The 72,089-nt window shown below is 36.6% G+C and overlaps 3 protein-coding genes across 4 annotated transcripts; 2 read left to right on the top strand and 1 right to left on the bottom strand.

Annotated features, from left to right (window-relative positions):
• The first annotated feature begins 5,640 nt into the window (after positions 1-5,640).
• Positions 5,641-23,099, top strand: LOC128246761 (endoglucanase E-4-like). The gene is made up of 13 exons (XM_052965178.1): positions 5,641-5,677; positions 8,095-8,265; positions 8,984-9,140; positions 11,565-11,672; positions 12,516-12,683; positions 13,825-14,012; positions 14,986-15,151; positions 16,153-16,264; positions 17,145-17,295; positions 18,648-18,792; positions 19,089-19,260; positions 22,267-22,448; positions 22,902-23,099. The coding sequence occupies exons 2-13, from the start codon at positions 8,095-8,097 to the stop codon at positions 22,958-22,960; spliced, it is 1,779 nt and encodes a 592-aa protein (XP_052821138.1). The 5' UTR covers positions 5,641-5,677; the 3' UTR covers positions 22,961-23,099.
• A 3,172-nt stretch (positions 23,100-26,271) lies between these two features.
• On the top strand, positions 26,272-37,624 carry LOC128246762 (sodium/potassium/calcium exchanger 1-like). The gene is made up of 7 exons (XM_052965179.1): positions 26,272-26,324; positions 32,513-32,625; positions 33,211-33,329; positions 34,576-34,713; positions 35,503-35,646; positions 36,610-36,699; positions 37,014-37,624. Exons 2-7 carry the CDS (start codon positions 32,534-32,536, stop codon positions 37,463-37,465), a joined length of 1,035 nt encoding a protein of 344 aa, XP_052821139.1. The 5' UTR covers positions 26,272-26,324; positions 32,513-32,533; the 3' UTR covers positions 37,466-37,624.
• A 3,480-nt stretch (positions 37,625-41,104) lies between these two features.
• On the bottom strand, positions 41,105-51,338 carry LOC128246763 (uncharacterized). 2 transcript variants are annotated; one of them, XM_052965181.1, is made up of 4 exons: positions 51,249-51,338; positions 44,664-44,914; positions 43,134-43,283; positions 41,105-41,749 (listed from the first exon to the last, which is right to left on the bottom strand). In XM_052965181.1, the coding sequence occupies exons 2-4, from the start codon at positions 44,875-44,877 to the stop codon at positions 41,433-41,435; spliced, it is 681 nt and encodes a 226-aa protein (XP_052821141.1). In that variant the 5' UTR covers positions 44,878-44,914; positions 51,249-51,338; the 3' UTR covers positions 41,105-41,432. The 2 variants fall into 2 exon arrangements, with proteins under 2 accessions (XP_052821141.1, XP_052821140.1); XM_052965180.1 differs by lacking the exon at positions 51,249-51,338 and adding an exon at positions 49,617-49,764.
• Positions 51,339-72,089: the final 20,751 nt, after the last annotated feature.

The raw sequence follows: 72,089 nt of genomic DNA on the forward strand, positions 1-72,089 counted from the left end.
GCTGTTTATTCTGATGCTTCAAAAATGTCATCTTCCTTTTAACTGATTTGATTCAGCAACTCTATCATCCCTATTGTGTAAGTTGTATTATCCTCATTCATCGTCCTTACCATTTCTCAGTCTGTCATGTGTTCTCATGTGTTGGACTTTATTCTCCTTTCTAGCTGGAATATTTGCTAAATACTCGCGTATACTATTCATGCGATTATCTATCAAAGAATGGGGAATTACTTTTTCATCAAAAAGATTTTGAATTTCAACACTGCTGGCCCCATTGTTTTCTTTATCCCGGTGAGTTTTGCGTTGTGCGAGGTTTGTCATTTTTTTGTAAATTCTTCGCATCGATGCTAGCGAGTAGTGTGTACGCTCGTATTGTTCCATTGACATCGAATCGGAAAACCTTCTTTCTTTGAGAAGGCTCCTGTGCAAAAGCGAAGTCGTGTGTGCTTTTTCGTTTCTTTCTGACCGTCCAGAATGCCGATATCTTTCGAAAGTATTCGGTCCATTTAATGATTGTTCCAATGCACTGTTTTTCTTTATGAAATTCGAGAATTGCGACCGCCTATCTAAAATTGCGCCATCTGACTGCTTTCTATTCCAGGACGGCTCATTTAACTCTTTTCGAATGGCTTCTGCGATCAAATCCATCTTGGTAAAACGTATTCCTATGAAGGGGCATTCCTATGATGCGTTATAGTGAGAGGTACTGGCCTTTTATGTTTTGAAATGTGATAACTACACTAACAAAACTGTTATAAGACAAAGGTAAACTGCTGAAAGTGGCCTTTAGATTTCAAAACGGGAAGGCTTTACTTGACTATATGTCTATTTTACAATCAATTTTTTTTCTGTAAAGTTCTAATCGAAGTGGAAAACTATACTGCGTCCCTTTTGTAACAGTTATTCCGAAGGTGTTAAACAAGTGGATCCTAGTTATAATCTGTAAAAAGCGTTTTCAATGAACGAGTTTATTAAAAATAGTACCAGTCTACTGAAGGTGTGGTTTCTCTAGGCGATATAAAAAACTATTCTTACTATTTTTACCTGACGATATGGTTATTTTTGCGAAATTTGCTGAATCTTAAACCCCTATTTTAAACAGATACAATATTACTACAACAAGTGGTCGCTAATGATTCATGTAAGAAAGACTATAGTCAATACGTCAGAAATGGAAGGCTAACATATATATGACATTCAAATTTACGGTTATCCGAGCTGTAAATTTGTAAACAATACTTATTAATACGGTAACATTAATTGGTATGAAAAAAATACAATACCAGGCTATATCAACAAGGGTGTTAATTTAGTTGACTTTTGTCGAATGGTTTATTAGCCTCACCAAGCTCCCTTATACGTACATATAGGCACTTTCGTTTGCAGATTCTAGCGCGTGCGCGCACCTGGAGCAGGGACCAGAACAGACTTGGAAGTGGCTCGGGTTTCGAAGAAATGCATCATTTGTTTCACTTTAGAATTATTTTTGAATCAGATTTCAGCGCCTCCAAGTACCCTTATGGGACGGCTTTTTTTTTCACCGTTTTAGCTTTTCAAAGCCCTTCTTTACGTACATATAAGCACTTTGGTGCGCATATTCCATCACTGTTTATAATGTCATACTCCACAAAAAACTGTGATGGTTTTGTCTCATGCTATTAATTTTAAGCAAAACTTTTTTACAAAAAAAACCAACAAATTTTGTAGACCTCACACTAAGCATGACATATTTTATTTATCCGAAATACATGTTTCACATTTTTTTGCTGATTTTTGTTCGACACCATGTTTAGTTTACATTTGATTAAACCGGCTCAGTAGACCTCACACTAAGCCCGGCTTATTACGTCATCAATCCAAAGTACATCTGCACATATGTTGTTGGTTTTTGCTCGACACCACGTCAGTTTGAGTAAAATGTGTCGACCCCACACTAAGCTTCACATGCGTTATCAGCAATCCGCAGAACACGTTCCATCCATTTTTGTTGTTATTTTTGGTCCACACCTTGTCCTGTTGACATATACTTGTAGGCAATCAATCCGAGATATATGTGTCATCATTTTTGTTGTTTTCCCTCGGCACCTTCCAGCATTTCCTCCGTCTATTTGACAGTGTAATAAACTAACTGTGTAGACTTGCATATGTTACTATGTCCATCAGGACCTTACACCTATAAGTCAAACTAAGAATGAATCGGCGAATGAGAATAACTATATAAGGACAAAAAGCGAGTGATGCATTCTGTCTTACGTCATTCATAACGTTTTAATACTCTGACTTTCATAAACAAACTAAATTGTATCAATATATGCCTTTAATCGAACATGCTCACTATATATGTTTCAAATGTTGAAAATGTGGATCCAGCATTGAATTGATCTAGCATGTGTGCATTAATTATAACAGTTATCTCTTCAAATGCTTGGTGAATTTTATAATACGCATCCTATTTTAAAATCAGAATACCCATTCAAATGCATTAAACACATCCTATTTTAAAATCAGTATACGAGCACGTATATACAAGTTCAAATTTGTTTTAATATCCATTCAAATACATTAAACTATTTTATAATCAAAATACGTATAAGTGCAAATTTGTTTTTATATCCATTCTACCTTCTATTTGAACAATGCATTGAACATATGGAATTGCTATTTTTTTGTTAAATTATGGCCTACTTATTAAGGCATACTGATGCCAAAATGCAATAATGAAATGCAATGACCAACAACTGATACACATAACATACAAAAACACGACATGAAAAATTACTCTCTATAAAACTTTAAAGATGCACTCTTACTCCCTAATAAGATTTTACAAATTTAATACATTTTGTTTAATATACCAAAAAGGATGAACAAAAATGTCGAAAGCAATGGTTCTTTTGAAGGATAGCGAGTTTAATTTAAAAGAAATGTGCATAAAACACGGTATTGCTACCTTATGAGACCATTGTAAATCGCATTATTTTTTTTAGCTTTCACCATTCATTTAATATGTTTGCGTTTTCAGGTATTAAATACACAGTTATAATGTTGTTAATAGTAATTAATATTAGTATGTATTGATTTTGAATAAGAGTGTCACTTTAACAAGATACACACAAAAACATGAAAAAGATATATACAGTTCGCATAGTTAAAAAAAGGAAGGTGAAGTTGGAACTCAAATAGAAATATCTTTTTAATTTGAACAGAATAATTTTGTTGAATTTATTTTACCTATTTAGTGCAGAGGTGTTAGTGCTACACAATAGCTTCTGGAACTTGTGTTCGGATACTGATAATAGTATTTAACTTATTTTTATCCTATCTATAGGCAACAGAAGCTTCCTTATTTTAATCATTGACATTATTTCAATCATTTAATTATCTTTTCTAGCTATGATATTTTTGGTTAGATTGTAACTTAAATCATTCACAACAGCAAGCGAAACATTATCATAATGAACAATTGGTTTATTTCTTATTTTACCTCAGGAAAACACTTTAAGCAGCATTTTCAATAAGGAGGCATTTCTGACAGTACTCATGCAAATATTGTTTTTCTGACATTACAAAAGAAAGACCTTTACATTTACAGAAATGAATTGAACTAGATCATTAGCAAAAAGACAAAAAAATATTGGCGAAAGATATTCATTCTGGCTCAACCCTAAAGTACTACTGAGCGTATTAGACCCTCCCGCCCCCAACACCCACACCCACACCCACACAGCCTCATTTTACAAAAGATCTGGTTTTCTGTTGAATATTTAAAATTACTTTCAAAATTGCCAAGTCAAACGCCTTACTGTAGTCAATAAATGAACAGTAAATAAGTGTGTTTTACCAACATTTTAAAAGTATAAATATGATCAACAGTACTTTGGCATGAAAACCTGATTGTTCCTCAGTTAGCAAGCTTTGATCTTCTTAAAAGCTATTGATTCTATAATTTGTGACTGAAGTCAACATTTTCCCCAAAAACACTTAACTTCTGGATAATCAGGGTTACTAACATTTTTTAAATAAGAAGGATGATTCCAACACACCAAGAATCTGGAACATGACCAGAATATAACAATATATTACAGACAAAAGAACAACTAGATTATGATCATCTGGCAATAAAGGGTCAAATGAAAGAATTTTAAACTGATGATGTTTTGGAAACAAGCAAGGTGTCAATACAAAACAGTCAATAACACTAACATTATAGCCTTTTACTTCAAGATAATTCATATTCAATTTACATTGAGTTTGATAGTCAAAATAAGTTTAACTTTAACATCGTCTACTAAGACAAAGCCAGATAGTTGTCCTGTATGAGCGTTTAAATCATCAATAAGATATTTAACCCTCAACTCTTAAATCAATAATATATTAGCCGAGTATTGCCACCAACAATCGACATTTAACATGGTTGCATAAATAATCCCTGACAAAAACACCTTTACACCCAGAATTCTTTAATCCCCAATTTCTGTGTACACTTAGGAATTTGACATTCACGTTATCGAAATCATCTTATTCTGTTTCAGTGAAATAATATCATATTTTGACATAAACTTCTCAAAATCGAGGAAACGTAGCTTCGATATTATATTTCAAAAACACAGATACAAACAAATTTAAGATTTTACAACCAACACTTTTGCATTATGCATGAACGTTTAAATTATATGACTAGATTTCACATTAATATGAGTTGCAATGACATGGTTATCGTCTATAGGTTCATTAATGGGATTATCAGATATGTTATGTGAGGTAACACATGTGACAAAGTTTGTCGCGTTCAAACCGTCATCGTTCCTAACATCAGCCTCCTCTTCCTATCCTAGGTCTTCCAAACCAAGTTCCTTTAGATCAATGCGTAGTTTGTAAAGGTCATCAGAAACCTAAAAAAATATAGTAAAATGATTTCCAGGACTGTAGTCTCGTTGCCCTTACATGATTAACGATAGAAAATACAGGATCAAGTAAATTCACTCCCTCGTTCTCTCGCAAACTGATGTCTACCCTGAGTGTTGCTCAATAGCATCATCACAAGTCTAGTTTAGTGTCCATGTTTTGGCCACACACTTAGCAATTGCCTTAGTCTCATCCGCTGACAATTCAGTTTGCTTACCAAGTGGACCCATTTTCCCGTTATTGATCTTTTGGAACGACTAGGGGACATTAGTATTGCGTTTTGTTTGTAAAGATATGTCTGTTCAAGCTCAAATACCGTACATAAGTTACAACTACATGTATTCAAAATTAAAAACAAAACAAATTATTGCTGTGCTCCATCATTAACGGAGCACACATCAAGAACGAAAAACTATACCAAATTTATAGCAGCAAAATGAAACATAATCATCGGTTAAATTTAACTGCAAAAGTCGCTAAAGTCTACAAAGACAATCCAGTACAGTACTTAAGTGACCACCTGAATCTATTTATCATTACATGGGCAATTAAGTATATGCATAAGCACCGAATTTAGAATTTAAATGTACCTTCTGTCCCTGGAGATTTGCAAATTTGAACCAATCATCGCCCCCTCCCCCCCCCCCCCCCTTATTACCTTATTATGTGTACAAAGGGTGAAAATGTAGTTCAATCTTTATCAGTCGTCCTCAATATAATAGTCCTTACGTCGTAAGAATTAACAGACCTCTGGGACGCTTTCGCCAGGACAGTGAGTATAGTTAAGATTAAGCATTTAGTTAGCAATTGCTATGAAATATTAAAGTGACACTCTTATTCAAAATTAATGCATACACTTGTATAACAAACATCAGTTTCACTGATAAACGTTTAACTGCTTACTAAATAATGCATTTATGGAAAATAATAATTACTGCTAACAAGATTGTAACCGTGTATTTAATAGCAGAAAGCACAAAACTATTAAATGATTGGTGAATGCTAAAGATTTACAGTGATCTACTATAGTCTCATAAGGTAGAGATACCGTGTTTGATGCTCATTTCTTTCAAATTAAACTCGTTATCCTCATAAGAACCATTGTTTTCGACATGTATCCATCTATTTTTGAAATGTTTAAACAATATGATTAATTATGGAAAATCGTATTTGGGAGTAAGAGTGCATCTTTAAACTCTAACTTGCACAGCACGGTACGATGGTAATATGTTTCCTTGTGCGTTGGCTTCATGGTTTTAACAAGATCCTCGTGTCATGTACATTGTGTGTTTTGATTTATTACAGTGTTTTTGTCAATATAACCAGTATGGCGTACCGTCAAATAATTGTATCATCGCATTTACTTGTTGTCGATTGAATGTGTTTGTTGATAATAGCAATTTGGCATTCGCGCGTATTCGTGGATCATTGACAGCCGAGGAGTTGGCCAATTATCTTTAGCTTAATATGAAATAGACTTCTGTGGACGATAGAGACAGTCATTTATTTTAGTAGCGTATTTTTTACCGGTCTACACCAGTTTGTGATAAATCGCTGTGTCCTCGGCGCATGCGCTTTGTAACTAAGTTGACAGCTAAGTGCGCGGTTGTCTGGTGGCATGTAAAGCTTACGTCATCAGTACAAACTTGTAAAGATGTGTAAATAGGAAAAGCGACCATAAACTGTATTGATAGAAATACTGAACACATTCACACTTTTTTTTAACTCGTACGTTAAAATGAAAAATAAGCATCTACCAGAAGTTTTCGAAACATTTTAAGTTTTTTTCTCACTATTTCTGTTTTGCTTATAGTTATATTAATGTAATAATTAAAAAGAAATTATCTACATATCCTTATCACAATAAACTATTTTTTCTGATAGAATATTCATGACTAAGAGCTACTTAAAACTGCTCTCTCACAGATTGACAGTTATTTTTTAAGTTTTTGTATCAGAATCAACTGATCAATTAGTCACCGATGCTTTCACTTTATATATGCAATATAACTCACAATGAAACATTTCTCAATTATTTGGAAAACTCCCGAGCTTCTTTATACTTTTCAAAGCGTAAGTAACGCATTTAGCCATACAACATTATTTTTCAACAGTTTAAACTAAAAACTCCGATCTGATCATTTGACAGAAGTTTTAAAAAAATCCATTTTTTCAAAAAAAAAATTGCAAAAAAATGGCTCAATTCAAACCAAAAATGTTGTCAAAACGGCCATCCTCTGAGCGTGCACCTTTTCAGCAGGCTGTTGTACTCTTTCAATTTTTCTCCCAATGACCCTTATATGTCCGTTTTCTGTCCCTCATTTATCAAGACTATGCACACCTACTGAAAGCAACTCACACTAACCTTTTAGAGTTTGCAGATTTCAGAAGTTAAACTGCATTACAAGCATGCTCAGAAAGCCTAATGACCCTCTTTTTGAAGTCGGAATAAATGCGTTGCGAAGTTTTAAGCAAATATTTGCAGGGAATGGTATTAACTTATATTTATTCAGCATCTACATTTTATTCGTCTTACAAGCACATGAGCGGTTTTTACGTATATGCATGCAGAGAATACATAATACGTTGATTTTCGGATTGAGATCGAACAAAAATTCACCGGGTATTTACAGAAAGTTTTTTATTAAATTAAAAACAATGTGTGAGCATGAACGAAATTCGAAATTCGATAATTTTCCTATTTCTTTAATGCTTAATTAAAAAAAATATACTTGTATTCAATTGGCGTAAATTGGAAAATCTCGATAAATACACATAGTCATGACGTTATTTTGGTGTGAAAAGATGCTAGCTCTCATAACCCAGTGTGTGTATAGCACGTGATAAGGCAATATTTTACCAGGGTTTGATTGAGAGTTTAGTCTTTTCACTTCGACAAACCTTTTCAAAATACGGCCGTCCGACGGAGCGCTGTCAAACAGTATTTTTGACAGGTTTGTCGAAGTGTTTGATGAAACTAATCACCTTATAAAACTTCTGTAATAACACGAAGGCGGGACTCTGTAAGCGGCATAGACTGCCCTTTGTTTTATTAAAAAAGGTGTAGTAAAAGAAAAGATATCTTTGATTTAAGTCTTTATTTTAGGAAATATGTTGCCTTCCGACGTAGCATATATGACGTAATTTATCACGTGGTATACACACACTGTAACCTATCTCTTTGCACAGATGCGGATCCTCGTTTTACTTGCCTGTTTGGGCGTGGCCTTTGGCCAGCAGCTCACAATAACCAGTAGCTGGAACGGCGGGTTCCAGGGATTCTTCACGATGAACCCCGACCATGACCTGCACGGATGGAAGGTCCATCTCCACTTTGACAAGCCAGTCGATAATCTGGAGGTAAAGAACGTATTGTCTGAATTACTACTTAAGAGTACTACAAAAAACACAATGATTATTCAAGGTTGGTGGTTCGAGCCCAGCTAGGGGAATATTGGTTGTGTGCAAGCTTATTTATACTCGCATCCGGGCTTGCCCATTCGGCGAGTGCCCCGATAAGATTGTTAGTCATTTTATGTGTATTGGAGCATAGTGCACAGACAGAATATAACCCTGATTAGAGCTACCCTGGTTCCTTAACGTGCACCAGTGTATAGCACTGTCATACGGGACCCCCATTTAATGTCCCTCCCGGAAGACGATTAGTATTTGTTAAGTGGGGCGGGGGAATCAACTGGTATAATTTTACATGAACTTAATTTATGAAGGGATGTTTAGCGATTCGCACATGCGCAGTGAAATATTGAGACATTTCGGGACTTACACAATGATAGTCACTATGTGTTTTAGTCTTCTTAACAATAATGGTTTAGAAAGACTATAACTCAGAAAATCTGCCTATGTATGTGCTTGGGTACTTGACAGTGTCATTCATGGTGTGGTTGAGGAATTGACAGCAATAGTACATGTAGATGCTATCATCCAAACACACCAGCCTCAACCAATCCGAAATTGGTTAATTTCATACAACTATGTATGTGCGTGGTTGACTCATTTTACGGATCCCAATTCCAGAATTTGTTTACATACAATCCCTATCATATTCCTTCTTGTTCAGATATGGCGAGCGGAAGTAGAGTCACATTCGCCGACGGAGTGGGTCGTGCACAATGTCGCATACGACGCCGACCTCAGCCCCGGAGCCAATTACCAGGTTGACTTTGTAGCCCGGGCGGGCGGGGATCAGCCCGCTCACGGAACCTACTCTATTGAAGGTTCGTGTACAAACCTTGAGTTTATTATTTCATGTTCTTTTTTACGATTACCAAAATATGATTTTTTTATATTTATTGAATTTTGTTTATAGATAATTTATGCATTTGTTTGCTAATAAACATGACGCTTTAGTTTATATCCCCAATTTCTCGAAACTTTTTAAGCTTAACTGACTTAAGTAGCTTATTTCAAAAAGTCAAGATACATACTTAAATTGAACTTTGATAAACGAAAAATTACCATAAAGATCATTCCTATCTTAAGTATTAAAGCTCTTGAAGAAATGAGTATTAAGCAAATTATTAAAAAAAAAAAATAGTGAGCTTAGATTAATCTTGCCATAAGAGACTTAAGAAGTTTCGAGAATAAGGGCCTTAGCCAGAGCCATGTCTCAGTGCTTTGATCCGGTTCATTGACTTATCTTACAGTCCAAAACACTCAGATTCTTCTTTTAAAATGCCGATAATTCTATAGCGGTTGACCATAATTATTCAACTTTAGATCTGTTTTTAATTCAAACATTCACTTAAAACTACATAATATTGAAAATAAGCGCGTATGAGTTGCAACGGTGTCATCTCTTTCTTTCTAAGTCTAGTTACTGCACCAACAAGCATAATTATTGAAATTATACACAAAATTATACACAAACGCTTCAACGAGGGTTGCGGGTGACGTAACTGTTTATTCCTCTGTTGTCAATGACAACGTTCAATAAATAACGTGCTGTATAAGAGAATAACATTGAAGTTTATCTGCACTTTAGGATATGAACAGTAAGATATTCGTATTTTGTATCCCTGTTGTATTGAAGCGCATACAATGCAAGCGGGGAACCAATTTGCACATTTGAATTTGTGAGCGACATTCGGAACCCCTCGACTATTTCCATCGAAAACAACTTTGCAATGTCATACTATTTTACATGTAACTACACTGCAAGTAGTTCGCGTAGTTATTTCAATTATGCATTTAAACTAAATACCTTTACTCATGGGAATTTTAATAATTCAAGCAATAAAAAACTTGGTTGTCAATTGAAAACTATATATACAATATACACGTTAAACAGAACAATTTTTAATTATTATTAATTGATATTTTACGAACTACTCCTTCTAAATAATCAGCATACATCGAGGTTATTTTCGATGGAAAATGGCCGAGGAGTTCCGAATGGGTGCGCGACTGATAGCCTTAAATGGTCTGAAAATAAACTCATGGTCAGTTGGCGTTAGCTCATAGATAACACTGTCGGCAAACATTGTGCAGTCTTAAGTGGCAACGAACTGCGCTTATACAATACCAGACATTTGCAAAAATAGAATATCTTTGTTTCCAAATATGTTCGGATCGTTGACGTCATTAATTATCACATGTCTTGTAAGATTATGCGCCGTGTTCGTAGAGAAGAAAGTACATACTGGTATTAGTAATAGTTTATAAGAGATATTAATGAATAATGAAGAAATATAAAAGAAAAAAAATGTACAAGTTATCAATATAAAATGTATTAGTTCGTGATGATTGTTTTATTTCTTACCCTTATTTTCCTTTATCTATAAATGGTATCTGTATTGCAACTAGAAGATGGTTATAGATGAGCTCGGAACAAATTGTAAATCCCGCATAGGACCTTTCCGGCGACATTGAAGAACAGAACAGAATAGAACAGAATTTTATAATGCACCTGTCAATTTTAACCACGCGGAGACACACTGCTGGTAAAATCCCCGCCAAATGCCCCCGCACCCCTGGGACATCCTAGGTTCTGCCCATTACCCGCTGTTTTCGGCGTGAAAACGCACTCACTCGGCACTGCGAGACCAACAGTAATGTAAAAACACGTCCCATTTCCCCCGCTATCCCCGGTATATCCCAGGACCCAGGGGGACAGTTGTTACAATTGACTAGTGCATAACTATACCGACTAGTGCATACCTATACCAAATAGGTACATAGTACACCTACTAAACAGTCGTTAATTCAAAGTTCAATTATGAGCTACAGTTATTCCATTTCAAGTAATGGTGTCCATTATGGGAAACCAACCGAAACAATCCATCACACCGTCGTTTATAACAAACAGCCCATTGACACTAAATAAGTGAAATTGGATCACTGAATGACAACCGTGTTAACGATTTTCAGACAAATAAATTGACAACATTTTTTATTGAAATTTGAATCTGCTATTCTGTAGCATGCCGTGATTTTAGCCAGTGCCAACATCTACATGTAAGGTAAGCCGCGCGAAACATATCAAATATACTAATGGTATTTACGCTCCTAAGACAGGAACACTACCGACTGTGGTATCGAGGTTTCGAAGGAATTGTTTTTGTTTTTTAATAGATGGAGCAGCCAAATGGATCACTTGTACGGAATAAGCAGTTGATTACATACTGTATTTGCTGTTGTAGGTGCTGGTTCGGCGGCCACAAACCCTCCGGGTGGCAATCCAGGCGGCAATACTGCCGCCCCTGGCGGTGGCAACCCTATCACGGCCGCCCCGTCCAGTGGCACAGCAGGTAAATTTGCTTCTTGACATGAGCGTACTACAAGATCTGTACTGTTCTAGATGTTTAATGGACTTCATCAAGTATTTCAAATTGAATGGTAACAATGACGTCATTAAGCACGTCATTAACATTAACAAAGTTCTGAACAATCGGCCTATTGTGTTATATGTTTTTATAAACAGTAGCCATACATTATCATAATAACCACGCCTCCAACATGACGCAGCATCATTGGTCCAGGACTAGTCACGCAGTGACCCCATCTCTTTCATATGGAGTCACTGATATTTATATCTTACCGAAATGGCGTCTCTTTTCCGATTCCGACGAAAAAATGATATACTTCCCATATATTGATTAATGTGAACAAGTTGTCGACGTGATATATACGGCGCTAGTTATATCACACGGTATGTAATATAAGGAGCAAAACAAAACTATATTCGGGTTCGAGCTCTCTTATCAGACCGCATTCAAGTTGATGAAGATGAGTTTATCTCTCTGACGATGACCCAAAACAAGATGTGTGTACATCAAGTCTCCAAAATGCAATGATGCAATGCCATTGGTCCAGGACTGGTCACGCGATGACTTCATATTTTCCATATTGGGTCGTTTAATTATAGCTAATCAAAACGGTGTCTATTTTCCGATTCCGGTGAATAAATGATACATTTGCCATTAATTGATCAGTGTAAACAGGTTGTCGTCGTTATATACGTTACTGCGTTAGTAAGTGACCCGATCTCGGATATACGGGACGCAGGTGACCATACTGGGTAAGCTACTAACCCCGTAACATATAATATACATATTATAACTTTCTTTATCTGTCTTTCCCGGCTCATCCAGGCTCAACTATGAAGTACGACTACGCAAAAGCTCTCGGCATGTCCATCCTGTTCTACGACGCCCAGAGGTCTGGAAGACTTCCAGCTAATAACCCCATTTCCTGGAGGGGCGACTCCGCAGTCAACGATGGCGCCGACGGACACGATCTTAGTGGGGGATGGTACGACGGTATGTGTTCTACCATACTATACTATAGAATAACATTTGTTATGGTGTCGTTAGGAAAAAAACGATTATAAAGTACTGTCGAAAGATATCATTTACGAATGATGTTGCTGATAATCGATTCAAAATGAATAGAAGTTATAAAGGATATTTGTTGAATACAGTGTAAGATCGTATTTTATTTCACGAGTGGTCACAGAAAAAATATGTTCACGAGTGGCGTAGCCACGCTTGGAAAAATTATTATTATGTGACCACCATATGTACAGTTATGTATGTGTCACAACTGTGTTTAGCTATGTGTGTGTCACATATGTGTGCAGATATGTATGTGTCACATATGTGTACAGCTACGTATGTGTCACACCTGTGTACAGCTATGTATGTGTCACACCTGTGTGCAGCTATGTATGTGTGACAAATGTGTGCAGTAATGTATGTGTCACACCTTTGTACAGCTATGTATATGTCACACGTGTGTATAGTAATGTATGTGTCACACCTGTGTACAGCTATGTATGTGTAACTCGTGTGTAAAGCTATGTATGTGTCACACCTGTGTGCAGCTATGTATGTGTCACACGTGTGTATAGCTATGTATGTGTCACACCTGTGTGCAGCTATGTATGTGTCACACGTGTGTATAGCTATGTATGTGTCACATATGGGTGCAGTTATGTATGTGTCACACCTGTGTATAGCTATGTATGTGTCACACATGTGTACAGTAATGTATGTGTCACACGTGTGTACAGTATTGTATGTGTCACACCTGTGTATAGCTATGTATGTGTCACATATGTGTGCAGTTATGGATGTGTCACACCTGTGTATAGATATTTATGTGTCAAATATGTGTACAGCTGTGTGACACATTTTGTTCAGTCATTTGTCACATATGTGTACAGGTATGTGACACATTTGTTCAGGCATTTGTCACATATGTGTACAGCTGTGTGACACATTTTGTTCAGGCATTTGTCACATATGTGTACAGCTATGTGACACATTTGTTCAGGCATTTGTCACATATGTTTGCATTCATGTGTCACACATTTATGCAGTCATTTGTCTACGATTTTTGTGCAGTCATGTGTTACAGGTTTGTGCCATCATATTACACAGGCTGACTTTTTCCTTACAGCCGGTGACCACGTCAAGTTTAACCTTCCGATGTCTTTCTCTTCCTGGGTGCTCAACTATGGCTTCATCAAGTTCCAGGACGCTTATGAAAACTCCGGACAGAAAGACATGATGTGCGACATGGCCAAATGGCCGTTGGAGTACTTCTTGAAATGTTGGATTCCAGATCAACAAACTCTATACGTCCAGGTCGGTGGAAGATATGAACAAAATCTCGCTTGATTGACAAACAAGTTATTGCCATTACCAGGACTGTAATTTGACTAAGGTCTCAGTAGAGTGCTCCCAAGCCGGAAAACGAACCCGGATCGCCTTGGTGAAAATTGAGTGCGGTAACAACTGTGAAGACCGGAAAATCATTTATTTATGCTGATTTTGGATAGCTATTGAACAATAGACCTTTGCACTATTGCTATTGAGCAATTGACTGAGGCACTATTGTTATTGAACAGTTGACTTAGGCGCTATTGCTATTGAACAATTGACTTTTGCGTTATTGCTATTGAACAGTTGAATTTGGCACAATTGCTATTGAACAATTGACTTTGGCACTATTGCTATTGAACAATTGACTTTTGCTTTATTGCTATTGAACAATTGATTTGGCACAATTGCTATTGAACAGTTGAATTTGGCACACTTGCTATTGAACAATTGACTTTGGCACTATTGTTATTGAAAAATTGACTTAGGCACTATTGCTTTTAACAATTAACTAAGGTTACATTGCTTTTGGGCAGTTGACTTAGGCTTAATTGCATCAACCAATTGACATAAACGCTATTGTTTTCGAACAAATGACTTATGTACTTTTGCTATTGAACAATTGAATAAGGCGCTATTGCTATTGAAAAATTGACTGCGACCCTTTTTTATTAAACAAGTGGCATAGGCATAAAACTTATTAAACAATTGACTTTGGCACTGTTGCTATTGAACAATAAACTTCGGCACTATTACTTTTGAAATTTGGCACTTTTGCTATTGAGCTATTGACTAAGGCACTTTTGTTTTAGATCAATTTACTTAAGTACTTGCTATTGAATAATTGACTTAGGCGCTATTACTATTGAACAATTGACTTTGATACTATTTCTATTGAACACTTGACTAAGGCACGATTGCTATTGAATAATTTACTAATTATGCTTGTTACGTTAAGGTTGGCGATGGTTACGCTGACCACGGTTACTGGGGCCGCCCGGAGAACATGCACATGGGAAGACCCGCGTACAAGGTGAACGCCGGATGCCATGGCTCTGACGTCGCTGGTGATACTGTGTCAGCCATGGCCTCAGGCTATCTTGTCTACAAGGATATATGTGGTGGTAAGTTTATTTATGGTAAATTTTAGTAATGGATGATCAATGCTGATAGGTCCTGTGTTGTAGCTTGTTATAGCGAACTACTCTTGGAAGATAACGATATCTTGTACTACTACTGTGTTGTATATGCATTTGATAGTGTCAACACGTTAAATATTTGTTCTGGCAATCGAAGTGAATGCTCAGGAGTATTTTAAAACTCCTGAGCGCCCGAATCCACGATCAATTCCGTTGCACACATATCGGCTAGAAACGTGTTCTATCGGAATTAATACGTGAACTTATAAGTATTTTTCTAGAGAAATAAATAAAAGATCACGAAATTTAAACAATTAAAACATATTATTTAGACTTGCTTCCGTTATCTTTCAGTAAGAATAGCTGTAAGTATAGTTATGGCAATGTATATATACAGCAACATTTTATTCTTTCCAAATTCTGTTCTTGTTATATTTTACAATTTCTTATGTTAAACATACGTCGGATACCCCAGGAACACTACTCCGCCATACTGCGTTCGTTGTGTACCGTTGGCGATTGGCTTGGAAAATCTCGTTACCATGAATAATAAATGAAGAAGTTTCAGTAGTTCCGCTAGGAAATCTCTCCTGAAATCTGACTGTCGCATACATGTATATGCAAAGACACTCATTCTAATATTTTTTTACAAAGAAAACGTTTTCCGGAGGAGCTCTAAGACGCTCCGCCTGATTACTACAAATTTTAAACCAAACACCTAAACCACTCGCCTGCGGAGACTATTGCCAGTAGAGGGTTATTTCATTGTAAAAACATAAAATTTCGTTCGAAAGAAGGGTTTTCTTGTCGGACATTTGTCTACGGTTTGTATAAAGTGTTACGGAAGTGCGTACAGTGGCTGCCGACGATGGATGTAATATTGTTACTTGTAAACTACTTTAAATGACAACTTAAATAATATTATACATATGTGGGATTAATGACTGCACACCAATTTGCGACAAATGATATATCATTTCTTCCAGATACCGCGTTCGCTGATCGTCTGCTCACCGCCGCCAAAAGTCTCTACACATTTGCCAAGAACAATCGTGGCAAATATACAGACTGTGTAACACAGGCTAAAGACTTCTACGGGTAACGCATATTTTATGTTGTATTCGTTGATCGTTTTAATTATCATGTATGATACTACTAGTTGGTTCTGTAACACTGGTTACAAGTATATTGATCCGCCTGATATAGCACATTGGTTTGGCATACATTATTTTTTCCAAAATCTAGAGGTATCGCACTTATTCTCCCAATCCAAAAATACACAGCCAGTTAAAAGAATTCAAAACGATTTGTGTCATTTTGTAATTGAATGCTGATAAAGACCCTGCAAACTACATGTGTAATATTCCATGTATGTTCAGGGATCAGACCTCAACATAAGCTAGAACTCCGATTCCACCATAACCTTAATGTTAAACTTATATGGCCGGTGACCCCATATAAAATTGGTTATGCTTAAAATGCCTTTTTTGTTGATTTTTAACATTTTAATATTTAAATTACCAAAAGTACATTATGCATAGAGATTCAAGTATTTTTTTATATTTGCTCTTTAGTTCAACTGAAATTTGATGTAGAGTGATCTATTTTGGAATCTTAGAGAGCAAAACAACTGTTTTTCGGCATAAACAGTCCAACCCCGTTGACCCGAACTCGCTTGGCTCGAATTCCTGGTTGGTTCGAACTTAATGTTAAGTAACGATTTCTTTAAACTGAACATAATCAATCCCGCTTGGCTCGAATTTTCCGAGGCTCGATGTATTTACACCGGTCCCTCGAAGTTCTAACCATGTGGGTTCGTGTGTGTTTTTAAACTTTCTTTTTTTTTCTTCACACAAAACCGTTCAAACGGTTACAAAATAATATGGGGTCACATGGCGTCCGAAATTGACATGATCGTAGGTCGGATTCATTATTCAACGCTTTAACAATTTGTTGCAATTCGTTTACACTTATCCAGGTCAACAGGAGATGCTGATGAGCTGGCGGGTGCAGGAGCATGGTTGTACAAGGCCACGGGAGAAGCAGGTTACTTGAATGACGCCAAGCAATTCTACCCCGCCGGAACGGCTTGGGGATTCGGTTGGAACGACGCCAACGTCGGCGTAGCTGTAAGTTTATTTCAGTGTATACATACATCAGCTTAACGTGTTGAGTATGAGTAATATGTAAACGTTACAAACATATCACAAATATTCTGCGTTGTTAACCGTCTCATGATGGCCAATCACTTAGAGGCCTAGTTTAATCCTTCTATATGTGACAACCCCCCCCCCCCAAAAAAAAAAAAAAATAAATAAATAAATAAGATACAATAAAAATGTGTATCGATCTTAATCTTATTGCCTTATTGTCCTATCAGATCTCAGATCAGAGTATCCTGCAGTTTTGGAGGTTTTTATTATAGAAATGGATCCTAAATTGCCCTGAGCCAATAAACAAATACACAGGAAATTGGCCCCTACTGTGACAACAGTACAATTAGCAACAGATGCACAGCGGGGGTTGTCTGCCAAACATTCCTTAAACTAAGGCTTTAAAACAAAATCATGAAAATGTCATTCGGCAGCTTCCTGTATAAACATGGCTAATTCTTTGATTTGGTCAAAGTTGGCCAATGTGTATTAGTTACTCAATATATAGATATCCAAAAATATTTTTTTTTACAAATCAAATTAATTTAAATGTGAAAAGTGGTCAAACTATAACCTATGGACAATTTATAAAGGTATTATAGAATTGGATGCTGCATTTTGCCCAAAACTATATATTTCTTGACCTTCGGAGTAAAAGGGAGATGAATTTCCAATATTTAACACTGTCCGAGCGGTGTCGTAGAATCTAACTGTTTGTCATAATAAGCATTTTATTGAACTGAGTTTGCTATTTTCATACGTACGATGTATAAAACTACAATTTTTTTAATCTTGTAGTGTTTGTTCAATATACATGTATGATAGATTGTGATATAGTAGGTCACATTTTAACCCTTGTAAATTTAATTTAAGTATACATCATGTCGTTTGTCTCAGAATTCCATCGCCATCTTCGATATCAAAGCTAGATTCATGAAGGGGCATTCGTTGTTATTGAATTCATCATGACTTACGACATCGTGCACACACACACACACACACACACACACACACACACACACACACACATATATATATATATATATATATATATATATATATATATATATATATATATATATATATATATATATATATATATATATATATATATATATATATATATATATATATATATATATATATGGTATAACACTACTAGACGTGTTTTGACTTTGATTATAAGGCTTTTCATAAAGGAAGATATTGAAAACTCCGGATAGCTCGAAACATCGGTAAACTCGATCATTTATGTCGGGACCCCAACGTCCTCGAGTTATCGCAGTTTTACTGTACAACTAAATCATCACAGTATCGGTCTTTTTTAGCTGTTGCTTTATGAAGAGACGAAGGGGGCAACATACAAGAACGACATCGACAGTTATCTGCACAGCTACATGCCCGGTGGCAGTGTAGCAATGACCCCGTGTGGAATGTCCTTCAGGGACAAGTGGGGACCAGCCAGATATGCCGGTAAGGAGTGAGATGGGTTGAAATAAGTGTGATGTGGTAATGCTTATCGGAATCAAACACATATATACAACAGTATAATTATCACATGATTTAACATCTTACACCTTTTATTAACCGCCTTTTCTCAATATATATATATTTACTGAAAGCATAAGTATTATATATTCAGTTGGCTGGAATCTATTGTTCTAAGTCTCCCCGCCATTACATGAACTGATTAATACACGTATACACTTAATAATTATGACAATGCAAACTTTGATTAACTTTAAATCTACATTAATTCTTCCATTTAGCTAACGCTGCGTTTGTGGCAGCTGTTGCCGCCGCCGACGGACTATCACCCGACGCGTACAAAAACTACGCCATGTCACAGATCAACTATCTTCTTGGAGATAACAAACTTCACATTAGCTACGAGATCGGATTCGGAGACCATTTCCCGAGGAAGCCACATCATCGTGGAAGGTATCTCTACTGTGGTTAATGCTGCATTCTCATGTATTGACAGTTTTTACATTTTTTTATTTTGTCTCAGAATCAGCTGATTTTGGTATCATTCAATCAATTGGGCATCATAAAAGATAACTCACAATAGAACAAATCTAATTTTTTTGGAAACTCATTTTGCTTAAGGCGTTAGTAACGCTTTTAGCAAAATAGCATTTTTCGAACGTAAATATGAAAACTGTGAACTAACTGTTTGTCAGAAGTCTTGTAACACTGGTTTCCAGACTTTGTGGCAAAATTTGGCTCATTCCTGGACAAAAATAAAATAAGGTGTTAAAATGGTCATTCTGTGTAGCTTTAACATTTTACAACAATAATGTTTGATCGATCAGTTGTGTACCCTTAAAGTTTATACTTATTGTTGTTATACCACCGTATAAAATGTTTGAAGGGCTCCGTAGGGGTAGGGGTATAAGGTCTTGACCACGGGGACGGTTGGTCGGTCTATTGTTCAGTGTGTTGGCAAACGTTTGGGGACTGAACTTATCCTTCAGTTTAAGAGTAATCACTCTGATACAAGGTACACATTTTAACCATTATTGGTAATAGTTTTTGGCGTATTTTCGTTGACCTGCGTTAATTTAGTATAAAAGTTATGTGCCCTTGAATACGTTTTGTTACACTTTTTGCTTTAATAGAGATGGTGGGGCAATCTATTTTGAAAATTTTAGTAATATATTTTTGATACGTGTTATCTATTGATACCAAAATTGGTATAAGTTCCGAGCGTGTTGCACTTGACCGTACTTTACCATATCGCTGACACCGGCCAGCTCAGTTTACGTTGTGTGCCCTTGAACATCAGATTAACCAATCTCCTACGCAGTGATCTCCCCTGACAAGCAGATAATAGCTATGCCACCATGAGCCAGTAAAGCTGAAATGCAACTATATAATCTTTCGACCTTTTTTGTGTGTGTGTGGGGGGGGGAGGGGGGGTAGTTTTAATAACATTTCAATTATTCAAGATGAATGATGGAGGTTGGACGAAAAAAACACTTGAAAACAAAGAGTATATACATTTTTTTCTATGTATCACGTGATATTTATTAATGATGGAGTGATTTGCATGGTGCACTGTAAGGGAAGTAACATTGCGTGGAGCGAGCAGTCTTTGTGTCCTAATGCTACGTTTACACTATGTTCCCGGTGGTGGCAGCCCCGTTTCAGACAACCGTGGAGAAAACGGGATAAACGTGAGACAGCGCGGGGGAACGGGATATGCAAATGTGACAGACCGTTATTGCCGTGCATGCCGGGCCAGAATTTTAAACTGTCAAAAAAATTGCCACGGCAGCCACGGCAGCCACGGTGTGGATGAGAAACGTAGTAAAACGGGGTAAACGCAATGACACGTGACAGTACGTGGCAGTACGTAATAGGCCGTTACACAACTTATAAATCGTCCGTAGGGGGGTGGGAATCATATGTAATCCCCGGCATCTGAGGTTCCTTTATAGTTTTGTCACGTCGTGCTTCGTTTTGTCACGGTTTTCACGGCAAGCTAGGGTGGACGATAGCCGTTTCGTTACGTTTCATTTGCGGTGAAAACACAAAATCTTCTTCATCTTGGGAATTCATGTTTACTTGTCGAAGTATTCGGATAAAGTGATTGCTGTTGCCCGGGGGATTTTCTTTATACCGTGGACACAAACGTACTCCAAAGCTCTGCGGTGTTCGCGTTCGATGCATATGAGGCCTTGACAAAACGTGGAAAACGCATCAGACCTTGATCAAGACGTGAAAAACGTGAGGGATCCTATCAGAACGTATCGGACCGGGACGCAACGTACATGCATCCCTGGTAGACCGCGCCCGGACCTTAGTGCGCCTTGGACGAACCACTTTTTCGCCTCTACGGCTTGTCACGGTTACCTTAATAAAACGTGACAAAACTTAGCACAACCTAACAAAACTTGTAAGGGAAGTAACATTGCGTGGAGCGAGCAGTCTTTGTGTCCTCAGGTGAAGACGGAAACCTCGCGTAGGGCAAACACTTGATTTTGATTTTCACAATGTGATGATCTTTTTATCATGATAAGGTCTTATATAAAGAAGTATATTATTTAGTATGTTGCGTCTAAATGCGTCCAAGATATTGTTGCCGTTCTAAAATCAATACACGGTAAAATATTTTGTGCATTTCAAATTAAACGAACTAATTCTAAGAGAGCGAATTCGAGTTTATCTATGTAAATTGTGTTGGTAGAGAATAGTGACTTCAATTTCAATTATGTTAATTACATCAGTCATATACACCAATAACCAAAATAGAGCGCAAAATAGCTTTTTTGGAGAGAGGAACTATATTAAATAATGATAATTATTATACAAGATACACGATACAATAATCTTTATTTAAAGTCGGGGATATTTTTACAAGAAACAGTAACTCAGTGAGCTATTTTCTGACATGAATAAGAAACATACTTATCATATCATACACATAACAATGAGCTTGTGACCTGGAAATAAAAGCATATAGGTTAAAATTGACAAATATTGGAACAAGTATTTACTAAAGCCGTTCGTAATAACATTCATGCAAAAAATTACAAAAAGTAAGTTTAGATTAGAGCATTGAAACAGTGATTACACCAACTAGTTTTCCCAGCTGTACGGGCAATCCACACGCGTACGGTTCCGCTAGTTGACATACCACTGTAAAATGGTTAGTTCTTTAAAGAGCATAACTTACAGCATACTCGTATACATATGAATAGCAAAATTGTAAATTATATACATGGGAATTACAGCATGGTTCATTGATGTGTAGTTGGTAAAAAGGTATAGGGTTATATTTAATCTAGCTTGGTATGAAAACTCTTTGGAAAGTATTGCTTAGAGGAGGTATAATAATTAGCTCTCTTTTAATTAAAAACGCTAGTTCTATGTTCATATGTGTTTTCCATCGTGTCGGCCCAGCTATTATCAATATATAATCTCAAACACATTTTTATTCAGTTCCTGCCCAACCACCACGACCTCGTGCAACCCCGGAAGCGGGGCGGACAACCCTAACGTGCTGATCGGTGGCCTTGTTGGTGGACCCGACCAGGGCGACAACTACGACGATCGACGGGATGATTACGTGAAAAACGAGGTCGCCTGCGACTACAATGCCGGCTTCCAAGGAGCCCTCGCTGGTACGTTTTTAGTTAAGCCATTATTCAAATATATGACTCTTTAATTTACTTTCGGTATACGCATTAACAATGGTCAAAATGTGACTGTTAATATGACGTAGTAATTCTTGGAAAATAATATCAATTAATCCAGTATCAAGGAACATAACCTGTGTTTAAAATCAGCACGACTACCATAAACATTGCCAATTCATAATGGGCTGTGAAGTTTTGTCATTTGATATACAGTCGAATCCGTTTACTCGAACTCCCAGGGACCAATGATAATACATCGAGCCTCGGAAAATTCGACCCAAGCGTGATTGTTTACCTTTAGTATAAACAAATCGGTCTTTACATCTAGTTCGATCCAACGAGGAATTCGAGCAAAGCGAATTTGAGCCAACGGGGCTCGACAGAAATATGTTACATAAAACCATATACCTGAGCATTATATGTTTTTGTGGTTTTCAGGTCTGTATCATTTCTCTGTCAACAACGCACTTCCGGCAGCTCCTGCTGCAAGATGCTAAACGCCGAAGAATTCCAAATAGCTAAATCCGTTCAATGAATGTTAAAGAACGGGAAATTCCAAATAGCATAGAGTATTAGTATAAATTCTGTAAAGTTTTGTGTACCTTATATATCAATTCAATAAAGAATACCAATATGCCAGTGTGTTGCTTAACCAGCATATATAACCAGCAGCCAATTGCATTAAAATGAAAAAGTTTTCCACAGCTAGGCTATCTTACTCTGGACGGCATTGATCGACACAAACGTCGCTCCACTTGCCGCAGAATAAGATCCCATTCCTCTCTCAATGCTTTGGCGAACTCATTACGTGTCCGTCGGGCAGGGTGACGTCGTAGTATACGACGACCTAATTCAATAGGGTTTAAATCCGGTGGCTTTGATGGCCATTCTAGTGTATTAATGATATTTGTATATAAGAATTCCACTGTGATTCTTGCCGTTTGCGGACGTGAGTTGTCGTACCGAAAGGTGAGACGTTGACGTTGACGTCGCATCATTGGAGTAACAACAGGCCGCAATACTTCGTCAATATATCGTCTGACGGTCACATTTCCCTCAAGGGCGATGAATTCTGACCGAAAATTATAGTTAATGGCACCCCACATCGTTACACTCCCCCTCCGTATCGATCAGTTAATGGCACCCCACATCGTTACACTCCCGCACCCCACATCATTACACTCCCCCTCCGTATCGATCAGTTAATGGCACCCCCACATCGTTACACTCCCCCTCCGTATCGATCAGTTAATGGCACCCCCACATCGTTACACTCCCCCTCCGTATCGATCAGTTAATGGCACCCCACATCGTTACACTCCCCCATATCGATCAGTTTATGGCACCCACACATCGTTACACCCCCCCCCCTCCGTATCGATCAGTTAATGGCACACCACATCGTTACACTCCCCCTCCGTATCGATCAGTTAATGGCACCCCCACATCGTTACACTCCCCCTCCGTATCGATCAGTTTCCAGAATGACGTTTCTGTTAAATCGATCCCCACGTCGAAGATGGAACAAGTTAAAGCGTGATTCATTACTGGACACAAAATTCTTCCAATATCGCCTTCGAAAATGATTCTGAACCCATTGACGCCTTGCCCTTTGATGAGCTTTCGAAAGAACGGGTCCTCGATAAGGGCGATGGCAGCGAATTTGATAGTCTGGGAGACGTCTAGACTCAGTCCTTAAATGTACCGGCCAACCACAAGTTCCGACGATCCCGACAGCGGTTGCATGTGTCGTCAAAAAGCGTTCGCGTATGTATACGTCATTTTTCCGTCATAGTATCCCTAAATCGTTTCACAAGACGCACAATAGTCGATCTTCTCACATTAAACCGAGCTGCTACAATAGACTGAGAAACACCAGCATTGACTTGGCCTAAAATCCTATTCCGATTTTCAAAACTTCAACGTGGCCTGCTTTTCGTTTACTTTTGATAATTTTGTCGTTTATTTGACGGTAAATCGTTCATAAACCACAGCATGTGGTTAAAACAACACATTCTTTGACGATTCTTTGATTATAACGGACTCGATCCCCGATGTTCGCGTGCACGAACAACCAATAAAGCGGTAAAAAATGCAGAACGAATCCACCTGTATGTTGAGACAAGGACATGTTATGCACCAGTCAAATGTAACCACGCCCCTACCCCCCCCCCATCCTCAGGTCTGGGGGGTATTCCGGGGATATATGGGGAAATGGGACCCTATCCCAGGGGCGCAGGGGCATTTGCCGGGGAATTTTATCAGCAGTTTGCCCCTACTGGACGGGGATTTTACCCGTGCTTGGCTGGACCGAAAGTCAAAGTCCCTGCTTTTTCCAGGATTTTGGTGCCGTGGTTACAATTGACTGGTACATTGAACTATCGCTGTTATACAAATGTGTATTACCTCATTTAAATAGCCGATCATTTGATATTTCTGTTAATCGAGTGATCTCAAGTTTTGATGACGTCGATATTTAATAAAAAATGTCACATGATGTGTATCAACCAATGTTTGGGTAGCTTGAATACTGCAGGCAGGGGCGTAGCCAGCATTACGCACTTACGCATGTGCGTAACATTAATTTGAAAAATGAAAGGTCGAGGGCTAAGCTAAAAATTGATATCAGAATAAAAGGAAGAGCAGCCAAAGAAAACGTTGCTTCCCTGTGATAGATAGCTTTCTGAGCCGAAATCAAGCACTTGGTATCTACAAAGTCGTCGGCCTCGAACCTATTAATCCCTCCAAATACACCTCAGAGCTCAACATGTTCGTTAAATTTTCCATTGTAGAGCTCAACATGTTCGTTCCATTTTCCATTGTTTTCCACTGGGTAGACCCCCCCCCCCAAAAAAAAAAAACCTCAACCGGCTACATGAATATTCCCCCATCCCACACCCTCCCCCTTTAGTGCGTAACATTCGGTAATGTCTGGCTTCACCTCTGGCAGGGATAGACATTGTATTACCAAAAACTTCATGATTATGTTCTTGGTATCTGTTACTCAATTGTGTGTATCTTGAATGAATTGAAACAATTTCATCAAACACAACGCAGTGTTACTTCCCGTATTCTACAGTTATTACTGAAACAATGCTAATCACATAACTATTGATACATGTATATATATATCAACGTGCCGCATAGTTCAAGGTCGTAATTTCCATTGATTATGAGTTTTGTCGTACTAATTATACTGAGAACAGTTTAATAAACAATCTCTTTGCGCCTTGAAAGATCGTATAGTTGACCATTTTAAGTCCCATTTCAGTTAAAACATAGAATAAACAATATTATAACTTTATTGGTCATATATTTATAATTTTCTGATCAGAAAGCAACCCCCTTCCGAAACATTCCATGATTATAACGAGTTTTCAGTTATAAAACTAGCTTTTGTTTTATTGAACTATTACCATTATAATAATAACTTATTTATGGGTGATTGGGCTTGATGATATATGTCGTAATCAATTTACTCTGAAATGTTGTCAAAGAGCAATAACAATTTTTATCCAAAAACAAAAATAGCAAAAACCTTGTGTCGGCGGGTCCGAAAACCGGAACAAAGCAATAACAAAAATCTTGCAATGTTTATGAATGTGTAAAGGTTTATACGGAAAAACTAAAATGCGACAGGATGTGTTTAGACTATTTATAAATATATAATTAAATATTTTTATTTTATATAACTGTTATTTAAAAATCATAAAACTCTGGTGTACAGAAACCGGTTCTCAAAATCAGGTGTTTCGATCTGTTTTATAAAACCATTTGATATGCTCAGCTACATTTCCCACTTATACCTGAATATACGAGCGGTTGACTCCACATAAAGCGAATTGAGGTGGTTTATGAAAGGTACGTGTTTTATCTTTTGAAACTTTGATTTTCTTTTTAAGCCTTTTTCTTCTGTTTTATAATCATTTTTTTTAAATCATGTTATCTGCACAACGCTTCTGAAAACATTTTCTTTAAATAAATATAAAATATACTTTAATGCTAAATTTAAAAGATATTTCAGAAAGGAAAATATTTTCATCTCTGTATATGAATGGTTCTCAACAATTAACGAAATAATTCATGAAAAATTCAATGTTGTTGATTAGTATTTCGCAGTTTAATAAACACTCTTTTTGTGCAGTTGCTACGGCGCATGCTTTTCAGTAGAACATTTGAGGACGTACAAGTACAAATACGTACATGCATTTTTAGAATACACTATTTATTGATATGACAGGCATCATTATGCAGCATCATTAAAAGCAGTGTTTTTGATAAATAATGATAAACTTACATATATAAACTATATACGACAGTTAAATTTCAAGACGCATTGAACTTGTATTTTTTTTATTTTATTTTCATCGTAGAAATGTTTTTTTAGTCGTTGTTTTTTGTTTGTTTTGTGTTATGTAATGAAAAAATATATTCGTGTTAATAGTAATTAAACTCATATATATATATATATATATATATATATATATATATATATATATATATATATATATAGAGAGAGAGAGAGTTTATTTTTAAAACAGAATTATATGCTTTCGACGGAGTACAAACTGATTAAATGCACATATATCACATTATATATAGCAATTAAAAGGGCCATACCTCAGTGTAACACCGTAAAACTGAAACGTATTGATAAAATGTGCATGACCTATTGTAAGCAACGCTTCTTGTGAAGTTTCAACGAAGCCATGCCGGTAATTGCTGAGAAATAGCACGCACACGAAAAGTGGAGCGGACGGACGGACGGACGAACCAACTTTTATTGTTCATGTGATTCTTTCTTCTTTAAATTAATGGACCCTTATACATGTATTTGTATGTGTGTTTTTACTAAAAAACATACCCAAATACACTCCGTACCCTAACAGCCCCTTCCCCTAAACACCCTGGGTTCGCTAGGTAATAGACGTACGGAAGCAACGACGATAATGCTCCCCAAATTATGCCGATGCATGAATCACCCAGAATAGAAGCGTTGAAACCTTTTCTTACAAACAAATTTTTCTTATATATATGAACGTAAAATGTTAATATCAACCCACAAGTAAAATAGCTTTTGAGAAATTTAAATGTAAATCAGCATATAAATATATACTCTTCAAAATATATGAAGTATAACTTAAAGAAAAATTGTATATCAATGTATTCGTTACAGCAGTACATTGTAAACAGTTATTTGAGCACATACAATTGTATTCACAATATTTGCAAACGCGTTGAATAAAATCAAATAATAGGAGTCCACCGAACTGTTAAGAAACAGATGAAAATCGAACGATTTCATCCATGTGGGTGGATTTAAATTACATTTGTTTTCTGAGGCGAAACCATTAAAAACTAAGAAAATGATACTTACATGCGAATATGACTCACTCGAATAGTTAACCCGAAGCAGGTGTTGAATAAACGTATTTTAAATGTTTACTAAGGCAGTGTGTGTATACCACGTGATAAGCTACGTCACAAAAGCTACATCGGAAAGTAACATTTTGCTTCGAATGATGACATAAAACAAATATAACTTTTCCTTTTCTTTATCATTTTAAATTGAACAAGGGGCAGTCTTTGCCGCTTAAAGAGCTCCGTCTTCGTTTTATTGTCGGAGTTTGATTTGGTGATTAGTTTCCTCAAACACTTCAACAAACCTCTTTCCAAAATCATGTTTTGACAGTGTTACATCAGGTGGCGGTTTTGTGAAAAGGTTTGTTGAAGTGTTTTAAGAAATTAAACTCCCAATCAATATAAGAGACAGAAGGCTGGCCTATGGAAGCGGCGTAGACTGTGCCATGCTTCATTTCATAGGATGAATAAATAGTCAAGTTATCTTTTTTGGAAACAAAATATTGCTTTCCGACTTTTATGACGTAATTTATCACGTGTTATACACACACTGTAAGGGTAAACGCGCTGAATCATCGACAAGAAAACTTGCACAGCGGCAGTGCATGTATGTGTGTGCATGGTATGTCCACTGTCATAACATGATGTAGCTAACAAGAGTATGTAAGACACTCCGTATTAGATTTTCCTGAGACCTTTAGTTTTAGGTGACACTCTTATTCAAAACCAATGCATACACATGTACATGTATAACAAATATAAATGTTAAGTGATAAACCTTAAACTACTAGTTAAATAATGCATTTATGAAAAATAACTGATATAAACAAGATTGTACACGGGTATTTAATAGCTGAGAACGCACAAATATTGAATGATTTGTGAGAGCTAAACTGTGATCTACTATAGTCTCATAAGGTCGAAATATCGTGATTTCTGTACCTTTCTTTCAAATTAAACTCAGTGTCCTTCATAAGAACCATTGTTTTCAACATTTATTCATCCTTTTTGGTAATTTTATACAATTAAACAACCTGCACTATTTGACAAGTAATGTTTGCCAACAAAACAAACACATAACAGGTGCTACTTGGAGCGAATTCTTGACTTCACGCCGTTTACTTAATAGCCTTGTCATAATATGTCGTTCTTGGTTGGGGCATGCACAGGCAGAATAACCTAACCCTTACCCTAACCCTAAATAGAGCTACCCTGGTTCTTTAAAGTGCACCAGTGTAAAGCACTGTCACAAGGGGACCCCCATTTAACATCCTTCTTGGAAGAAGATTGGTATTTTTAGAAGTGTGGCGGGAAATCGAACCTACGACCCTTGGATTGACAGTCAAGTATGTTACCACTAGACGCCGGATCCGCCACAATATCGTTCTCTTTTTCATAGTGGACTTTAATGCAAGCATTTCTAAAATCATCCATAGCTACCAAAGAAGGACCAACAAAGATGTTATATACACTACACTCAAGGACAAGTTTATCGTGAAATATTGGTCTTTATCATGGTTTATCCTTTTTATGTTCATCCTTCTATTCAATTTCGATTTAAATGTAAACATAAACTCGTTCTGTACCAATCTATTCAAATGCAATTGATTTCCTTTGACCTTGTATAAGATTTACCCATAAACACGTGGTTTCTAACCTATTTTGAGGAGTATACAAATTACATCGCTTGGTTAACATCGCTATTAAGTTATCCACGGTTCAAATATATTTACGATTGAGCAGCGATGGGAAACTTATCGGATATATTGATAAACATGATCAGAGTGTAAGATCCATTTTGATAGCGACACTTAGCCTCCTAAAGTATGCACTTAGCTCGTCATTTTTGTTTTGTTTAGAAAAAGGTCATGGTAATGTTGTTTTTTATATGTTCGGTCACTCACTATATGCATTTGCCTATTTACCATAAATTTAATACAGTTCAGCTTCAATATGTAAGATTTCGGTTATTTTAGTATGCACCCTCTGACTAGACATAGGTGCAATTTTAGTGTAATTGACATTCAAGAACAACTTAATTTTATATTCAGTAACAGTCATGTACCATGAAATTATGAAATAATTTTAGTACTGTACTTTCAAAAGTATTTGATGCGAAAAAGTCGCATAACCATCAACGTTTAAGTGCACACTTACAATCTTTAACTGTTCATGTGGCCTACACTATATTGTGCAAACTTCGCACTAACTTGGCCAGCCAATGTTTATATCTGCCACTTCACCTGATTAAATTCATTAACGGCTGACTGCTGCTTTACTAAAATAAATGTGTTGGAAACTTCAGACTGCTGATTTACTAAAATAAATGTGTTGGAAACATCAGACTGCTGATTTACTAAAATAAATGTGTTGGAAACTTCAGACTGCTGATTTACTAAAATAAATGTGTTGGAAACTTCAGACTGCTGATTTACTAAAATAAATGTGTTGGAAACATCAGACTGCTGATTTACTAAAATAAATGTGTTGGAAACATCAGACTGCTGATTTACTGAAATAAATGTGTTGGAAACATCAGACTGCTGATTTACTGAAATAAATCTGTTGGAAACATCCGACTGCTGATTTACTGAAATAAATCTGTTGGAAACATCAGACTGCTGATTTACTGAAATAAATGTGTTGGAAACATCAGACTGCTGATTTACTGAAATAAATGTGTTGGAAACTTCCGACTGCTGATTTACTGAAATAAATGTGTTGGAAACTTCCGACTGCTGATTTACTGAAATAAATGTGTTGGAAACTTCCGACTGCTGATTTACTAAAATAAATGTGTTGGAAACTTCCGACTGCTGATTTACTAAAATAAATGTGTTGGAAACTTCCGACTGCTGATTTACTGAAATAAATGTGTTGAAAACTTCCGACTGCTGATTTACTAAAATAAATGTGTTGGAAACTTCCGACTGCTGATTTACTAAAATAAATGTGTTGGAAACATCAGACTGCTGATTTACTGAAATAAATGTGTTGGAAACATCAGACTGCTGATTTACTGAAATAAATGTGTTGGAAACTTCCGACTGCTGATTTACTGAAATAAATGTGTTGGAAACATCAGACTGCTGATTTACTGAAATAAATGTGTTGGAAACATCAGACTGCTGATTTACTGAAATAAATGTGTTGGAAACTTCCGACTGCTGATTTACTGAAATAAATGTGTTGGAAACTTCCGACTGCTGATTTACTAAAATAAATGTGTTGGAAACTTCCGACTGCTGATTTACTAAAATAAATGTGTTGGAAACTTCCGACTGCTGATTTACTGAAATAAATGTGTTGGAAACTTCCGACTGCTGATTTACTGAAATAAATGTGTTGAAAACTTCCGACTGCTGATTTACTGAAATAAATGTGTTGAAAACTTCCGACTGCTGATTTACTAAAATAAATGTGTTGAAAACTTCCGACTGCTGATTTACTGAAATAAATGTGTTGAAAACTTCCGACTGCTGATTTACTGAAATAAATGTGTTGGAAACTTCCGACTGCTGATTTACTAAAATAAATGTGTTGGAAACTTCCGACGGCTGATTTACTAAAATAAATGTGTTGGAAACTTCCGACGGCTGATTTACTAAAATAAATGTGTTGGAAACTTCCGACGGCTGATTTACTAAAATAAATGTGTTGGAAACTTCCGACTGCTGATTTACTGAAATAAATGTGTTGGAAACTTCCGACTGCTGATTTACTGAAATAAATGTGTTGGAAACTTCCGACTGCTGATTTACTGAAATAAATGTGTTGGAAACTTCCGACTGCTGATTTACTAAAATAAATGTGTTGGAAACTTCCGACTGCTGATTTACTAAAATAAATGTGTTGGAAACTTCCGACTGCTGATTTACTAAAATAAATGTGTTGGAAACTTCCGACTGCTGCTTTACTGAAATAAATGTGTTGAAAACTTCAGACTGCTGATTTACTAAAATAAATGTGTTGAAAACTTCAGAAATACTGCCTTTTCAAATTATAATAATAAACAACTAATAAAAATATATAAATATAATATATTTATAATGATAAACATAACATGATGTTGACCACATTGGAGCTAAAGCAGCATGCATTGATTATTACTGTTCCGATAATGATTGTTATCAAGTAAATCATTAACTCATTTATTTCGTTTAGGCATCTGAATCGAGTTTGTACATGACCATGGCTGTTTTTTTTATTAATTTATTAACCCTAACCTTGTATGGCGGTCAACACACCTTGCTGTTTCTTGTTGATTGAAACATATACAATTAAACAAAAGTACACAGCAAATCAATATAATTACATTTTCTATATCAAATATTGGAACGGTGGACATAACATAATGCAATTCCTCTCCGAGGTATTGTTCATCGAAGTAATAGTAAGATGACATGAAGTAATTTCTTAATGAATAATCATATGTGGAGTGAACGTAGCGAAATAACCGTTCTTAATCATCACGATATTACTTCCGGTCATCGAACTGACTTAGATTTCAACCTCATTGGCTGATACATTACCAACGCTAAATCTGACGCAGGGATTGGGTATTGATTGAGTGGCAGTATGCGGACCTTAAACACCCGCGAAAGCTGAAATTCTAAGTCTAGTGCTTAGTGATTGTCTGCAATTTTATTGGCTTAAAATGTACATTGTATTCTAGTACATTGTTTCAGGAAATATTTCGTTCCCTAACTATGGCGAGACAGTTCCTGTTCCCGTTGGTCGTTTTGCTGGTCATTGCACCAGGCATCACTGCGTCAATCTCCCAAATAGCAAGGAAAAACATGTATGTATCATACACAAATAGTCTTCACACACACAGACTTGAAAGTCTTGAAAGTATAATAAAGATCTCAACAGCTCTCCCTGGCTTACTTTAAATAGTTTCCTGTGGCCTCCATTGTGTAAAATCAGTATTGCCCCTAAAAATAAAAATACCCCATTTTATTGGCTGCTTATCACGACGATATTTCAACGTATTATCATAGCTAAGCATCCACTAGTGTTATGTGATAGACATTTTAAACTATTTAAAGTAAGGTAGGAGCAGTTGTTAGGATTTGCAACATACTTTCAAGTCTCTGGTCAAACCAGTCTTTAATGTACTTCACACAAATATGTACCGGGTTACACTCGAAAATAGTAAAAATACACACATACACATATATAACATATAGGCTGGTAGCCAAAAACATAAACAACATTGTTGCGTATAATGTCAAACACCGTTGGCTCGAACTCCCAAAGATCGGCGAAAAAAGCTCGAGCCTCGAAATATTCGAACCAAGCGGCAACAATTACCTTTAGTTTAAATAAATCGGGGTTCTGCTGTATTTGTTTCAACACGAAGATTGTTGTTATTTTGGCTTAGGGTGGAAGCGACCAGGAGACGCCTGGGAGAGCTACGGGACACCTTCCAAGAGGAGAGCAAAGTGGAGTCGGATGGCGAGAACCCTATCATTGAAGGTGTCCGTATTATAAAAGAACTAGGTGGGTTTGTTTGTATGGCAATGATTAAAAATGTCTTGTTGTTCACGGATGGTATCTTTCAAAAAATTTATGAAGATGTTCAATGTAATAGTGAGGACAACTGGATTAAATCCATCTCCATTATTATAAAAATACAAATGTATTTCATAAATAGAATCAATCACCAAAAAGTCAAAAGACACTGCTGACTAATCGGTGTATTGACACAATAACTTGAAATCTGATAAAATCTTGCTTCGTAAAATTTGCTCAACTTTTTATTTCACCTACATACGTAGCAAATAATGAGTATATTATGCGTATTAGATATTGAACTCTAACTGACAAACATCGACACGTTTTATTTAATCATAATACGATAGTCATGTTTGCAATAAAAAAAGTGTTTCCTGCATATATATGTATTGCGACGTTATCAATATGCTTAGATTACTGTCGTAATGCATTTAAGTGATTTGGTATTTATCTATTTAATCTGATATATACCAATGTTGTTTTTTTGTTTGTTTTTTTTTATTGTTTTTTTTTAAATGTTACATTAACCTTATAAATGGCAACAATGTTTGTGAACCCATATTGTTTTGTAATCATTGATAAGTATTTTGTGAGAAGAAAATTAAAAGAAAATTACAAAAAAAATATATAGGAATTATGGTTTTGTTTGCCTTCAAAAAGCAAAAACAAATACTGTAATAGCTGAATGTATGTTTTACTTTATTCCATGTTCAAGTAAACACCCTTCAACTTACATTCAAATGATTCCGAACTTAAATTGGGTCATCAGACATCAGATTTGCCAATAAGGTTAATGGAACTGTCTGAAAACAGGATATGTGTGTTTGGGTTGTTCTTATTAATTTTAAAGCTGCACTCTCAAAGATTGACCGTCTTGTCAACTTGTTTTGTTAGCAAATGAGCCAATTTGTGCGTAAGTGTCTGGAAATCAGTGATACCAAATTGCTGAAAAAATCAGATCGCAGTTTTAATATTTACGCTCTAGAATTGTTTTATGGCTTAAGGCGTCACTAACGCTTTTAGAAAAAAGTCTAAAAAATCCATTATTCGGCAGTTCCCCAAATGCTTGCGATCTGTTCTATTGTGAGTTATCGTTTATGAATGAATAAAAGGTATTGATACCAAAATCACCTGATTCTGCGACAAAAACTTAAAAAAGAAAAGTAAAAAAGTCAGTCATTAAAAGTGCAGCTTTAACAACGATAATTGGTTTGTTCCATCCACAACCCAGAGAACCACGAGGAAGGGATAGCGGAGAATGTCCAGGGTATAACACAAATGATCGCCAGTTTACTTGTTCCGGTAGAGAAGAGACAGAACTTTTTAAAGAGAGTCATGGAACGCAGGGACCAACTACTGGCCGAACATGGTACACACTTCATTAGCTCAATATCAATATCAGTATCAATCTTCTAAATTTATTACTTTACGTAGGTTAACTCTAACTCCGTCTTTTAATGAATTTTGGGGCCCACATTGGGAATCATTTGCTAACTAATTAAATATGTTTTCATTTTCCATTTTTTGTTTTGTTTCACCATTTCTGTCAATTTGCAAAAAAAAATCCTTTTAAGCAAAAATCCATATTTTCACTTTCTCAGGGTCCCGCCCCCATTCCTTAAATGTAATGAGACACCCTGTCTTATCAAAAAGAGTTTAAATTAATCTTAATTTAAAGGGTAGAATCTGAGCTTTTTTATTTGACTGTAAAAAAGATTGAACAATCGACTTAATGGAACCGCTGAGGCGTGTCTAAGGATTAGAAAAAGATCAATATTGAATACTTGCCCAGGTCTCCTTTCATAGAACTGTAGTTCTGGGGTGGTATCCAATATATAACTTAAGTTGAACTTATGGTCATACATCATAGAAACCATTCACACTTTTTGATCTCGGTTATAAATTACAAACACTCCGATTAGCTACATCGTTGTTAGATCTAATTTAGACCAATATTGAATACCAACCAAACTGCTATACTTTATATCTGATAAGGTTTAACTAGTATAGGCGTATGGGTATACAATGTTCTTGCTAAGCAAGAATGCCCCCCCCCCCCCCGTCCTCCCTACACACACACATCCCGTCTTACACAAATAACCCCGGTGCCTTGAAAAAAATACCGGTATGAACTAACCACATACATATAAAACATTAGAGAGCGAGGCTACTTTTGGTGTTGGCTTGCCCATCTTGAGACGGATGCAGGAAACTGACCCTGGACAACAGGATGAGGCCGAGCTCCCAGATCTTCAGGCCATCTTTCGTGACCCAAGCATAATTGGACGACTTGAAAAATTGGGTTTGTATTCACGAGTTTTGGTATTGCATAACAAGTAAAAGTTGTATGTGTAACTACTTGAATAGGAAAAGTCATGCGTGAAATGTACGTAAATGAATGAAGATGCGCGAAATGTATTAAAATAAATAAGGATGCGTGAAATCCATCCAAGTTAATGGTGCAGGAATCTAATATTCATATGTACATTCTACATATAAAAGGCCTGTTATCAATCCTTTTGATATTACTTCAGAAACGCTTATTCATATATTGTGAAATCGTTTTAAATTGTTTATGGGCAAATATTTTTTTAATGTATGCCATTTCAACTTAAACTAACTATATAATGTTTACATAAATGTAGTATTTTTGTGTGTAGTGATAGAGTTGATTACTGTTTCTGTTTGAGCAGCTATATAATTAAAACATAAGCACCACACACATATATAAACTTATGCTCAGCTTCAATGTACCAAAGTGCTTAATCAAAAAAGAGTAACACTTAAATTATGATATTTTACTACAGTCCAGTTTCGTTGGCTCGAACTCCCCAGGACCGGTGAAAATCGAGCCACGGAAAATTTGAACCAAGCGGGAATGCTTACCTTCAGTTTAAAGAAATCAGTCATTCACATCCAGTTCGAGCCAACGAGGAATTCGAGCCTAGCGATTTCGAGCCAACGGGGTTCGACTGTATTATAATGATTTTTTTAACTGTTCGATGTTAAAGAGTACTTTGGTCGAATAAGAGATACCACGAGCCATATTCAAACATGTTTCATCGGTCGTTGTTTGGATTATCCCCGAACTCTATGTAACGGTTGTCCTATATAGCGTATGTAAGCCGCGAGTTGGGATCAAAACCGAGATCTTTAGGATGAAAGACCAATATCTGAAATCTTATATCTTACATAGGAGGAACGGTTTAGATATCACTATTCACAAAGCACACACATGCATAAAGTTTTCTTTTATGTTTTGCAGAAGTTGGGATGATGATGATCCGGGCATTTTCGCAGGCGTTAGCGGAACAACTGCAGCAGTTGAGTCAAGCCCTCGTGGAAATGGACGAAGGTCAGTACGTTTACATATACGGTCATGATCTTTTTGATGCTACGATTAACCAATAAACGCCTTGGCCTTCTTTTTGTTTAATTTTATGGTCCACGCACTTACATCGAGCAATTTTGTATTGAAACATTTCAGTATATATTTTCTTGAAATAAGATATTAATATCACCGATGAATCAACGAACGGTCTGTTTTAAAATTAGCATTCAATATTTTGATGCGACGTTTAGGATAAAGCGATGTATCGTCTGAAGAAAAGAAGTTGAACGCAACGTTTTCGGCATATCTGATGTAAAATTATGTATTTCTTTTAATAGAGACCGACAATGGCGAGGACGTAAACGAAGATGATGATTTCAATGGTGCGGACGATGACGTCACCGGAAATGTGGGCCCACCTGAACAGGGCGACAATCAGAGCGAATCTGAGGACCAAGAAGGTACAGCGGCTGGTGATGCGGCAGGGGGCATTCCAAATGAAGCCGCCGGAAATGAGGGCCCACCAGAACAGAGCGATAACCAGGGTGAATCTGACGTTCAAGGTGGTAATGGGGCTTTTGATGCGGCAGGGGGCACCCCAAATGGAGGCGACGTCGCAGGAGAAACACAGGACGGGAACCAGGAAAATGGGACCGGGTCTGAGGGCGAGAATGCCGCGGGGTCTGATGTCGAGGATGAGGAGGAGGAAGAGGAGGAAGAGGAGGAGAGAAGGGTACTTACGAGTTTGCTGAAGGTTCTTACCAAGAAAGCACTTATGAGAGATGGCTAAAAAGAATCCGGCTGAAGATAGAACAGACTTAGTGTTATTTTTTTTTTCTAAATAGTTTACATTTGATTAATTAGAATTTTAATATTATTAAACGGTAATACTCTTTACGAATTTTATAAAAATATTTTATTATTTCTCTAATTAAAATACATAAAGTAAGCAGTTGTTGTGTTACATTTATATAATAAAACAAAAAGTGACATTTTCATATTTTGCATGACGGCTATATATATTATAGTATGTCAAATATTCTTGATCCTACAGTAGGTTTTTCCATATCATTTTGAAGTTTAACGAATCGTTTACAGTGAAAACCAAAATATATCTAGTGTTGCACTCCCATATGAAGCAGCTTAATGACAAGGAAACATTTTGGGCAAGTAAATGTGCATGGCGTTATAAGCATTTAAGGTAATCCAGGAAGCAAAGCTGTGTAAGTGCACTTTAGATATTAAGGTAAGCCACCCATAACTATGATACAACGATGTATTAGTAACTTAAGATATTAAGGTAGTCCACCCATCATTAGGATGCAAAGCTGTATAAGTACATTTTAGATATTTAGGTAGTTCACCCATCATTAGGATGCAAAGACGTATAAATACACTTTAGATATTAAGGTGGTCCACCCATCATTAGGATGCAAAGACGTATAAGTACACTTTAGATATTAAGTTAAGCCATCCAGGATTAGGATACAAAGACGTATAAGTACATTTAAGATATTAAGGTAATCCACCCATCATTAGGATGCGAAGCTCTGTTAGCGCATTTTAGATATTAAGGTATGCCATCCATCATAAGGATGCGAAGCTATGTTAGCGCATTTTAGATATTCAGGTGGTCCACCCATCATTAGGATGCGAAGCTATGTTAGCGTATTTTAGATATAAAGGTAAGCCATCCATCACTAGGATGCAAAGCTGTTTAAGTACAATTATGGTATTAAGGTAAGCCGTCCATTTAAAGGATGCACAGATGTGTAAGGGCATTTTAGATATTAAGGTAAGCCATCCATCATTAGGATGCGAAGCTATGTTAGCGTATTTTAGATATTAAGGTATGTCATCCATCATAAGGATGCGAAGCTATGTTAGCGTATTTTAGATATAAAGGTAAGCCATCCATCATAAGGATGCGAAGCTATGTTAGCGTATTTTAGATATTAAGGTATGCCATCCATCATTAGGATGCGAAGCTATGTTAGCGTATTTTAGATATTAAGGTATGCCATCCATCATAGGATGCGAAGCTATGTTAGCGTATTTTAGATATTAAGGTATGTCATCCATCATAAGGATGCGAAGCTATGTTAGCGTATTTTAGATATTAAGGTATGTCATCCATCATAAGGATGCGAAGCTATGTTAGCGTATTTTAGATATTAAGGTATGCCATCCATCATAAGGATGCGAAGCTATGTTAGCGTATTTTAGATATTAAGGTAAGCCATCCATCACTAGGATGCGAAGCTATGTTAGCGTATTTTAGATATTTAAGTAAGCTATCCATTATAAGGATGCGAAACTATGTTAGCGTATTTTAGATATTAAGGTAAGCCATCCATTATAAGGATGCGAACCTATGTGAGCGTATTTTAGATATTAAGGTAAGCCATCCATCATTACGATGCGAAGCTATGTTAGCGTATTTTAGATATTAAGGTATGCCATCCATCATAAGGATGCGAAGCTATGTTAGCGTATTTTAGATATTAAGGTAAGCCATCCATCACTAGGATGCGAAGCTATGTTAGCATATTTTAGATATTTAAGTAAGCTACCCATTATAAGGATGCGAAACTATGTTAGCGTATTTTAGATATTAAAGTAAGCCATCCATTATAAGGATGCGAAGCTATGTTAGCGTATTTTAGATATTAAAGTAAGCCATCCATTATAAGGATGCGAAACTATGTTAGCGTACTTTAGATATTAAGGTAAGCCATCCATTATAAGGATGCGAAGCTATGTTAGCGTATTTTAGATATAAAGGTAAGCCATCCATCATTAGAATGCGAAGCGATGTTAGCCTATTTTAGATATTAAAGTAAGCCATCCATTATAAGGATGCGAAGCTATGTTAGCGTATTTTAGATATTAAAGTAAGCCATCCATTATAAGGATGCGAAGCTATGTTAGCGTATTTTAGATATTAAGGTAAGCCATCCATTATTAGGATGCGAAGCTATGTTAGCGTATTTTAGATATAAAGGTAAGCCATCCATCATTAGAATGCGAAGCGATGTTAGCGTATTTTAGATATTAAAGTAAGCCATCCATTATTAGAATGCGAAGCGATGTTAGCGTATTTTAGATATGAAGGTAAGCCATCCATCATTAGAATGCGAAGCGATGTTAGCGTATTTTAGATATGAAGGTAAGCCATCCATCATTAGAATGCGAAGCGATGTTAGCGTATTTTAGATATGAAGGTAAGCCATCCATCATTAGAATGCGAAGCGATGTTAGCGTATTTTAGATATGAAGGTAAGCCATCCATCATTAGGATGCGAAGCGATGTTAGCGTATTTTAGATATTAAAGTAAGCCATCCATTATAAGGATGCGAAGCTATGTTAGCGTATTTTAGATATTAAAGTAAGCCATCCATCATTAGAATGCGAAGCGATGTTAGCGTATTTTAGATATGAAGGTAAGCCATCCATCATTAGAATGCGAAGCGATGTTAGCGTATTTTAGATATGAAGGTAAGCCATCCATCATTAGAATGCGAAGCGATGTTAGCGTATTTTAGATATGAAGGTAAGCCATCCATCATTAGAATGCGAAGCGATGTTAGCGTATTTTAGATATGAAGGTAAGCCATCCATCATTAGAATGCGAAGCGATGTTAGCGTATTTTAGATATGAAGGTAAGCCATCCATCATTAGAATGCGAAGCTATGTTAGCGTATTTTAGATATGAAGGTAAGCCATCCATTATAAGGATGAACACTAGTGTTAGTTCGTTTAAGACATCAACATCGAGATTATTACTTGATTAACCGTTATAGTATTCTTGCATATAATTCATTGTTTGAATAACACCATAATGACAAACTATCATGCTATGATATATTTAAGGGACATAATAAAGTATACTATGATTATACAGCCATTTTATCATTTTGTGTCTTAAATATCACACTGTATATAGGAAAAAAACTCTCGGTGAAAACTTAAGAACTATTCAAACTTTTTGAAATTTTAAGAGGAAACTTTACAGTAGCATTTTTTATTTTTATGTTTGATGGATGAATTACCCTAAATATGGAGGTTCATTAAAAAACTCGAATGCATCTTTTGTAACAATTGTTCATAACTAAAGTTGATAAACAAGTACATAGTAGCAATATTGAAAATAAATCAATGTCTAACAACAACAAAACATTGCGAATTTGTAACATGTAGGGAATAATGTCTGAAATTATAGACAAATGTTGAAATGTCTAACATATCACAGATTCGGTAAATATCACAGAACACAACTCTGATTTTGAAATAAACGGAGATCATAGGTAACACATTAATCTAATACAGGCCCCAATTTCACGAAACTTCTAACTAGTTTTGTTCTTCTAAAATGTGGTTGTTATTAACTTCTGTGAGAGATTTTGTCTTTAAAAAGAAAAAAAAAATATCTTGATGATAATCACAATAAACCGTTTTTCATTGATCATAATCAATTTTAAGAAGTAATTTAGCTAGAAATAAGCTACTTATTAGCCCTGTTAAGGTTGAGCATTTTGGAAAAATTAGGGCAAGGTCCAGCCTCCCGTCCTATCACAAACCAATCACTTGAGTAAACTTATAGGACAGATCTAGTGTATCAGATTTAAACCATTAAACACATGGCTCTCCTGAAAGAGGAGGTGGAGGAAGAGACACTGGAGAATTCGAGATTCATTTTGAGCACGCTGTTATTCTTGTTCACCAACACGTCGGACCCAGCTGCTACAGCTGATGTCAACGTTTTGAAGCGAGGATGCCACGTTTCTTTTTCGGCGGAATGGTCGCCGCCACTTCCCGGCTGTCATCACGCCACACTTTCTTCTCCGTGGTGTCGCCCATCTCCATCTGCTCTACGGGATGGCGCTCGCCCGATGGCTGCTCAATCTCTTTGTCGGCCCGCTTGCTGATATTCCGGCCCACACACATGAGAATGCCGGCGGCGAAGTTGACGATGAAGCCGAGAATGGCGAGAATGAATGACCAGCTTAGGGAGTAGGAGAGACGTTTGATGCTCACCGCGTACATCACCACACCTATCACGGCGAAAAGGCCTGTAAAGCAGAAAAAACAATGGTTTAACTAGCACTACTTTTCTTCAATCAAGAACACCTTCGTAATTCATATAAAGGTCGTCTGATTATTTATCCATCAAGGGGCGTTACTCCTCAATTTAAGCTGTGTATTATCTTGATTATAATGTGCATAATAACAACGACATTATGTTTGAATATCTTTAACCATTTTGTGTATAAGCTTAGGTTAGAATTTTGCAATATCTTTTGACACTTTGACATATGGGTATCACAAACAAAACATTTAAGCCGAAGTTATGGGCCTTACTAAGCATGGGGGTTTTATCACTGGTAACATGCTTATACAGTTCATTCGAATAATTTAAGTGGTTTTCGAGTTGAAAAGGTTTAGCTGTTTCATGTCTTTTTCAGTCTACTATGGCAATATCACACAAAAATAATTAAAGCCAGTTATTGACATTTATACTCACGAGTCTTTTACACTCGTCAAACGTGAATATTTTGTAATATCTTTTGAGAATTCTACATATGGGCATACTGAACAAGTTATTGAAACCGGAGTTATGGGCCTTACTTCGAATGAGTGTATTGTCACTGGTTACATGTTTAGACAGTTCATTTGAATACTTTAATTGGTTTTGAGTTATAAACGTGTTAGCTTATGCACGTTGTTTTCATACGACCAAGGGGTATAACTCAACAATAAGTAAAGCCAGTGTTGTTGTCCTTTCTACACTAGCTTATTACACTTGACTCGCAAAATATGTGTAAAGCTTCATGTGAAAATCTTGACCTAATAGGGCCAGTGAATAATGTGTGCAGGATGACGCAAACTATAAAGACGACACCAAAGACATGTCAATACATCATACCCCTTTTTAGAAATGGTATTGTAATGAAGTGCTACTTCGTTATGACTATAGAAGATCTCGAGAAAAAACTGAGAAAACGAATTGTTATATTTTAGAGATTAACATGTAATGGCGTGCAAATATATTTAAATATAAACAAGTACACCTCAACATTTGTCTCAAATTGTGTTAGAAATATAGTAGATCACAAGTGTATCCATTAGACGTCCAGAGCAGTAGAAAATTGAAAATTAACAACGATGACAATAACAACATTGGGTCGATTGTTCTAAACTTTGCAAAATTTGAAATCATTGTTAACGACGTCAATTTAAAAGATGAAATATTTTATGATGTGGTGTTTTTTTATCAATTTAAACAAGAACTGCTACAACAGTGGGGAGTTTTCAAACTGTAAGCTATCTACAGAACACAAACGTGCCCATTAAACTTCGATGGCAGGTAAGACTTGAAAGTTAAGACCGATGGCGTTAATCACGTTGTTAACTTTAACGCACTTGTGAACAATCCCCTCCTGCTAAATGTGCTACCTGCTATATATGCCGTGATCACAGCTCCAGTGGCCAGTCGCTTCTCCTCGTACAAGCCACAGAGGAAGAACATGGAGATGGCGAAGAACAGGTAGAACCCGATCAGAGCAAACACATTCAAAACGGCGCTGGCGATAATGAGACCTTTCTCTGAAATAATGCAAGATAATTATTATGAATATGCTACGTAGAATTTGATAGGTATAATCATTCATTAAACAGGCGATTACTCGAGGACGTTCGGGACCGACTGGAATGTTCGAGTAATCCAATGTTTCGAGTAATCGAGAGTATTGACTTTAGTCCTTTCTCTGATAGTATGGTTAGTTAGGTAGATATTGATAGGTACAATCATTCATTACACAGGCGATAACTCGAGGACGCTCGGGGCCGACCGAGAAATCGAGTTACACGATGTTTTGAGCCTCGAGTGTTGATTTTTTGTCCTTTCTCTGTAAGTATGGAGGTAAGGTAGATATTAATAGGTATAATAATTCATAACACGTGCGATATCTCGAGGAAGCTCGGGTCGACCGGAAAGCTCGAGTAGTCCGTTGTTTCGAGTAATCTCGAGTATTGATTTTAGTCCGTTCTCTGTAAGTATGGCGAGTTAGGTAGATGTTAATAGGTACAAACATTCATTACACAGGCGATAACTGTAACTCCAGGGCGTTCGGGGCCGACTGGTAAACTCGAGTTACACGATGTTTCGGGTTGCCAAGAAGAAGAAGAAGAAGAAGAAGAAGAAGAAGAAGAAGAAGAAGAAGAAGAAGAAGAAGAAGAAGAAGAAGAAGAAGAAGAAAAGAAGACAAGAAACAATGTTGATGCATAATATTAAGTCGACTCGACAAAAAATAGAAGAAAAACAACATACATCTAGCCGACTGTCTGAATACATTTTCGTATTATCTTGAAGCCTTTTTACGAGGTCTGTCCCGAAGCTTACCGGCGGAGTTTTCATAAGAAAAAAGTCAAAGCACATCTGGAATATCATTATAATGTTCATGTGGGACTTTTGTAAATGTTGACTTATAAACGAAAATATATCTTCAACAAACAACCGAATAAGTCAGACAATGGTGCTCGAATTTAGATGCTTGTTTTAGAGACAGCCAATTTGTTTTGAAAATAACTCTTTTACGAAAAGAAAGCAAAAAGAACGTAGCTGTTAAGCTAACCATTCTTTGACGACCCATGGTTCTCAAGCTTCAACCCGTTCGAAAATTCATCAGTGTACTTGGGCACACCTATACAGATATTGCTAAGATTTTTAAAAGGCGCTTTTTCAAGACCGCCTGGATTTTCCTGTTCTTATTTATGGTGAAAAACTGTGCGAATTACCATTACCAGTACGAGAAGGCACAGAGTTGTTCCACGTCCTGCCTATTTGAATTTAACAAAAGAGTAAAAGGAATACTTTAACATAATTGAGCAAACATCGGTTTAATATTAATAAATGCTGCCTTATGCTCATGGTTAATACTGAAAACGTTTGAAAGTTAATGGGTCTAATTTCGCGATTTAGCTTACCATATTTGTAGGCATCAAAATGGTAGTGGGTGTCATAGCACGTGTCATTCAAGGTCGGGCAGGCCATGAACAGTCCTGTGTGCGTAGTGAAGCCGCCCTCCGTTTTCACCGCCCAAAAGTGTGTGGCCACGCCCACCGTGTATAACACGATGCTGACTACGTTGACGAGGATGGCCACCACGCTCCAGTGGATCTTGTGTTGGCAGCTGCACATCCTGCAACGTACCACTAGTTGGAAGAACTCGCGGTACCTGAAATAGGCGGGATTATCTATTGCAGATTTGGAAGGAACTTTTGCAAAGAAAACTTTCAATAACTTTGTTCATAAACTTAAAACTTATATCACTATATGTAGTATAACATTACCGTTACCTGTTTACTGTGTATAGTGTATTGTTATATAAAGTGTAAGGCAATTATTAGTTGTGTGTAACCTCTGCCGATGGTCCTCCGTCGATGGTTGATTCCCTTTGTTTTAGTAACGCCTATGAAAGGTAATGAAGCAGAAGAAAATTATCTTACGTTCTGACTTGTACATTTTTCTCTCTGGCATTAACATCTTGCTTTCTGACTGGTACATCTTGCCTTATCGCATCCTTATTTCGTCATTTGAGCAACAGCAACGGTTTAAAATTATATTGGTATTCTTGCTTGATGCTATATTGCATTCAATTTCTTTTCAAAGTTAGTTCCGGAGTTCATATAATCTGTTAAACATCATTAGGCCACACCAAATTAATGTTTCGTACCTCGGATTTTTGCCCCAAAAAATTGGAGCGAGCGAGCGAAAAAAAAAAATAAAAATAAAGTTTTGTCAGTTTTCATAAAAACCGAAGCGAGCGAAGAGCGAAAAAATTATTTTTTCCTTATATTCAATATAAATAAGAAAGATTGTTCAATATATTTGCCCTTAAACCCATTATAATGCCATCTTGAACTGAACCTCTAATGGACATTGGGAAAATGTCAGAATATAATACTATTTATTCATCCGTGTTTAGTACAAACATTATATGGATAAATCTAATTTCTTATATAATTAAAACGTACTTTAATATGACGATCATTCATAATAATACATAAACCCTGTTTTTAATAAAAAGTTTAAAACGACTGATATAAATCTACCTGAATCATTTCAACATCATATGCAACTGTATTTAGACATACTTAGGATTGATTTTGGATTTATAAAAAATGATCATTTAAACAGGCATCATGAAACATCAGACTCCATATAACATAGACTAAATATTGTTTTTATTATCACAGAAAATGCAATGACGTGTGCTTATTAAAACAAAAAGAACAAGGGTATTTTTCAGAGTATTTTTTGTGTGGTTATTTAGAGGTTTTTATGCACCAGCCAATTGTATATCCCCCCCAAGTCCGGAATAGCGGGGACTTTGACTTCCGGTCTCTCAAAACCCGGGTAAAATACCCGACCTGCAGGGACACACTGCTGGTAAAATACCCGCCAAATGGCTCCGCAACCCCGGATACCTATGTGAGGCCCATTCCCGACTATTTTCAATATGAAGACAAAACCTCATTCACTAGGCACTTCGGGGCCACTGAAAGGTTAAAACACAGCCCGTTGCCTCCGCTGTCCAGGGTATACCCCAGGAACGAGGGCGAGGGGTGGGCGGGGCAGTGGTTACAATTGACAAGTGCATAGTGTGATTACAATCCCCGATTATGCTGCAAATAAAAACAAAATATAAGATGATAAACTTAGGCTTACTTATGTTGAGGTATATCCAGACCATTGTTTATATCGCTATTAGTGAAAAGATATTTGTTCAAAACTGTTGTTTTGTCAGAATTTGATCAAAAATGAGCTTGATACATCAATTTGGACCAAACAATGACTCATGTTCCAGTTAAGTTGACCTGTCATCTTCAGCATCGTCGTAACGATGTAAAATGTTGGTCCCTTGTATTATGACTTGAATAAAATAGTACTAAGTTGATCATTCCGATTTCCATTCAAAACGAGTCACTAATTACGCAATATAATCGCTACCAGTCTCAGATACACATGCTTTATTGCATAATGATTGCTTTAAATAATGATCCTTTAGTGCATGAGACGATCAACAATGACTTCAAACATGCTCAAAACATATTTATTGTCAAAAATAAGATTTAATTTCCAAACTTCGAGCTTCCAAACCGGAAGCCGCCATTTTGATTGAATTTATTGAAACCCATGCTAAACCGATCGATATACAGTATAAAACACTACGCATCGGTAACTTCCCTTTACAAAAACACGAAAACTAGTGTAGAAAAATTATACTTGATTATTTTTAGCCTTTTAATAAATTATTACCTGAAAAAAATCTGCTTGGTGATCAAGATGGGGGGGAGGGCATTTTTTACATTTTCAAATAAATAGGAGCGGTAAATCCGCGGAACGAAATATCAGTTTGGTGTGGCCTTAAGAAATTTACAGTCTCTACGAGTAAATGACCTGAAGTAAGAGCTTTGTAACAAGCAATGAAAAGTAAAATGTAAAATATCTCCGTTTTATTGACACCAGAGGGCGCGCTTGCACAAGCAAACTTTGAATAGTACTTTGAAAAATACACTTGAAGGAAGTTAGCAAATCCAATAGAGATGCCGAAATAACGAATAATGGATGCAATAAAGCAAAATAAACAAGTAAGAAAGCAAGATATACAAGTCCGAACGCAAGATATAACTTTATAAACAGAAACAGTAGCATGTACTGGAGTATAATAGCTTAGTAAGATTAAAGTTGCTGTTGTGTCTTCGTATGAATTCCATCAAATATGGGGTATATGAAACATGTCCACTGCCTCTCCATTATAAACCCGGACTGTCGTATACCGTTCTATAAGTATGTACTTGTTCATTTATCGTTTAAAGCTGCTTTATGTAGTTTTAAATATTTAATGTATTTAGGTATAACTTTATTTAATGTTAAAATTTCCCCAATAATAAACGAAAAGAGCTTTACCAGTCGATTAGTGCCTGCCTTACAGTTATCGTACACGAAATAAACATATTTGCACAAAGGATTTAACTACAAATATAACAGTGATCTGGCATTTTTTATAATTGCGAATTACCACACCTATGGCGCGGTTGATAACAATAATATTTGTGTTTGAATAAAATATGTTATAACACTATATAAAGTTTGAGAATAATCAAAGGATTTACTGTTGCAATAATAGGTGAAGAATGGACAAGTGGCAAATGCGTAAAACAAAATGACCACCACATAATTGAGAAGGACGTTTTGTCCCGCTTGAAATGTGCTACACGTACTGCCATTAGTTGTATAACTATTTCCCTCGTTGCTTTAACTGCTGCTTATGATGCATGATGCTACTTTTGCTGTTGTTTTTGTTGTTGTTGTTGTTGTTGTTGTTGTTATGGCGTTGACGATGACGGTGGTGACGATGGCGATGTCGATGATGGGATTGGTGATTAAGATAATGATAATAGACGATCCTGATGACGATGACGATTAAGGTGATGCTGATGACGATGATGGTGACGGTGATGATGATGGTTATGGTGATGGTTATGGTGGTGGTAATGTAGATGACGATGGCGATTACGATGATGGTCATTGCGATGACGATGGTTATAACCACGCTGGTGGTGATTGTGAAGACGATAGCGATGACGATGACTTTGATAGTGATGGCAGTGATAATGGTGTTGATGGCGATGATGATAATAGACGATGATGATGGTGACGGTGATGGTGGTGGTTATGGTGATGGTTATGGTGGTGGTAATGGAGATGACGATGACGATTACGATGATGGTCATTGCGATGACGATGATTATAACCACGCTGGTGGTGATTGTGAAGACGATAGCGGTGACGATGACTTTGATAGTGATGGCAGTGATAATGGTGTTGATGGCGATGATGATAATAGACGATGATGATGGTGATGGTGATGGTGATTGTGATAGCGATTGCGATGGTTATGGAGATGATGTTGACGATGTTGTTGATGGCGATGGCGATGACGATAGCAGTGATAGTAATGGTGATGGTGATGGTGATGGTGATGAAGATGACGATGATTATGATTGCGAAGACGATGGTAATAACTACGGTGATGACGATGACGATTGTGTTGACGATGGCGATGAAGATAACGATGCTGGTGATGGCGAAGACGGTGACGATGACGATGACGATGATGGTGAAGTGATGGTAATGGTGATGGCGGTGGTAGTGATGATGATGATGATGGTGGTGGTGATGACAATGGCAATGATGGTGATGGCTATGACGATGGTGATGGCGGTGACTATGACGATGGTAATGGTGAAGGCGATGGCGATAAGATGACGATGGCAATAACGATGATGGTGGTGGTGATGGGTTGACGATGATGGTGGTGGTGATGGGTTGACAATGATGTTGAAGGCGATGTCGATAAGATGACGATGGCGATAACAATGATGATTGTGGTGATAGGTTGACGATGATGGTGAAGGTGATGGCGATAAGATGGCGATGACGATGACGATGGTGATGACGCTGACGATGACGATGGTGGCGATAGTGATGGTGGTGACGATTATGGTGTGGTGATGGGGATGATTGTGATGACGATAATTGTAGTGGTGATGGCGTGAGGATGCAAATTGTGATGAAAATAGTGATCACATTCAAAATGCTCGCAAACATGGATGTACCGGTCATCCCCGCTCCCACATTCCCCTCCCAGAACCAAGCCCTATCGGCTATACAAATGTATGGGAGTTAACAGCAACGGTAAACATTGACAGTTAATACAATAATTTAGACTTATATTGACAGCATATATGCGAGTTGTGACAAAATAAATCTTACTTCCATGATGCTTTTAAAACTTTTTTATTACGGATAAACCAATCGTAAAAATTATTTTAATCATTATATTATATAAGAAAATGTCATAATTCACTTACGTATCATCGGGAAACCAAGAATCTGACATCACTGTAATTTTGTCTTATCCAATCTTAAAATTATGTAACTCTTTCTCAAATTTATTAGAAATATATAAGAACTATTTTCAGTTCATTTTAATCCACCTTTGCAAGTGCATTTTGTTTTAATCCTTCTGAACCCCAACATTACCCGTAACTTGGTTCTTAATGATCGAATACTATGCCGAGTGCATGAAATTAAATGATTGATCATAGATAAACAATGTATACCGAATGCCATGCAATAAACAAAGTATGATACGAGTTAAGTTCAGTTATAAGCATTGTCAGTTTGGATATCTGATCTTCATATATGATCCTGTCATTGTTGGCCTGATTAATTTAAGATATGGGCTTACTTAGTATGGTATGATGAGTCTGCGTGCATAATACGAAGTGATGATGATGATGATGATGATGATGATGATGATGATGATGATGATGATGATGATGATGATGATGATGATGATGATGATGGTGGTGGTGCTATGATGATGATGATGATGATGATGATGATGATGATGATGATGATGATGATGATGATGATGATGATGATGATGATGATGATGATGATGATGGTGGTGGTGGTGAGATGATGATGATGATGATGATGATGATGATGATGATGATGATGATGATGATGATGATGATGATGATGATGATGATGATGATGATGATGATGGTGATAAGATGTTGATGATGATGATGATGATGATGATGATGATGATGATGATGATGATGATGATGATGATGATGATGATGATGATGATGATGATGATGATGATGATGATGATGATGATGATGATGATGATGATGATGATGATGATGATGATGATGATGATGATGATGATGATGATGATGATGATGGTGGTGATAAGATGTTGATGATGATGATATGATGATGATGATGATGATGATGATGATGATGATGATGATGATGATGATGATGATGATGATGATGATGATGATGATGATGATGATGATGGTGGTGGTGATAAGATGATGATGATGATGATGATGATGATGATGATGATGATGATGATGATGATGATGATGATGATGATGATGATGATGATGATGATGATGATGATGATGATGATGATGATGTTGTTGCTCGTGATACAGTTAATCGTGTTGTTGGGATATGATGATTACCGGTTTTGTGTTCGAAATTATATTTTGTCTACAACACAATCTCTGTTTAGTTAAAACACTATTTATTTCATGAAAATACATTGTAACACATACCATACATGTATTATCGTCAAGATTGAGAGGAATTATAACCTCTCTTCTGAACCTCAACTTATGTTTATCAACAAGTGCTGACATATAGAGCGACTTTGGAAAAGGTACATCCCATTGGACAGCCTATAAATTCGATAACATTTTTTTTGACAAATACTACTTATTTTAGTAATACACAAAAAAATAAAATGTACATCGTACGATACATGTACAACGTCCATACCCTGTCGCTTATGACAAAATATTAAGAACTTGTATAACGAGTTTCAGTAATTATTTTTAAGACTTTAGTTACTGCAATAATTATCTATAATCATTGTTTGTAAATCATTTTAGCGAATAAAGTATAAAATTTAAACATACCTTTAGTTCAAGTTTATTTCCTTCATACTTCGGGTTTAAATTCAATGAAGATTTCCTTTCTCCTACACGATTGTCAGTTTAAACTTCAACCTATCGATTGTCTAAATATTCATTCAATGTAAGAGCCGCGACGCACCAACATTAGGACTAGTGCTTGTTTATAAAGTTTTCTATAAGAAAAGCCCTCCCAAAACATCGGTTATGATTGAGCTATTTTTTAAAGAAGGAAAAAAAGCTCACAAACACGGGCGTGGGGTAAGAGTTTTAACAGCGAAATGTAGCTGTGGCTATAACAATGTTAAGCTTGGAAATCCTGTATAGTTTAGGAATAATGGCTAAATTTGCGAAAACCATGTGATAGTTTGTGTTTATATTTGGTCTAAACGATTAAGACGATAGACCGGGCGCAGACCAGCACCGTCTTAGCGTTTGGAAGACCAAAACTAAATGCTAATCTTTACAGTATGTTTTGCGAAATGCGGCCTGAATTCCTTTGTATTATGTATTTTTGGTTTTCAGAGCTCTTCTAAATGATTAAATGTGAATCTGTCCGGGTATCCAATTGGCGGAGCCTGAGCCTGAACACTAAATAGTGGTATTGTATTTTTACGAGATTTGTATTACTAAGGTATTGGTTAATTTGTATTTTAAGCTTGAATTTAATGTCCGAATTTCATCTCTTTTTAAAAATGACGATTGTGATTATTGTGTTAAATGGTTAGAAATACTTTTGACAGCTTAAATCACAAGAATTTTTGATACGCCGTTGAAGTTTTTATCCGATGCACGAACAATGATAACTTTTAAGTATCACTTAATGATAAAAAAAAAACATACTGGGTATATGAAATGATTCAATAAGAGCCGTTTTATCTCGTGACGGTTCTTCTGTAGATTCGGGTATCATATATCATTCACTTATCGCTAAATATATTTGTTAAGTTTAAATTTGTATTAGTGCGTTAACCGACAAATGTCAATTATAGTGAGCAAATACAATGAAATCACGATTCAACTGTTGGTGGGCCGCTTCTTTTTTGGGGAAAACGTTTACTTTACGAAGCTTCTGGATGAGTGTCGGTCCCATTGAAAGAAAAACTATTTCTAACTTATGTGGAAGGGCGAAGTGCACAGATAGAAAGAAACCATGATTATACCTTCTTTGGGTTGTATTCATGAACCATCTTAAGTCATTTCTAAGCTTATATAAATTCCTCTCTCCCCCTCCCCTCAAAAAAAATGTAGTATGTTCCATATGATAATGGAGATAATTAACTGTTCAGAAAAATGACTTTAAAGTTAGGAAATGGCTTAACATGTTTTAAAATGTGTTTTTTGTTTGTTTTGTTTTTTTTGTTTTTTAGTAAGCATTCGTGGCCAATACAGTCAATGCCCCCTTTTCCTTTTCTTCCTCCTCCTTCTGCTCCTCCTCCTCCTCCTCCACCTCAGACTACTCCTCATCCTCCTTCTCCTTCTCTACCTCCTCCTCCTTCTCTACCTCCTCCTCCCTCTCTTTCATCATCATCATCATCATCATCATCATCATCATCATCATCATCATCATCATTATCATCATCATCATCATGGTCAATGAACCATTATTAACATGACGACCACCACCAGCATCACCACGAACAAACTCCAGAACAACAACCGCCTCTTCCTTCTCATCATCATCGTCATCACCAAAAGCAGCAGCAGCAACAACAGGAGAAGCATCAGCAGCAACATCGTCAACGTCATCGTCGATCTTCATCGTAAGCATCATCATCGTAAGCATCATCATCGTAATTATCAGCCTCGAAAGCATGGATTGACATCATTTGCATTTGATCATAACACTATTTTACCTAGGGCAATCGTTATGCAACACAAATATATTTGCCATTAATAATGGTGGTGATGCATTTTAATTTATGTACGTTAATGGTACTGACTTATGTTATATACCAGTTTAAAAAAAGAATTATGTTAAAGCTAGTTAACATTTTGCTACACCTTCCTGTATTTACCAAAATACATCATACTTTGATAATGTAAAGCTGTACATAATGAACACCATCAGTATTTTGGTTGAAAAACATTCCAAATTGAATGTCGAAATATGGTCGTATAGAATGTTAAAACCTACATATAAAGTATGACGGTAAAGTTGGAAGATAGTTGGTAGTTGGGGATTCGAATATTCAACTACCTACCCGTTGCCAGTTGGGGATTCGAATAGTCAACTACCTGCTAGTTGCCAGTTGTGGATTCCAAAAATCAGAGTTAGATGTGGATATTGAGCTACTCGACTATTTCCAGTCGGTTATTCGCGAAAATCCAACTACCAACCAGTTGGTTTAAAGGTCACATATGGAAAATTCGGCCGCCAAATGTTTGTTTGTACATGTACACATGTGTATCTTTGCGACAAACGCTGTTTTAAAACACTTTTATTCGTATATTCGCCAGTCGGATATTCGACCATTCCCAGTCGATTATTCGCGAATATTCAACTACTAAACAGTCAGTGGTTAGGGATTCAGATTATGTCCATATATATGGTTTTAAAGGTCACATATGGAAAATTCGACCGCCAAAGGTTTGTTTATGCATGTACACATGTGTATCTTTGCGATAAACACTGTTTTAAATTACTTTTATTCGTATAGTCGCCAGTCGGATATTAGACTAGTTCCAGTCGATTATTCGCGAATATTCTACTACTTACCAGTCAGTGGTTAGGGATTCAGAGTATGTCTTTAAATATAGTTTTAAAGGTCACATATGGAATTTGACCGCCCAATGTTTGTTTATGCATATATACATATGTATCTTCGCGACAAAAAAACTGCTTTAATTCACTTTTATTCGTATATTCGCCAGTCGGATATTCGACCATTTCCAGTCGTTTATTCGCGAATATTCAACTACTAACCAGTCAGTAGTTGGGATTTACGGGTTTAAAGGTCACATATGGAAAATTCGACCGCCAAATGTTTTTCTATGCATGTACGATATAAACTCTAAACAATCTTAAGGCCATCATTAAAAAATGTTGGTTTGCGGTGCTCCGACCGACTCAACGAAATTAGCCCCGACCCAATCTTTTTTATCGCTACCGCTGCCGTTTTTATTTTTATTATTATTATTATTTGTTGTTGTTTTTTGTGTTTTTTTGGTCCCATTTCGTTTCTTTGGGCCAATTTCGCGTTTGGTCCTTTGATGCTCTACAGACCAGCCGTGTTGTACTGCCAATCTGTAAACCCTGCGAGAACTCTGGGAGACCCATTATTAAAAAGACTTCCTAGAAAGATTTAAAGTGTATCCATGTACCTGAAAAAAAAATGGTTCTGTCGTTGAATTCTTAGTGCTGTTTTCTAAAATATGCATGCCCCTAACATCAGACTGAGGGTCATATAGATTTGCCTTTGTCGTCTGTAAAAAAAATCCCTACCTACCCTACCCACCCCAAAAATTGTTGGTAGGAGCATCGCAAACCAACATTTTTTAATGATGTCCTAAACATATGTTTTGTTTGCAAATGATTTACGTGAGGAAACATATTCATCATGCACTATTCCATGATGTATACATTGTGTGTACTTTTATTGGAATTGTATTAGCACATGAAAAAATTTTTTTCATTACTTTTGGACTTGATTATCACCATACCATCCGGTTATATATCAGAATTATTTGTTTCAATGCATTTGCGTGACAGTATTCACTTTTTACCGACATCAAATGCGTAAACGTTATCAGTCGAAATGTCTTCCACAAAAGAACTGACATTTTGCTAGTTAGAAATTTAAATTTCTGATTATCATTATTCTACATTCACACGTCTTACAAATAAAAGTTCATAGAAATAATGATGTTATTTAAAGGTACACAACACAGGTTGATGCATACTAAAAAGATGATGTATTTCTTATGTTTTAACTCATTTGACCAGAATGATTAAAACCAAAAGCACAAAAAACAACACAATTAAGGTACAGATAAAAAATATTCTTACATAAATAATTAATAGCTCAGTAGCCATAAATAAATAAAAAAAACATGCGCGAAAATATCGCTGATATTTTTGTATCTGAACATAGTCATATGCTTTTGTTTTGATCATTACAATCAAGTGAGTTAAACACGATAATGCGTTAAATCATTTTTTTTGCATCAAACTATATTGTGCGCCTTTAAAATCGATGCACTTTTACATATACACGATTATCAATATTGCAAGAAGCTTATATAATTCCCTATAGTCTTATCTATGTGAAAATGATATTAGCCTACGGCAAAGGATGTAGTTTAAAAGTCAATCAAATATTAAAGGGACTCTTACATCGTATGTAGGGTCAGAAATCTTAAAACATGCTTGTAAGAATGTTACAACACCATCAAAATCTATATAAGTGTTTTATTGTTAATCATTACTTCAAAAATGCGACAGAATAGTGTAAGTAAAAAAGCAAAAAAAAAAATGTTTAAGTTAAAGCTTTGATTTTTAAAAAAAAGTGTTCATTGACTTTCCGGCCTTTGTTAATCAAAATATTAAGTTAAATATCCCAGTTCCAACAACAATCACCGTAAAGCCTAAAAGTAATACATTATGTACGCGATAGGCACTTACATTATTAAAGCTATGTTTATACGTATTTTGTGTCGACTGTAGAAATACTTTTCGTATTGTTTGAAAGAGTCTCGAGCGAGCAACGTCGATATTTTCATATATACCGACAGTCATTGAAAATGTATCACTTATCAAAAAAGAATTCTGTCGTAAAAAAGTATTGAGAGCCTTAAAATCAAACACAGTCGAAACAATAAGTCTCCCAAACACGTGGCTAGCGTTGATAAAATGCGCCGCTTGCTCCGCCAACACGTATCCTTCCGTGTCGGGAATAATCAAGACATTTAGTTTTCATACTATCACATTGTAAAAGTTTGTCTCTATACGATGACAAATTTGTAAGGCTGACGTCATGATGACGTATATTGTTTATAGTCTGAATGAGTGGACGTGACGTGGTGACCATAATGCACACTTGTCCCTGGACGTGTGTTGTATGTATTGTCTGAATGAGTGGACGTGACGTGGTGACCATAAAGCCCACTTGTCCCTGGACGTGTGTTGTAATTCAATTCAATTCAATATTCTTTTATTATATCACAGTTTACATTTAAGTAAAAGCATGTGAACACGCAATATATATATACACAGTTATAAATATGTAATATGTAACACAGTTTAATATGTAATATGTAACACAGTTTAAATAGTATTATTTATTTTTTATGACAAAACAAATTCATTTATTTGACTTAGGATACAATATAGTCGATATAGTTATGAGATATCAAATGAAAAACTATGAAATACATGATCAGATTCGTTTAAAGTAATTAAGATTTCAACAAAAATGCTGTTTTCCTTAAGATTTCCGGGTTCTTACAATTTAAAACTTCACTAAAGTGTAAGACATTAGGTCTTGAGTAAAAACGACTATTTATGCATTTTTTTTTCATGTATGTATGGTGCGCTATGCAACTTCAAAACAAAATTACCACGAATTGGCTTGGGACCAATCTGTGTAGCATTTTCTTTGAATGTATGTGTACTTCAACGAATGTACAAGTGAATCATAAAACCGCTCCATTATTGTAAAACAATGAACATACATATTTAAAGTGACACTCTTATTCAAAATCATTGCTAAAATATTAAATGATTGGTGAGTGGTAAAAGATTTACTGTAATTTACTATTGTTTCATAAGGTAGAAATACCTTGTGATCTGTACCTTTCTTTCAAATCAATCTCGGTATCCTTCATAAGCATTTTTTTTTATTTATTCATTCTTTTTAGTCTATTAAAACAATTGTATAAATTGTGGTAAATCTTATTTGGGAGTAAGAGTGCATCTTTAACTGTTGTTAAGTGGACCTTAATCAAATAAACAGAGTTATAACCCCTTATGAACAAATAAGAATTTTGAAAGAAATGTGAAAGGTAGACACATGAATGGTACCGACATATATGTACCATATGTATCGTACTATAAAACCCCTTCTAATTTAGATGTTTTTATTACATAAGCGTCAAGTTCACCCTTCTTTGAAACATAAACACTATCAAACACTGATCGAATAAGGTCAGCTTAATGAAACTTTCAACACATAATACAAACTCACGTTTGTAGCAAATTGAATATTCAAATATTTCAACCTGCCATCTGTGATTTTAAGTGAATAAGACTTAAGGGTCGGCTGCGATGCAAAAGTCAAAATCGACTTTTAGTTGTGAGGTTCCGTTTTTATCAACGATGAATCATATCTAACAACAACAACATCAACAACAACAACTTTTAATGCATTCAGGCAATAATGCCTAAAGCATACAAACAGTTTTCGAGCAAACAGGTAACATTTAGCGAGAAGCATTAAAATAAAATGCGAACAAAAAATAAATGATTGTTAGTCGGTAGTAGTGAACTATTTTGCAATTAATGGTAAATCTAAAAGGCTTATATAAAACATTTTGTTATAAAATTTAACAAGTAGTTCACAAAAGTCCGAGTGTTTGTATAACAGAAGTTAGATGGAGTGAAATTTATCCAGTCGTGAATATCATGAGCTAACTCGTGTTTTTGTAGGTACTCAATGACTTGACACCCACGTGCTATTTGGTACTACAACCAACTTTCTATGAATGAAAAGTATTATACATTTGTGAATGGCATTCCAACCGTGGATATATAGTGAATTAGTTGCAGCAATGTATGATAAGTTGCAATATTTTGTATGATATAATTCATATGTAGACTGTCCAACTGGTGAGATTGAATAATGATGTAATGTATGTGAAGTATGTTCTACCGTGTACCTTGAAAGTTGCAAAAGGATTTCTCTATGTATCCCGATTCCATTTGGTCATCTGTTTCTATTGGCAAGGTTTGATACGTCGAAACAATATCCCTTTGGTGAGACTTATCCGTTTTATTAAGCATTAATTTTCTTTGCGCCAACGAGGCTCACGGTCAAGACCTTTCATGTGAGGAAGCTAACCAGCTAGCCTGCCGAATGTCGTTGGTTCTACCAAAGGACCATCTCGAGCGAGAATATTGCCCAGAGAGACACCTGAGATCTTTTTCCACCATGTAAAGCTGGTGAGTCCACACCTGATGTCCCCGTTAAGAGGCGGGAGGGTTATAAACTGGGAAATAACAACAACAACAACAACACCGGCCGGTTTTTAAATGCGTTGTTATTCTACCGCAATTCGATGAATAGTGGCATTAAGGTGGTTTGCCAGTCTTCTTTGACGTCAGTTGACGTAATAATGGACGAAAAGTAAAGTTATCGTATTTTGTACGATTCAGGCTGCAATATCACGAAAATACTCTAGTTAATCCATCTCAGTCTCAACTTTTTTTATCAAATTATAGCATTGTATGATTTAAAATTGTAAATGTTTTACCCTTTTTAAATTTGCATTCTCTCATTTATTATGTTGATAAAAGAATTTGGTCAATATTTTATATAAAAAAGTATTTGAGAGAAAAAATTGTACTTGAGTGAAATTTATTATTTTTGAGTTTTACTCAAGTACATTTTGTGCTGTAGAAATATTTTTTTAGAATATTGAACAATAATGTTAATCAACACAATGCATGTGCATATGTGCTTGTAAAAGTCGTAAAACTTTAGTAATTTTTTATAATGCCATACTGTAATTTGGAAAAATGAGATTTGACTTAAGTATATTCGTGATATTGGGGCCAGATCTTTTATATAATTCTTTTTTGTTTAGAAAAGGGCTGTTTCGTACAACTAATGAAAAATTAAAGTATCTGTAGTAAAAATGGGTTGTTTTTTTGCATTAATTTCAATAACATCATTCGGATGTTCTTGACAAGGGATAAAAGAATGATATAAGTCAGTGTTGTCAGTCGGAAATTTCATAAAATGTCACTATGATTGGCGTTAAATGTTTTTAGAATGTTTCTATTTGCGAAAACGCTTTATTTCTAAAGGATGATCTCATTTTCTATCAAAAATACATGACCAAAATCATTTCAGATGAGTAATAAAAGATGACAATACTCTGTAAACAGAACCAAATTATCCTTCAGCCTAAATATCGGTTCTCCTTAATAACTGCTAAACTTAAAAAAAATTGTAAACTTTATGGTACTTCATTTAGTAAGTTTCAATGCATTGTACACATTTATACAAGTTTTTGTCAGTTTTCGACAATTTTCTTCTTTTTTTCCGCAATTTTATCATACGGAGTATAGCCCCTTTAAGTGACTTGGAGAAGGGAAATTTGGTCTCCAAAGAAGTAGAACAGATATGTTTAAACGCAATCTTATTCACTTGCTTCGAAGTCAGTCCCCCTGGAGGAGGTTGGGTATACAAGACCTTGGTAGCGGTATCTTGAGAACTATCTAAATTTGGTATCGAGAACGTTACAGTTGATGCGGTACCGGGACTATACATGTTTCTGCCAATGGTCCACATTACATTCTGCCAATGGTCCACATTACATTCTGCTAATGGTCCACATTACATTCTGCCAATGGTCCACATTACATTCTGCCAATGGTCCACATTACATTCTGCCAATGGTCCACATTATATTCTGCCAATGGTCCACATTACATTCTGCCAATGGTCCACATTACACGCTGCAACTAAACGGATTCAACAAATTAATATGAAATTATTGCACACAAAAAGGGAATGATGTATTACAATATTATTATATAACAGGTCAGCGGCGGATCCAGGACTTTCTAAATGGGGGCACAACTAATTATAAACATATCAAACTTTTTAGAATGCATTATCATAATCATATAATGACATGGAATTAACATTTGTCTTCACTGTCAATAATTTTTGGCAGATAAACTGAATTAAAAAGATAGCATTTACTGAGATAAACTTTTCAAAAGACAATAAAGATATTTAGCCGTTTGGGGGAATCGAACCACGGTCGACGGATTAACATGTTAAGTCGTTAAACACTCGTCCACCTGAGACATTCGTAGTTAAGCTTAAAAATTAGTACTATATAAAACTACACTACATTATATTGATTGCACTCAACGATACTGTAAGTACTTCGGATGTCATTGTTATAAATTTAAGTTAACTGATTCAGAAGTGAAAACAACTTGACAACAAATCCAAAAAAGCGTTCCAAATAAATTATTATGTATTATTGGTAATTTTAGGGATGCAAACGAATTTTCGAATATTCGATCGAACGTTTGATATTCGAATGTCAAAATCGGTATTCGAATATTCGATGTTTTTTGTTTGATAAAAAAATAACATTTTGCCTTCAACTGTGTTGTTGTATAAAATCGCTTGTCTTGTTTTTACAACGATTGATCCCTAATGCCAGAGGCGTGAACGTGAGAACACCATACACGCGTCACATAAGGGACACATCGTCGGGGACTACAAGCTGTACCCGTAATTTTACGAAAACTGGCTATACTGTAAACAAGTAACATCAAACAAGTTTCAATTATTTTCGGTAAATTTTAAAGACCATACCATAAAGGATATATAGAATCATCTACAACAGTGGTGTCATGGCTGCCAATAAGCTGTGCAATAAAGCTCAAATCGTCGTATTAAATGATATGAATGACAGGTGCTAGTTATGTGCTCTAAATTGTTTTCCATGTTTCAACATAACTTTCCTGCTTTGCAATGTAATTGTAAGTGCAGTGTTTTATGACAATGTTGTACAATGGATTCTCGTCCACGTTTTATATGAGTCAAAATTCAGGGTCATTTTAGTTTTATTATGGAACTAATTCCCGAGTAGGTTTGGGTTTTCCATAGTTATATTAAGTAGAGATCAATCTCAGAACGAGGCTGCTCGTTCTGCAGAACGATCACCCGTTGGGGCTACACGACATTCAACCGGGAATGTACGATTATGGCATTGTTTACAAATATGAATGGTGTTAAATTGAAATTAATTTGGGTTTTTGTTTGTGCAGAAAAAAATGTTGGACTTATTTTCTGGAGGTATTTCAGAGGCTAATTATGGATAAATCAGTGTCCGTCGCGTGTACCGGCTATAACTGTAGCGAATATTTATAGTTTACTACAACTTCTAAAATATTCATTTTGGTAATCGAATATTTGATCGAAAGAATTATCGAATATTCGAATATCAATTTTGCCATTCGTTTGCATCCCTAATTAATTTACAAAGGCTCTAGCATAATTCAGAGGACCAGACGATAAGAAAGGCCGAAATGGAAAGTTTCTGGTATATGAGATATTCTGAAAACATTAAACTTACGCGTATAACTCCAGCCGTATTTGTCTAGTTTTGATCAGCTGTCTGTGTAAAATGTGGCGCCGTTTCGTATACTATATTATACTCGATAAACAGGTTGTTTATTTGCTCAAATGGTTACATATAATTTAAATTGTGACAAAACAACGTATTTGTACAGTTAAATCAATAAAGATGTGCCCCCCAAAACATAACTAGCCGGCCCGCTGGGGGGGGGGGGGGGTGTCACGGGCCCTATATATCATTCATAAAATCCGTGCATGACCAGCGCTTCCACACTTTCAGTGGAAGTTTCGAAGCAAAATAGACACTAGGTAATAATTATATGCATTCTAGCCCCTGGACATGTGTCGAATAGGTGTGAATGCATGGAGCGATAAATTCAGCCTTGCATTTGGTTTACAGGTGAAGGTGGGAACCTGGACAAGATGGACGTTTCGTAATGGTTGTATTCGGGATTGCAGATATGTTGTGTGTTTTCCTTGCACTTTGCTTGCTGGTAATTTTAATGATTTGTACGAATATCCCGAACTGTTTCTACTGGTTGTATGCTGCTATTTTTTTTGCTTTCAATTGTTGTCAAACGGCAATCTCTTTCGCCAATGAGGGGGATGAGAAGAAGTCTTACTTTTTATTTCTTCTCTATGTTTAGCTCACCAGAGCACGAAGTGCTCAAGGTAAGCTATTGCGATCGGTATTTGTCCGTCGTCCGTCGTCCGTCCGTCAGTCCTTCCGTCCGTCCGTCAACAATTGCTTAAAACATCTCCTCTGAAACTGCCTGGCCAAATTCAATGAAAATTCACAAGAAGCTTCCTTGGGTGTCCCTCTATCACAATACAACAAGGGGTCAGAATTGATTAACAACAACAAACAATGGCCGACTTTCTGTTTTGCTTTAAAAACAATCTCTTCTGAAACTACCGCTTAAAATTCAATGAAGCTTTACAGGAAGTTTCCTTGGGTGTTCCTCTATAAAAATACAGCACGAGTTCACGATTGGTCAACAACAACAAAAACAACAACAACAACATGACCGACTTCCTGTTTTGCTTTAAAAACATCTTCTCTGAAACAACCCGTCCAAATTCAATGAAACTTTACGTGGAGCATCCTTGGGAGACCCTATACAAAAATACAACAACACCAACAAAAAATAGCAGATTTCCTCTTTTGCTTTTAAAAAAACATCTCATCTGAAACTACCACTCAATTCAATGAAACTTGACGGGAAGCTTCCTTTGGTGACCCTCTCCAAAAATACAACAAGGGGTCACGATTGATCAACAAATACAGCATCAACAACAAAAGGGCAACTTCCTGTTTTGCTTTAAAAGACTTCTTCTCTAAATCTATTAATCCAAATTCAATGAAACTTTACAGAAAGCTTCCTTGGGTAACCTTCTACAAAAATACAACAAGGGGTCACGATTGATCAACAACAACAACAACAACAACAACAACAATCAGGCCAACTTCCTTTTTTACTTTAAAAACATCTCCTCTGAAACTACCAGGCCAAATTCACTGAAACATAACAGAAAGCTTCACTGCATGACCCTCTACAAAAATTGCTGCTGTTTCATCTTACAATAAACATTCTTATACAGGCGTCAGTTTCTTTCCCTATATATTTTAACCGAGGCCGAATACGTATATGTTTGTTTCATTTTCGTATATAGTATTACACATCATACTGCAAATCGTTAAATTGGTTAACAGTTTAATTAAAGGTAGAAAAGGCCGTGGAAAACATAAGAAAGAATACAATTTGTATAAAAATACGAGCCGCATCGCGCAAATATAGGCATTCGTTCAAAACTATTACCAATGAAATAATCATCAATAAAAATGTATATTAATTTCTTCTAAACTTCCTTCCTTTAAAGGATTGACATTTGTGCATCAATGACGACTTATGACCATTTATTTACTCTTGTTTCCACAGAAAACACGGATTTTGTCCTTACTTATTTTGGCTGAATTAATTGTCTAAAAAACTAGAAGTTGTCTTCAACAGCCCTACGGATTATCGATACAAAAATGACTCACGAAATGTTTCTTTATTTATGTCCCAGAAAGATTCCTTATTAAGAAAACAACGAAGATGATATGCATATTGAAATATTAATGCGTCAATGTTTCACGTGATTTCAATTCAGTACTTTCGTAAGTCTGTCATGTGCGTGACGTCAAATGTAGTTTTCTAAATGTGGAAAACATTGGTCTTACTTGTTAACACGTATCTATCGAAACATAAGTGATATCATCATGAGATTTTGAGTAATTGCTTTCTGAAATGTCATTTAATTCAAATAATCAATCAGATAATAACCGTAAACGAGATGACGGAAGGCCCAAAATGGCGCAATGCGGCTCATACATTTGACTTCGGTGTTGCATCTTAAAATGTCTTTTATTAATGATGTTAGTTAAGTGGTATTCGTGTTAACTCTTTTTGACGGCATTTTTGAACATACATATAGGTTTAACGTTTTAGCGCCAACGGTACCAGAAGTGTCGCTTCATCTAGTAACCGGAAGTGAAACCATTCCAATAGAGTTGGCTGAAGAGACGTAATCAGAAACATATCATTGGTGGCGCAATGGTGGATAATTAAGGTTAGCTTTTTATATGAAAGAAATAATTGAACAATGGGTCAATTGTTCAGAACTTGGTTTGAGTTTTTTAATGTGATAAGCTACTTCGTTGCTAACTTTTTAACGTGAAGTAGTTGAATATTCGCTCATACTTCAGTAGAATTAATACAGCTGAAACAGCTGCCCCAAAGCTTGATACAAAATCGTTAAGGGGTTAAGTTTTGACACAGTATGATAATATGAAATAAGGCACTGTCTTAGACGGGCTCTAAGTATGTTATCAACTACAGAAACTGCTAATGCAGTACATTTTTAGCTCAACTGAGCACGATGTGCTCTATGGTGAGCTATTGTGATCGCCCTGTGTCCGTCGTCGTCCGTCGTCAACAATTTGACTGTTAACACTCTAGAGGTCATAATTTGGTCACAATCTTAATGCAACTTGGTCAGAATCTTACCCTCAATAATATCTTGGACGATTTATGACCATATGATCATGGAACTTAATCAGAATGTTATTCTTGATGATCTTCTGAGGTAGAGCTTGAAACTGAGTAATTAGAGGTCAAAAACCAGGGCACTTGGTCAAATCATAGAAAATCTTGAATTGGATACAGGGCCTTCAGGGCCCTCTTGGTTCTTTGGTCCTCTGGTACTGTAAACATGCCACTTATAGGCTGTTTACACTTGACTACGTAGCGGAGTTAAGTTCATGTTTATTCTACTTTCCTTTTAACATTTTGTGGTCTAGAAAAAGCCACTCGCAATTTGCAAATGTCGCTCGCATTTTGCGAGTATGCGAGTCTAAGTTCCAACCCTGTTTCCATCAAACGGTTAGCCATTAACTTTTTAAGAGCCATTATTTCCTCATGTATTGGAATTATTTGACCAAGTAAAGTTCTCCTTGTAGGTTTCAATGGTTTAGTATAAAACAGCACTACAAAAATGGCCTGCCTACTCTTATAGCATTTTTTCTAAGCAAAATAAGATTTTTCCACTTTATTGACTTTATTGACTTTTTATATAAAAAATGACATAGCGCTAAACTAAAATGTTTCAACAGGTCAAATTTATGATTTTCTGGTCCTGTTATATACAAAGGTAACAGAAATGTTCAGTTTAACAAAAAGAAGTGATCATGAATTTTAAAAAAATGATCATGAATTTATAGACATTCTAAACACCACTACATAATGCCAAATTGATTGCTTCCGGGACAAATGGCGCAACATAAGAAATGGCAAAAAAACCCAACCAAAACTGAAAACTTTATGACAACTGCTAGTGTTTTCATGTATGAGGTGGCTACATGATGTAGAAAATGCAGCAATAGCATTATTATGCCCATTTCATTTTTTTGGTTTTGCTTTAAAAATCTGTTTTGAAGACTAGATTTGGCTTAAAATTAAGAGTACAGCACTTTACCATTGTCTAAAAGTTGCTTATTTACATCTGATTTGCTATAAATCTCACTATTTGGAATAATTTACACACAAACAAGTACTACAGAGTTGACTAACTTTTTTCTTTTGAATTATTGAATTCAGAGCCACATCTCCTCAGGATTCAGATTGCAGGACTTATAACTGCCAAGGGCGAAAAGCCGCAGCTTCATGTAACTGGAGCTTATTGGCACATCATAATCTGCAAGCAAGACACAAAATCAGTGTTTGACACAGAATTAAAGTATCTGCTTCTACTGTTTAAGAATGAAAAATGCCTGTAGACACTCATTTGAGGCATACACAACCTTCTATGTAGGCATTTATGTGATAGATATGCAGAAAAGTTCATAATTCAAAGATTTTCTTGATAAGATTATTAAATATATAGTCTTTTGGACATTTTGCAATCAATTTTTAAAAATCAAAGGTTTAACAGCGTTGAAACATTTCATACATAATTCTTTCTTACTTAGAGAGGATATTCCCTTCTCTGAAATCCTTGCCAAGAACCGGTAATGAATTCTATCACGAGACCACGTTTTGATCGGCATCAGCAAAGTATCTTTGAAAATACTTCAGCTTCAGCAATTAGGCTGGCTATAGAAATAAGCAATAAATTAGTGTTTTTAAAGCTGCACTCTCACAGATTGAACGTTTTGACACCATTTTATTAAATAATTGTCCTGAGATTCGATACAGAAAAAAAACTTTTTGGTGCCAATCTGGTGTTCAGTCCCTTGAAGCCATTTTGAGTGCATTTAGGTGTTTTCTTTAATGCATAAAGGGAAAAGGTCAATTAAGAAATGTTTGCTTAAAAGAGCAAACAAAATGTAGAATGGATGCACAATACAGTCCAAAGACCAATACAAGTCAGCAGTTTCATAAGACAACATATTATCTCAAAGCCGCACCTAAAACAGCATGAAAGAAATTTATTTAGGAAAGAAACAAACAGTATATCAATGAGCTTATACGATCAAGAATAGCTGATATTTGGAACCTTGATATCAACAGTTAAATGACGTAACGCTAATCCAATCTGAGCACAATATTGAAATAAACACTGATCATGATGTCATAACAAGCGAATGTTAATATCAAAGAGCAATTCAGTCCGGTTTATTTCCAAACTTATTGCCTCGAGGAATACACAACATGGCAATACCTGCATTGCTGAAAATAAGTCCACAGTTGTAATGTCAAAAACCAGGTGGCATGGATGTATTATGAAATACAAGAAAAAGTTTGTAATTTGTTCTAATCTGACATATCCCATTTACAAGTTTCAAGTTTCAAAGTTTATTGGCAGATCGGCATAGAATAGCCTTTGGCCATTAACAACATACATATGGCAAAAACATAAATCAACTATAAAAAGTAACGGAATAATAATAAATATACATCATGTAATTAAATATGAAAATATAAATTGTTAAACACTTAGAAGGAAAAAGCAGAAATTAACAAAAGTTAACATAAGGAGGATTACTATTGTACAAGGAAAGTATTTCTTAAATTCATGGCTTCTTTAATGTAGATTGCTATCTTAGTTTGTCTTTTGCTTAACATTAGTCGTTTAAACATATTTAAATTTGGCCATGATATATTACCTAGATATTTTAAGCGTAAGAGTCTAAATTTACTACAGCATAATACAAAATGGTATTCATTTTCTATAACATTAGCGTTACAGCATTTGCAAAGTCTGTTTTCTCTTGCAATACCGGTGTATCTGCCGACTTCAATTTCTAACTTGTGAGCAGACAATCTCATGGAAGAAAAATGTTTGCGTAAATTATCGTTTTCAATTCTATCAAGATATTCTTCGTATTCAAAATTTGTTTTCAGTGAGCAATATGTTTCTAATTTAGTCATGCTATTTATCGATCCACGCCAATCTTGGATAAACTGGTCACGGAGTCTAGCTTTTAACAAAGGAAAGTATTCGGCATTTACATCAAAATTATCAGTAAGAAAATTATATATAGATTATGCTAGAATTGATGACAAAAATGCATAGTCCGTGTACAAGGGTTAAGTATGTAATGATGGTCTTGCAGATGATGATGATGATGATGATGATGATGATGTTGATGACATTGATGATGATGATGATGATGATGATGATGATGATGATGATGATGATGATGATGATGATGAGGATATTATTGAGGATCATGATGATGAGGATATTGTTGATGATGGTGGCGGTGGTGATGGTGGTGGTGATGGTAGTGGTGATGGTGGTGGTGGTGGTGGTGGTGGTGGTGGTTACGGTAATGGTTATGGTGATAATGGTGATGGTGGTGGTGGTGGTGGTTTTTGTTGTGATGATGGTGATGGTGGTGGTGGTGGTGGTTGTGATGATGGTGTTTATTATGGTGATGGTGGTGGTGATGGTGGTGTTTATGGTGGTGGTGGTGATGATGATGATGGTTGTGGTGGTGGTGGTGGTGGTTATGTTGATGGTGGAGGCGGTGGTGATGGTGAAGGTGGTGATGGAGGTGGTTTCGGTGGTGGTGGTTATGGAGGTGGTGATGGTGGTGGTGATGGTGGTTTCGGTGATGATGATGGTGGTAGTGGTAGTCATGATTGTGGTTATGTTGATCGTGGTGGTGATGGTGGTGTTGGTGATGGTGGCTGTGGTGATGATTATGGTGGTGGTGGTGGTGGTGGTTGTAATGATGGTGTTGGTGGTGGTGGTGGTGGTGATTTTGGTTGTAGTGATGATGATGGTGATGATGATGGTGATGATGATGGTGGTGGTAGTGGTGGTTATGTTGATGGTGGAGGCGGTAGTGATGGTGACGGTCGTGATGGAGGTGGTTTCGGTGGTGGTGGTTATGGAGGTGGTGATTGTGGTGGTGATGGTGGTTTCGGTGATGATGATGGTGGTAGTGGTAGTCATGATTGTGGTGGTGCTGGTGATTGTAGTGATGGTGTTGGTGGTGGTGGTGATTTTGGTTGTGGTGATGATGATGATGGTGGTGTTAGTAGTGGTGGTTATGTTGATGGTGGTGGTGGTTGTGGTGATGATGATGGTGGTGGTGGTGTTGTTAGTGGTGGTTGTGTTGATGGTGGTGGTGGTGAGGTTGGTGGTGATGATGATGATGGTGGTGGTGGTGGTGATGGTTTTAGTGGTGATGGTGGTTGTGGTGATAATAGTGATAGTGTGGTGATGATGATGGTGGTGGTGATGATGATGATGATGATGATGATGATGATGATGATGATGATGATGATGATGATGATGATGATGATGGTGGTGGCGATGAGGTGGTGGTGATGTTGGTGATGATGATGGTGCTTGTGATGGTTGTGATTTGGGTGGTGATCATGGTTATGATGGTGGTGATGGTGGTTGTGGTGATGATAATGATGATGATGATGATGGTGGTGGTGGTGATGGTGGTGGTTGTGGTGGTGGTAATGGTGGTGGTGATGATGTTGGTGATGGTGATGGTTTTACTGGTGATCATCACGGTGGTTGTGGTGGTGGTGGTGGTGGTGATGGTAGAGGTGATGATAGTGGGGATGGTGATGACAATGATGATTGTAGTGGTTGTCATAACGTTTTTTGTTGTGGTCAACTATGATGTTGGTGATGAAGATGATGATGATGATGATGATGATGATGATGATGATGATGATGATGATGATGATGATGATGATGATGATGATGATGATGATGAATATCCCTAAGCTTACCTTTGAAGCTCTTTAAATGTCTTGTCCATAGTTTCCAAGCTGTTTCATTTAGATTGGTGAACACCGGGAGACATTGGCATGATGGTGATTGTGGTGGTGGTTGTCATGACGGTGGTGATAGTTGTGATGGGTCTACATTGGCAGTCTTGTTCGCAAAATACGCTGTGGACAACATCGATAACAAAGATATGTATTTTTTGCTCACTCCTTTGTATTAAAATTCGTTCAAAGTAAAAATAATCTATAATGCATTTTAAATTGTGGAGAAATGTCGGATCAATTTTGTTATTTTAAATAGAAAAAAAAAACACCATTGAAATAATCTTCTTCATGAGCTTATAATATTTTGTCTAAAATTTATGGATATATTTTTCAATCAACGTTTTTGATTTATTTTCTAAAATGTTCTTTGAAGTAACAAATCTGATTTATTTTTTAAGAAAAAAACACGAAAACTGAAAATGGCATTTTCTGATGGTTTTTTAAATCTTATAGTGAAAATGCTAAAAGGCACCAGCATTCTTTCCCAAGATTTTCTTAACCAAACCCAGGTATCAGAAAATGTTTATTTCATATTCGTGTGTATTCCTATATACTACCTTTATTTAAAAAGTTGAACAATTATGAGGCTTCATATGTATAATTTTGCACGTGGCTTATAATAGACTGGTATGAAAGACTCATGAATTAAGAAGTGAAAAACAGTTTACAGCAATGTAGATATATTAGTGTAGTGAACATATTTTCAATTAATTTTAAATCATATTCGTTAAATCTAAGCACGTTAATTAATGTATTTGATATTTGCTTCTTTAATTATGATATTTATTTGAATAATGTATAAGTGACTGCATCGGTTCCATGTTTCAGTGACTGAAGGTGGTGAGCACGGTGGTGGCGGTGGATGTGATGATGGTGGTGAGCACGGTGGTGGTGGTAGTGGTGGTGGATGTGCTGATGGTGGATAGCACGGTGGTGGTGGTGGTGGTGGTGGATGTGGTGATGGTGGATAGCACGGTGGTGGTGGTGGTGGTGGTGGTGGATGTGCTGATGGTGGTTAGCACGGTGGTGGTGGTGGTGGTTGTGGTGGTGGATGTGATGATGGTGGTGAGCACGGTAGTGGTGGTGGAATTTGTGCTGATGGTGGTAGCACGGTGGTGGTGGTGGTGGTGGTGGATGTGCTGATGGTGGATAGCACGGTGGTGGTGGTGGTGGTGGTGGTGGTGGTGGTGGTGGTGGATGTGCTGATGGTGGTTAGCACGGTGGTGGTGGTGGTGGTTGTGGTGGTGGACGTGATGATGGTGGTGAGCACGGTAGTGGTGGTGGAATTTGTGCTGATGGTGGTAGCACGGCGGTGGTGGTGGTGGTGGTGGTGGATGTGCTGATGGTGGATAGCACGGTGGTGGTGGTGGTGGTTGTGGTTGTGGTGGTGGATGTGCTGATGGTGGTAAGCACATTGGTGGTGGTGGTGGATGTGCTGACGGTGGTGAGCACGTTGGTGGTGATATATGTGCTGATGGTGGTGAGCACAGTGGTGTTATTGGCGGATGTGCTAATGGTGGTAAGCACGGTGGTTGTGGTAGTGTTGGATGTGCTTATGGTGGTAAGCATGGTGGTTGTGGTGGATGTGCTGATGGTGGTGAGCACAATGGTGGTGGTGGCAGATGTGCTGATGGTGGTAAGCACAGTGGTGGTGGTGGTGGTGGTGGTGGTGGTGGTGGTGGTGTATGTGCTGATGGTGGTAAGCACGGTGGTTGTGGATGTGCTTATGGTGGTAAGCACGGTTGTGGTTGTGGTGGATGTGCTGATGGTGGTGAGCACGATGGTGATGGTGGTTGTGGTCATGACGGTGATGAGCACGATGGTGATGGTGATTATGGTCATAATGGTGGTGAGCATGATGATGATGATGGTGGTTATGGTCATGATGGTGATGAACACCGTGGTGGTGGTCGTGGTCATGATGCTAATGAGCACGATGGTGGTGGTTGTGGTCATGATGGTGATGAGCACGGTGGTGGTGGTGGTGATGGTCATGATGGTGATGAGAACGGTGGTGGTTGTGATGGCCATGATACTGATGAGCACCGTGGTGGTGGTGGTGGTGGTGGTGGTGATAGTCATTAATGTGATGAGCACTGTGGTGGTGATGATGGTGGTAGTCATGATTGCGATAAGCACAGAAGAGGTGGTATGTGATTATGATGGTGATGAGCATGGTTGTGGTGGTTTTGGTTATGATGGTGATTAGCATAATAGTGATGGTAATGGTCAAGATGGTGGTGATTATGATGATGGATGGTGGTGGTCATGAGTGTGGTGAAAACGATGGTGGTGTTCATGATGGTGATGAGCGCCGTGGTGGTGGTGATGGTCATGATAGTGATGAGCACTGTGGTGTTGGAGCTGGTTATTATGATAATGAGACCGTGGTGATGGTCATTATGGTTATGAGCACTGTGGTGGTGGTGGTGGTGGTGGTGGTGATAGTCATGATGGTGATGAACTTGATGGTGGTGGTGATGGTCATGATAGTGATGAGCACCGTGGTAATGGTGATGAGCACTGTGGTGGTGGTGATGATGGTAGTCATGATGGTAATGAGAAATGAAGTGGTGGTGGTGATTATGATGGTGATGAGTATCGGGGTGGTGGTGATGGTCATGATGGTGATGAGCACGGTGTAAGTGGTGGTGGTGGTAGTCATGATGGTGATGAGCATCGGGGTGGATGATGGTGGTGGTGATGGTTATGATTTTGTCATGATAGTGAGCAAG

The sequence above is a fragment of the Mya arenaria genome, chromosome 9, assembly GCF_026914265.1.
Source record: "Mya arenaria isolate MELC-2E11 chromosome 9, ASM2691426v1".
NCBI classification, from domain to species: Eukaryota; Metazoa; Mollusca; class Bivalvia; order Myida; family Myidae; genus Mya; species Mya arenaria.

Coding starts and splice junctions, on each gene's coding strand:
- LOC128246762 (XM_052965179.1), top strand. CDS start 32,534: ATGGCGAGACAGTTCCTGTTCCCGTTGGTCGTTTTGCTGGTCATTGCA. Junction 32,626..33,210: donor CAAATAGCAAGGAAAAACAT/GTATGTATCATA, acceptor ATTTTGGCTTAG/GGTGGAAGCGACCAGGAGAC. Junction 36,700..37,013: donor CCTCGTGGAAATGGACGAAG/GTCAGTACGTTT, acceptor TTCTTTTAATAG/AGACCGACAATGGCGAGGAC.
- LOC128246761 (XM_052965178.1), top strand. CDS start 8,095: ATGCGGATCCTCGTTTTACTTGCCTGTTTGGGCGTGGCCTTTGGCCAG. Junction 12,684..13,824: donor TAGTGGGGGATGGTACGACG/GTATGTGTTCTA, acceptor TTTTCCTTACAG/CCGGTGACCACGTCAAGTTT. Junction 18,793..19,088: donor GGGACCAGCCAGATATGCCG/GTAAGGAGTGAG, acceptor TCTTCCATTTAG/CTAACGCTGCGTTTGTGGCA.
- LOC128246763 (XM_052965180.1), bottom strand. CDS start 49,645: ATGTCAGATTCTTGGTTTCCCGATGATAC. Junction 44,915..49,616: donor TCTTGGTTTCCCGATGATAC/GTAAGTGAATTA, acceptor CGCCTATTTCAG/GTACCGCGAGTTCTTCCAAC. Junction 41,750..43,133: donor GATCACGGCATATATAGCAG/GTAGCACATTTA, acceptor TCTGCTTTACAG/GCCTTTTCGCCGTGATAGGT.